This window comes from Phycodurus eques, chromosome 17 (genome assembly GCF_024500275.1).
Source record: "Phycodurus eques isolate BA_2022a chromosome 17, UOR_Pequ_1.1, whole genome shotgun sequence".
NCBI lineage: Eukaryota > Metazoa > Chordata > Actinopteri > Syngnathiformes > Syngnathidae > Phycodurus > Phycodurus eques.
Window position 1 is genome coordinate 11360509 of NC_084541.1, and position 71801 is coordinate 11432309.

The window sequence follows — 71801 nt, forward strand, 5'->3', positions numbered from 1 at the left end:
CTCCGTTCTCGTATTTTACGCTTCATAATGTGCCACACATTTTCAATGGGAGACAGGTCTGGACTGCAGCCAGGCCAGTCTAGTACCCGCACTCTTTTACTACGAAGCCATGCTGTTGTAACATGTGCAGAATGTGGTTTGGCATTGTCTTGCTGAAATAAGCAGTGGCGTCCATGAAAAAGACCTTGCTTGGATGGCAGCATATGTTTCTCAAAAACCTGTATGTGCCTTCACAGATGTGTAAGTTACACATGCCATTGGCACTAACACAGCCCCATGCCATCACAGATGCTGGCTTTTGAACTTTGCGTCCATAACAGTGCGGCTGGTTCTTTTCCTCTTTGGCCCGGAGGACACGACATCCACAATTTCCCAAAACAATTTGAAATGTGGACTCGTCGGACCACAGAACACTTTTCCACTTTGCATCAGTCCATCTTAGATGAGTTCGGGCTCAGAGAAGCCGGCGGCACTTCTGGGTGTTGTTGATAAATGGCTTTTGCTTTGCATTGTAGTTTTAAGTTGCACTTACGGATGTAGCGCCGAACTGTATTTACTGACATTGGTTTTTTGAAGTGTTCTTGAGCCCATGTGGTGATACCCTTTACACGTTGATGTCGTTTTTTGATGCAGTGCCGCATGAGGGATCGAAGATCACGGGCATTCAATGTTGATTTTCAGCCTTGGCGCTTACATGCACTAATTTCTCCAGATTCTCTGAACCTTTTGATGATATTATGGCCCGTAGATGATGAAATCCCTAAATTCCTTGCAATTGTACGTTGAGGAACATTGTCCCTAAACTGTTGGACTATTTTCTCACGCACTTGTTCACAAAGAGGTGAACCTCACCCCATCTATGCTTGTGAATGACTGAGCAATTCAGGTAAGCTCCTTTTATACTCAATCATGGCACCCACCTGTTCCCAATTTGCCTGTTCACCTGTGGATGTTCCAAACAGGTGTTTGATGAGCATTCCTCAACTTTCTCAGTCTTTTTTGCCACCTGTCCTAGCTATTTTGGAACATGTTGCAGCCAATTAATGATTATTTTCTAAAAACAATAATGTTTATCAGTTTGAACATTAAATGTCTTGTCTTTGTAGTGTATTGAATTAAATATAGGTCGAACATGATTTGCAAATCATTGTATTCTGTTTTTATTTATGTTTAACACAACGTCCCAACTTCATTGGAATTGGGGTTGTATGTTCAAATGTAACTTGGACTCTAGAAAAAATTACAGTAATTCAGTTTATGTTGTTCACTATGGAGAATTCTAAAATGAATAACCATTGAATAAACCGGAATGTGCAGCTAATTCAAATCGGGACAAACAAGTTATTAACTTCGCAACTATGGACAATTTTGGGTCTTCAATAGAGGTGCAACAATAAAAATAATTGACAACTAATCGGTTATCAAATTAATCGACAACCATTTTGATGAATCCTTAAGAGACATTGGATAATTTACAATTGTCCAAATCCATAGACTTTTAGCCTCTCCACAGTAAATATACTCAGATATTTGTATTGTCTTCTATGAAAATAAAATAATTATCCTTGTGTTTAATAAAAATAAGACATTTGCAAACATCTGCTTTTACTCTGGAAAACAATCAACATTTTTGCCGATTTTCTGACAGATGATACGAACCGAACCAGTAACTGAATTAGAATCAATTTATGTTTGTGCATTTTCTGCACTGTCATTTTTAAATAATGTCCTGTTTTGGGCAACGACGCCGAAAGAGAGAGGACAAGAAAAGCATATGGAGCATCTCCGAGCAGGATCAAAAGCAGGCAGCTCACATGCGACTTTAGGGCCATAATGTGCTCAGCCAAGTGCACCGAGTGCTCCTGACAGCACAGGGCTGCTTGACATCGATTGGTGCTGGAGCATTCTTTGGCTACCAGGGTGCACAGTGGACCCAGGCAGTGGATTTCCACGGAAAGTTGTGTGAAAGAGATCAGAACAAAGCATCGAGCTACACTTGTAGAGGACTGTTTTACTTTATGTACGCTCTTCAACCTGAAGCCACAGGACCCTTGGGACTCTCCATTTGTAAGTTTTGTCATTGATTCAGAGAGTTGTCACACAATATACTCTGCATGTATTACTTCTTAACCAAAGCAAATTTAAGCAAACTTATTTATAAAGCGCATTTCATACACAAGGTAACTCAATGTGCTTTACGTGATTAAAAGCATTTAAAAACAAAGAAAAAAAACAGCTTATAAACATTTAAAACAAAGAAACATTAAATAAAAACACAATTAAAACAGCATACAGTGCAAGAAATATCATTTAAAAGTGGAAATGCTCTTAAAAGCATGGGGAAAATCAGATGTGTCCAAACATTTTCCACCTCGGGTCACGTATAGAGAAAGAAAATTAATCCAATGTACGTGGGGAAGCTAAGAGGTCTCTTTATTCTGAGACTTGTTCTCATAACCTTTTATTTTTCTTTTCAGTGTGGCTCTAATCCTCCATCATGATTTTCTCAATGCAGGGAATGTTTAATTCTAATCTTAGTATACTGTATGCCACAGCAAAGGCCGCACTTTTGACACTTCTGCCTGAGACTATTTCATCATTTAAACTACACTTGGGGCATTTGTGATTAAATTTCTTAATAGTGTATTAAGTACTTATAATATGGAAAATGTTTAAGAAAGTTATGGAATCTTAATTTGAACGTATACAGACCCTTTCCAAAAAAAATTAATATCATGGAAAAGTTTATTTATTTCCATAATTGCATTCAAAAAGTTAAACTTTCATAGATTATAGATTCAGGGACCACAATTTAAACAACTTCAAGTATTTATTTCTTTATTTTTACATAATTTGGGCTTCCAGCTCATAAAACGCACAAAATCAGGAATTCAAAAAATTTGAATACTGTGAAGAAATCATCCCAAATGTTGCAGGCCATGAATGTTTTAACCTGAGTGTCAGACACTATTCATTCATTCATTCATTCATCTTCCGTTCCGCTTCTACTCACTAGGGTCGCGGGCGCGCTGGAGCCTATCCCAGCTATCATCGGGCAAGAGGCGGGGTACACCCTGAACTGGTTGCCAGCCAATCGCAGGGCACATACAAACAAACAACCATTCGCACTCACATTCACACCTACGGGCAATTTAGAGTTGTCAATTAACCTAGCATGCATGTTTTTGGGATGTGGGAGGAAACCGGAGTGCCCGGAGAAAACCCACCCAGGCACTGGGAGAACATGCAAACTCCACACAGGCGGGGCCGGGGATTGGACCCCAGACCTCAGAACTGTGAGGCAGACACTCTAACCAGTCGGCTACCGTGCCGCCCTGAATAAATCAGTGGTATTTCAAAAAAATTATGAAAATAGAATATCTCTAATGTCCTGAATGCAATGAAAATGTTAATGTTTGAATGGTTTGCACAGCTTGATTTGCCTATGCCAAAAAACTTACATTTCATTGACTAAATACAACATGAAGTCTAAAGCACATCTTGATCGTTTCTGGGACTTTTAGAAAATAAAAATACCTCTGATGACAGTACCAATAAAAATGAAATTAGTCAGGAAGGCCAAATATCCGTTAACAGTGTTAAGTTCTGATGAGTGACGCTGTCGACGTGTTAGTGGTTGGGGGTATTTGTGCTCGCCGATGTGTCCGGTACTTGCGCCACATGCACAGATCCTTTAGTCTACACTAACTGACAAGTGGTATTTGGTAGTTTGGTGATCAGGTGCTGCCTCTATGAGTGAAAATACTGTACAATCGATGCTGGTTATTGGGGCTCGCGTGCACTTCGCAGGTTTCACTAGGTTTACGTTAGTCTGGCCTAGTTGTCATGGTAACGTTCTCACATTGACACATCCCACAGTAATAGACGAGGCCGGTGAGCTGTGACTCATTTGCATGAGAAAGTACCGGCGTCCCAAATCATACCAATTTCCGAAAGACTAATAAATACATAAATAAATAAAACTTTGGTAAAAAGCGTGCCACAATTTGTTATTGTTGGAGTGTTTTAATGAAAGCATGTCACAGATATGCAAGTAAGACACGTGGGAACAGTTTGAAATTGTGGGGAAAAGGCATAATATGTCTGCTTTAATATTCACAGAGGGGGACCATGTATGCATAGCAAGCTGGCCCACTGAGGCAAGTTTGAAATCTGATTGGTTTGGTTGGTCTTAGTTACATTGGCCAGCACTTCCAATTCTAACGGCCATGGGAAGATAAGCTTGACTTGGCAGCACAAAGAGCCTGAAATCTGATAGGATGAAAAAATTGACATTCGCATTCATGTACCGGAAGCAGTACAGCAAAGAGAAACTAATGAAGAGACTACTTGACTGTTGTGATCGAGTTAATCCAATCTCATGGAACCAATGTTAAAATTTAGGTTTTACACAGCGTTGAGTGCCTCAGATAGTGTTTAGGCCAGTAGAGACGGCCTTGCTGGCCCAGACAACCCAACACTGCTCAAAACACTCAGTTCAGCAAGGCAAAAAAAAAAAAAAGTGTTTGATGTGTGTTTGTTGAAAGCATGTCACAAATATGTTATGAAGACACGGGAATGTGGATCACTTCTCATTTGCAGGTTTGAGGAAATGTAAAGTTCTATGTGCCATGTCGGTGTATATTTTGTGCTGTTTGTTGCGCTTCATGTTTCGTACAAAAATGTTTTCACCAAGAAATCATGAAAACACGCCAGGATAAGTCTGGACATCTCTCATGTTGTGTAAGTGTTACAGTTTTACAGAGATAAAGAAAACCAAAACAAATCTCATATCTGTGCTCTGGCCTCGTTGTGACATAAGACCAGAACTCGGAGGTCACCCGGTCAGGTTTGGACAGTAAACGCGGTCCATCAAGATTAGATATTAATATTTAATTTATTGCTTGTATTCATTGTCAAAAACACATTTTGAAGAATAATCTTCCATTTTCGCCCATTTTGTGCGCGGAAGTCCCGGATGTGTGACCCACTAACATAGTTCTCCGTTGCCGTGACGTCACGCAAGGGGGCGGTGCTTGCGTGTTCAAAACACAGCCTGCCCTCAATCCCTCGGATTTTTTTTTTCTGCTTCCTGTCTTGTTTTTGTTTTTTTGCGCTTGTTTTCTTGCAGCTGCCTCGTTTAATCGCGCTCTGTTACGCGTTCTTTTTCCTTTCTCCACGGCGAGGATTCGAAAACATATCATGTGGCTGACCACCGCGATTTACGCACGCTATTTTCTCTGCGTCGCCTTTATTTGCAGCGTCTCGCCTCGGTTTGCTTGTTAATTTGCTAACCATGGTCTAATTTATTTAAAAAAAAAAAAAAAAAAAAAAAGGCGTATAAATGCACCCGCCACCGAGGAGACCTTTTTGCATTTCGACTCGAAGAGGTAAGCGTTGTAACATGCAAGGGAGGTCACACGATTCATGTGTTGTTGTACGTGCCTGTGCTTGCGGCAACTGTCTATCGCCCCCCACCCCAAAAGCACCGCGCACACAACAAACGACTTTTTGTGCACGTCGCTTTGCTTCCGTTACGTCTGCCGGCTACCTCTTCAAATGTTTTTTGCGCAGCATTTCCTCCTTTACTTCCTTAAACCTTTTTAAACACACGCATTTGGTGTTTTACCCCCCTCAGAACTGATACTCTCTTAATTAAGCATCCGTCATTACAAGTTACAGTAAATTGGAAAGTCATCCAGAGTAGCAGTGCATTCCTCAGCGGTTGCTAGGATAAATGCTATCACACTGAACTGAGGATGCTTGAAAAGGCATCACAGGATATTATAGCAATCCCCAGATACAGCACAAGTATTCTCGCCATGGCCTCTGAATTACTTCTGTGAGCACCTACATTTGAGAGAAATGACAAATATTTCGATTGGGATAAGTATGAGAAAAGTATAATGATCACTGATTCAAATGTGAGTCTTGCTTCCTTGGTGTCACCAAAATGCCAAAGAAAATGCAAAACGTGCAGAATTATGGCTTCTTTTTTTTATGCTCACTGAAATGATGTTAACTAACACCATTTTCGAGACACATTGACATGTTCAAGTGTATTTAATTTTTACCTCCACCAGGTGCGTGGGCCTCAGCTGCATTGTGGCCCGGGCGCTGCTGGCCATGAAGGGTCCGAGCGTCGCGGGAAACCGCCACCTGCTCGACCTGCTGGAGGCGGCGCTGGTGCGGGAAGCGCACCTCTGGAAGGCCCCCATCTTCAAGGGCGGATGCATCCAGGTGAAAGGGGTCTTCCTGGACCTGCTGGGAACAGGTGTACTATAACAATTCATATAAAACGGAACTTCAAACTTTTTGAACCTCTTGGCTCCTTAGGGTGCTGACATCTCGTCGTCCCAACACCAAGACACGATCGTGTGGCTGGGGGACATGAACAGACGCTTCCACTTCTGTCCGGAGACCTTGGCACTGGGCGTGTGCGTCCTCAACAGGATGCTGTCCACAGTCAAGGTACGTGAAGCTGTATCGCATCTTGTACTTCTTCCTACTTCAGTACAGGTGTGCTTTGTCACAGCAAATAGCAAACAACAAAATACAAACATCTGTGGACACAGTTGAAACCTGAACAAATGTATTAAAATGTGTAGACTGGAATACATTTTCGTTTATAAAAATTTTAAAAAAATGTCCTAAAAATAACTGGTAGCCCTTTTCATTACTCAGAGCCCAAATTCAGATCTTAGTTTCAAAAAGTTTGGGGACACCTGATTTAGAGTCCTCAGTGAATCTAACGTGCATGTTTTTGGAATGTGGGAGGAAGCCACAGTACCTGGAGAAAACGCACGCGAGCATGGGGTTGAGAAAAAAACCTGAATCACAGCTGTAAGGTGCTGATTCTCTGTCTACTCTGCTTTCAGGTGCAGCCAAAATACTTACAATGTATCGCTTTTACCTCATTGGTCCTGGCCGCCAAACTCAACGAAGAAGATGAGGTAATGTTGCACTTTAGAAAAACACACACACTTTGGCACTGCCTCCAAACAACACTTTTATTTCTTTTTTGCCTTGCGTTGGAAAACAGGTCATAGGTTCAGTCAGCGACTTGGTTGCAGAGAGCAAATGCAACTTTTCGACGGCGGAGATCATTCGGATGGAGCGCATCATTCTGGACAAGCTGCACTGGGACTTGTACACCTCCACGCCCGTCGACTTCATTCACATTGTAAGATCATCATGAGCTATGTTTGTTTTTTTTTCAATTTGGTCCAGATTATTTTTCTTTGCAGCACAGTTTTTTCACACGCATACCGTCACATCTGACGGTGATTGTTTAAACAGATTTACCCGCTTTAGCTGATGAGTCTAATCTTGCAGTTGTGCATCCTCAAGAGTTGATAATCTCTCCAACCTACTTTCCCTCTATAAGAATCAACAGTGTGCTGATGGGTAGTTCTTAAAGCCATAACCCCGCCAAAACAAATGAAACTTTTCCCATCCTGGAATAAACTAATGCTCCTTTTCCACTGTATGGTACCTAACCTGTTCTGCTTTAGTGATTATTTTTTCCATTGCAAAAAAAAAAAATAGTACTGCCACAGCCAGTTTGTGAACAATACACAGCTAGAAATGACAAAAATAAAACATACTGATGTTAGCTTACCCTGTTTCTGCTGTATTATACTTTGCTGCCATCAGTATAACAGTAGTCGCCTTGTAAGAAGTAAATGGGAAAATTGTTTTGAGTGTGTCTCATCCAGAGTGATGAGTTCAATGGTGTGTTTTTTGCAGTTTCGCATGACTGAAGTGGAAAACCAACAAAGCAAGAAGGTACTTTTAAGTGGAAAAGAAGCATTATATTGATGAGGGTCAAAGAGTGTTTCCCAAACACTTCACTTTCTGTATTACAAAGACTTTAATATAAAGAGACGCAATATAATAATTTAAAAAATAATAAAAATAAAGACATTTCTTTTTTAATATACTGTTCAAATAAGTATCTTTAAATAAATACTCTCCACTGAGACCGAACAATATATTTTCCTAGATTTCTTTCATTGTCAATATAAGCTATGGATAATTTGTTACAGACATCACCATGACAACAATGAGATGCTTTTACCTCTGGAATATAGAGAATACAACCAAAATAATAAAGATTTTCAATCAAAACCCCTTTGAATGGTCCACAAAATCCCACTTAAGAGCACAGCGTGAACATGGCTTATTATGAAGCAGCTCCTAAAGAGATGGTGTTCACTTTATCCATCTTTGGACCAAGTAAATGTCCAGAATGCATGAATGTCCACTCCACTGAATGCATTTTTTTTTGTTACCTTTTATACCTGACTTAGGTTGGTTGTGACGCCTATGGTCAGAGCACAGAAAAGCACTTTGCACATACGATACGATACAAACGAGTGAGTGAATGAGACTGAAGGTGTGGCATGGTAAAGATTCATCGTCCGGCCTAACAACATAGATGATGTTCGGGAGAGGTCCAGGAAGATAACTGATACAACAATGACATCATGCGCTTAACGTCTGGCTTTCCTTCGTCTCTCGTCGCAGTTCCACGCCCTGCTGGTCTATGGCCATCCTCACCTCATTCCGTCCTTGAGCCGTCAGAAGAGGCCTCCGGGCTTCCAGGTGGCGCTGTGGACCAAGCAGGTGCAGCACTGTATGGCCTGCCACCAGCTTTGGCAGTTCAAGGGCTCCACGTTGGCCTTGGCCATCATCACCTTGGAGCTGGAGGCACTCACGCCCGATTGGTTCTCAGTCTTTACGGACCTGCTGAAGAAAGCACAGGTAAGAAAGAAAAAAAAAACTGCCTATGAGTCAACCTGAACTGTTTCCACTAAGCAAGACACTTGCGTTCAGTTTCGTACTCTGATTTTTGGCCTGCACCATCTTAGTACCCTTCCACAGGGATACCAACTGCTAGACACATTGCAGTCTGTCTTGGAAGAGTGCAGCCCCTGAACTGGGACACCTTTTTTGGTAATGGGAGCAACCACTTTTTAAGTGTTAAGTCTGGGAATATTTAACCAGGAAATCATCAGAATACTTAACAAAAACTGACTAAATTTTCTGCAATGCCTAGACTGTGCAGGGTGTGTCCGGAATTGGGACACTACTTGTATGTGGACACTATATTAGGTAGTGTGTGGTGCAAATATGCTAGATGGAGCAGCTATCAGTATCAGGCGTGCACAGTGAAAACACAAGCTAGATCAGGGTATACAGTGACTGACTAAACCGAAGTGTGCTGCTTGGTGGAAACGTTGTCCCAGAATGACTTTAGATTACTTATTAATGAATCTACGATGCTTTACCTGCAATGGGGATTTCCATCCTTTGTCGATATTTAGCTTTCTGCTTACAAGAGTCTAAAATGGAGCTACTTCTGATGGAGATGGCACACGCTGGATGAAATGATGCATTAAAGATCAAAAAATGCTTTGCGTTGACAATAGTCACCTTGACGCCAGCCTGGAATTATGCAGCAAATTTTGCTCAAGACAAGATGGTGGTTTTCATTTTGAATTCTGTGGACTTCCCATCAAGGTGGACAGCGTCGAGTTCATCCATTGCAAGGAGACGGTGGATGAGCATCTCCGCATCCTGGAGTTCTCCCTGCCCGCCAACGCAGTCTACATCTTTGACAGCGCCCACATCCACAAGAGGGAGGCGGACAAAGTCCGGACCCCCTCGCGCCGCCTCCGACGGAGGATCAGGAAGGGGCGCTCCGCGGACCAGCTCCGGGACTCGGATGAGTATTACGATGGTTTAAGGCGTTTGTACAATGAAGAAATTAGCTCCAAAGTGGAGGGCGGTGTAGGGGGATCGCCGTTTGACTCCCCGCAGGAGACCGCCTCACCCTGCCCACCACTGCACCCTCCCAGAGTAAGTCACGACACATTTGGGCCAAGCATACTGTAATTCCCATGATATTTAGGGTTCACCGCATTTCGTACGACTTTAATGAGTTACTGATGTAGGTGCAATATTCTCATACTTTTGAAATGAACATTTTGACACTTTGACTAGATATTTCATTGAGTTACTGTTTTAATCCATCTTCACTTCCATGTGAAATTGTATGTGATGCAATAGGCAGTTGGTTGACTGAAGAGTGGTCCATTTAAGTTCTCATTTACTATTTTTTTACTTTTTTAATTGAGATGTTTATGGTGTCCGCCATGAAAAGATTTGGTTTGGTGTGAAGGATAAACTCGAGGCGGTTATGTGTTTGAGGTCAGGAATGGCTTTTTTTTTTTTTTTTTTTTTTTTTTTTTAAGTTTAAATCCTAATTTTGTTTGTTCATGAAGTGCTCTGGTCTAACCCCACCAGAGCCACGGTAGCACTTTTCAGAAGACTTAAAATAAGGGGGGAATTTATTTTATTTAATCGCATGTACTTTGCCTAATATTTACTATTTCTAAAAAAATAAAAAAAGCTTTAATTTTACGACTTCATGCTGCAACTGATTTTAGTGCACTATTCCACCAGTGTTGATTTTCTTAAGCACCAATAGAATCACGATCATCAACAGCTACACTAATAATGCACTCCTTAATGCTTCTATAATGGGATTGAAGTGTCCTATTTTATTTTGCTGAACCTCTGTCATTATGTTACTTATACTGCACACAGAAACAATGTGTTGTACTAAAGTTTTGCAATTTACTGATCTGGTTCTTTTTGAATGTGAAGTGGTTATGCTCCTCACAGTGGAGCTAAAATAGCGACCAGTGTGTTTCCCTTGTCCCCAGGCAGCTACTCTATGTATATTTTTGTCTGTACCACACAAATAAAGGTACGAGTCGTATGACCTAAAGAGTCAAATGTGTTTTAAATTCACAATTATCATTAAAATGAAAGTGGTCGTATAGACTTTGAGGTCCAAAATGCACCGTGAACACCACTCATCAATGTGGAGGGAGCAGATTGTACTGCTGGATGAGGTCCAGAGTGCCCTGCAGGTGGTGCACACATAATAATAATGGCAGTGTGTGTTGGCAGAGAGGACCTTTACAAAGGACAGGGCTCACTATTGCGTTATCTTCATGTTATTTACCGTGTTCCCTTAAATATAGACACCTTAGCCATAATAAAAGATAAAATTCTCTACCGTTGTGTATTTTAACACCACAAAGACACAAAATGAGGGAATTTAGTTTAAAGTCAGTATACACTGGGCACCAAATTTGGTAAGGGAAAACAAAGATATTAACGTGAACTACAACAACATACAGTTGTGTAGAGCGCTGACAGGAAAAGCCACCATTTCTTTTTGGCATGTAACAGTTTAAAAAATAAAAATCGGCACTAATGCGCAGTTTTGAACATTTCAATTTAACAATTATTGTGGTTGGGATTGATTTTCTGTTATTTTGTTAAATGTAGTTTTATTTTCTTGATTCAATCTTATTTAAAATTAAAATTACAGTTTAGTTTGATTTGAGCAGAGCTTACTGGTGGAACCTCATTGCTTTGTTGAACTTGTTCAGCATCATGTTATCCCCCAAAATTTGACATTTTAGTCTAGCAACATCGCTAATTGTCATTGAATTTAAGTTCAAATGAGATATTTTGTGATTTTTAAAACATATTTTCAAACACTTCACAAGTGTCTTAATTTTGTGACATGCTTTTGACAAAATACCCCAAGGAGCAAGAATATCACAAGTCAGTTACAAAATATATAACTACTTGAATATGCTATTGGAATTTTAATCAATTTTAAAGTTTGTCTGTGACAATAAAATTTTTGAAATGTAAATTTTTGGGGGGACACCCTGTACAATAGTTGGAGGCCCAGTGATATACATACATTTCAAGCTGAATTTGTGTACCTAATCAAGTGTCCAATGAGTGTGCATCAAAGCATTATCATCATATGAGGCAGTTTAGGAGAGGAAGAGTTTGTTTACAGTCAGCTGCAGGTGCTGTTAACACACACAGCGTACACAACGGAAGACACTGTCAACGAACCATAATCTTCTCCCGTCACACACTTCCCCCACCACACACACATACAGCTGAAGTCAGCACCACAGGGTGGAAACATGGAGAATACTGTGCAAACTGAGACAACATCGTGGGACGGCTGTGTGCAAGAGGGCATAGTTTAATATTTGCGTTTATTTCCAATGACAGAAAACACAGCTGCTCTCATTTTCCGGCAAGCTGACGCTTTGAGGTTTTCCTGAATGAGTACACATAAACGCATGTGTGTGTGTGTGCACACGCACGTGTATGCACGTCTATTGGCTTCCTCTACAGTTTACAATAATGTTTCCGTCACATCACTTGTGGACTTATTGCAATATAATCCTCCCAAGACATATTTGCATAGTAGGTCGAGTAAGCTCTAACAATATTCACATAGACTGAATTAATATGAAAACAATTATTATAAACACACCCTACATTGTTAGAGTTACATTGCAGTACCAAACAGCCTTAAGCTGTTAATGAATGGGTTTGCATCTCTGGTGTGTTGATGGGGGGGAAAAAAGAAAGACAAAATATTCATATAAAGTGTCCAAAAATAATATAAAAAGGGGGGAAATCCTGAATAAATGATGGCCATTGTTGTCAAAGTGAACACTCTCACCATGCTTCACCACGGCTTCGTCATCATTGGTCCATGTGCACAATGTCAAGATGGAATGTCAAAACACAAAGAAAAATGGTGGTGGTGGTGGTGTTGTGATGGAGGACAAATCCGTGGTCGTGTGTGGGGAGGGGAAAACGGCGGTCATAAATTAACTGGAAAAAACAATGAAAAAAAACAAAGTGAATACATAAAAACAAGCACATTGCGGAGAAATTAAATGGTGTGTGTTTGTAGGGAGAAAGCAGGGGAGAACTGAATGATGACGTCAATTAAAGTATGAGTGACTAAATACAAGCTCACTAGAGGGAGCCACATGCTACCACATGGCTGAGGCGTCAGCTGTTAGTAAATGCTTGAGATTAGACGCTGATCCAAAGCCAGCTGAGCGTGTCGTTATGTAAAGCTAACCATCACTTTTAATTACAGTCAATGTAAGGTCAGCATGTTTGTAAGCAACAGATTTATTCTACACTATGCACCCACTGGCCAAAACATCACTATCCAATAGAAGAACTGTAATGGATTTACAAAAAAAAAAATAATAATTTTAAAAATTGCCTTTACAAAAATAATAAGCTATAATGATGTGCATTTGTTGTCATTTTATTCGAGCACTGCCTCCCAAAAAAAAAAAAAGTGTGATGACGACTGTATGACGGATGTGCTGTCTGTCGCTTTAAGGTGACTGTCAGACTCCAATGAACAGTTATGGCTGGCGGCGAGGTCACAAAATCAACCTCGAGTGCCTCACACGCTTATGATCTCAAACAAGAAAATCCTGTCTGGTAGTTGTATGGGCACATGATAAGAGGCGTTTCACGTATCGGCAGAGGCACTTTTACAATCTGCCCAACGTTTGAGTGGAGTGGCCGAATCTCCTAATTATGAGAGCGAGGAAGGAAAGAGCGAAAGGACAGGAAGTGTCCAGCGGAGGTGACAGCAACGAGAGCTTCCCTTCGCACATGCCAGGATGCCTTCTATGGAAACTCCAATGTCTGGTCAACTCATAGAGGCCGTTCAACTGAATGATAAGAAAGGTTGAGCCCAAATGCCGATGAAGGAAATCAATTGACCAATATAACCATGGTGGATAACTCACAAAAGAATGTATTAATGCCTTGACACAATGCAAATGACATCAAAGCAATCCAATTGGATGTTCGGAGTATGTGCACTTAGGCAATGTTATGACATCACTATGTTTTTTTTTATGATTGCAAAGAGGGTTTTAGGGGGGACTAGTGTCTACATACACGTACATACTCAGAGTACAGTGCAACAGACTGTTGTATGTATGAAACACTAATGAATAACAATATTTTTATATTGAAATGTAATCAGAAAATCCTCTAAAAAGGGAAGAGAATTATTATTTCAAATAAAAAGTTACCTATTATTAAAATAAATACATAACTACATAATGTGTTGCATTATATAAATGGATATAAACTGACAATAATATCATACTGTATTATACATGTAAAATAAGACAACTAAAAATAAGTAGTAATTATAAGTTTATGTATATATAAATATTAGTAATAAATATACTGCCTTAAATAAGACAAAAACTAAGGTTAAAAAGTCAATGGTTTCAGGGCCATACTAACTAAGTTTTTATATCCAATGAAGATTTGTGTTTGTATGTTTTTTGGTTTTTAATAACCGCTTACATTTTGATGTTTTATTGGTTTTGGCGTGCCATATACTGTAAGTTCCTCACCTATGTCACTGGTGTGTATATTTCCTACAATTTTCACATGGCTGTGCTGTTAAATGAGTTACTAAAAGAAGCAAGCAGGTGGTGGACATTGACGCATAACTATCAGGAAATTAATTTTTAAATGTCCATCTCAGCATTCACACTTCTAATGCGAGGTTATGAGATGGCAAAGACTTCTAAAGCGAGACAAAAGGATGAGATGATGACGTTAGAAGAAAGGAAGGTAGAAAAGGAAGAGTGTTATAAAAGAGTAGCATGCTTACTTTTTCTTGTCCTTGTCTTTCTTGAGCGGCTGGGATAGGGACAGCGTCTCGGCGGCCACCTTCTTCCTGTTGAAGGCGTTCATCTCCTCCTCCAGGTCCCGCCGCTTCTCCTCCACTTTTCTCTTCTCCTCCTGGTGCATGCGCTTCAGCTGCTCAAACTTGTCGTGCAGCTGCAGGAGACACACAAGCCAATCAGAGGTCCATTAGTAAGGGGAGTACAAAGGGGGAGTGGCACGATATGGACAAAAGTATTGGAACTCCTTGTCATTTCACCAACAGGAAGTGAAGCATTTTTCTCCCTTCATCCCTAAAAAAAACATTTGTGAGGTCACTGTTGGCTCAGTATCTCTCTTCAATCCATCCATCCATCCAACCATCCATCCATTTTCTGAGCCGCTTCTCCTCACTAGGGTCGCAGGCGTACTGGAGCCTATCCCAGCTATCATCGGACAGGAGGCGGGGTACACCCTGAACTGGTTGCCGGCCAATCACAGGGCACATACAAACAAACAACCATTCGCACTCACATTCACACCTACGAGCAATTTAGAGTTCATTCTAAAAGAGTTTGATGGGCACTTTCTTCCATACTAAATTCATCCGAGCATGCCTTTTATTACCTTTGCGTTGTACACACTGGAATGGAAAAGGGTCTAAAATAGGGTTTCTCAATTCTTCCCACAAAGTTGGATGCATACAATCGTCCAAAATGTCTAGGTAAGATGATGAATTCAGAGATTCAGATGCAAGGGGGCGAACTAACCCATGATTGATTTCCGGTAATTAGATGCATCTCAATACTTTTGTCGTTATAGCAGCATGATTTTTCCCAAACTCTTTCAGCTCAAGAATCACAACAGATGAAACCCGCAATTAATTGTATTGCTACAAAATTTATATATACATAGAAATGCATGATAAATGATACAAAAGACATGAAATATGATCAGAAAACCCAGAAGCAATTGAAAATCTTATATTTTACATTGCCTTCTGAGGTAGCATCTGAGCCATAACAGAGGTGTGACAGCGCCAGTGAAAGAGAATTCCACAATACAAGGGACACTGCAGCTGTTTTATACATCACGCCAGCCACCAGTGACGACATCATCTAATTATCTGATTGCCGGACGTTATGTTGCTCTGTGCAAAACACCAGCAATCTCACTGATTTCTGTGTAACAAGCAAAGGCAGATACATTTTGCTGGAATTCTGTGTAAAAGAGGTTGTTGGGTACGTATCATTCTTCTTGTAGACACTGACCTCTCTCTCCTTCTCTTTCAACTCTGCTTCGGTCTCCTTGACTTTGTTGACAAACATTTGTCGCATTTCTTCCTCTTTTCGTTGCAGGTCTCCCAAGAACTCCTTCCTCTTGGCTTCATAAGTCTCCTGAAGACTGCAAAGACGATGCGGCGGAAATAAATTAGATACAGCCTTAAGGCTTTTTTAATTTGGCGTGATGCACTCTTCCTCTTACAACCCCAATGAAGTTGGGATGTTGTGTTAAACATAAATAAAAACAGAATACATCCATCCATTTTCTGAGCCACTTCTCCTCACTAGGGTCGTGGGAGTGCTGGAGCCTATCCCAGCTATCTTCGGGCAGGAGGCGGGGTACATCGTGAACTGGTTGCCAGCCAATCACAGGGTACACATAACTAAACAACCATTCACACTCACAATCACTCCTACGGGCAATTTAGAGTCTTCAATCAACCTACCACTCATGTTTTTGGGATGTGGGAGGAAACAGGAGTGCCCGGACAAAACCCACGCAGGCACGGGGAGAACATGCAAACTCCACACAGGCGGGGCCAGGGATTGAACCCCGGTCCTCAGAACTGTAAGGCAGACGCTCTAACCAGTCGTCCACCGTGTCGCCAACAGAATACAATGATTTGCAAATCATGTTCAACCTCTATTTAATTGAACTACACTACAAAGACAAGATACTTAATGTTCAAACTGATAAACTTTATTGTTTTTAAGGCCGAAAACCAACATTGAATGCCTATGATCCCTCAGGCGGCACTGCATCAAAAACCGACATCTATGTGTGAAGGATATCACCACGTGCACAGGAACACTTCATAAAACCAATGTCAGTAAATCAGCGCTACATCTGTAAGTGCAACTTAAAACTCTACTATGCAAAGCAAAAGCCATTTATCAACAGCACCCAGAAACGCCGCCGGCTTCTCTGGGCCACAGCTCATCTAAGATGGACTGATGAAAAATGGTAAAGTGTTCTGTGGTCCGACGAGTCCACATTTCTAATTGTTTTTGGAAATTTTGGACGGAGTGTCATCCGTGCCAAAGAGGAAAAGAACCATTCGGACTGTTATGGACGAAAGTTCAAAAGCCAGCATCTGTGATGGTATGGGGCTGTTAGTGCCAATGGCATGGGTAACTTACACATCTGGGAAGGCACAATTAATGCTTAAAGGTACATAAATGTTTTGGAGAAGCATATGCTGCCATCCAAGCAACGTCTTTTTCATGGACGGCCCTGCTTATTTCAGCAAGACAATGCCAAACCACATTCTGCACGGTTACAACAGCGTGGCTTCGTAGTAAAAGAGTGCGGGTACTAGACTGGCCTGCCTGCAGTCCAGACCTGTCTCCCATTGAAAATATGGCGCGCATTATGAAGCGTAAAATACGACAAGGGAGACCCCGGACTGTTGAACAGCTGAAGCTGTACATCAAGCAAGAATGGGAAATAATTCAACCTACAAAGCTTCAACAATTAGTGTTTATTGAATGTTGTGAAAAGAAAAAGTGATGTAACACAGTGGTAAACATGACCCTGTCCCTAGCTTTTTTGGAACGTGTTGCAGCCATAAAATTCTAAGTTAATGATTATTTGCTAAAAACAATAAAGTTTATCAGTTTGAACATTAAATATCTTGTCTTTGTAGTGTATTCAATAAAATATAGGTTTTTATTTATGTTTAACACAACGTCCCAACTTCATTGGAATTGGGGTTGTAGTACCTGAAGGGCTGGCTGTCCGGGTCGGTGTCTTTGAAGCCCATCTCCTCCAGCTTGCAGCGTCGGTACAGCTCGTAGTGGCGGGCGTGCGTCTGCTCCCTCAGATCCTCCATATTGACTCGAATCAGCATCTCCCGCAGCTTGACGAAGTCGCAGTGGCTCTCGTTCTCCACTTCAAGAGAAAGACATGACATGCTATATTTTAGCATTTTATTATAGTACTATATTTCCTCAAACGGTGGCTGTTGCTCTAGCAGATGCTGTGCCTCAAACAGTCACCGGGTGCATCACCCACTTAAGACAAATACAATCCCTCTCTCTAATAGACAGCTACATTTTAACAATCAGAATAAAAAAAAACTAGTAGAAACTTTCTCAGTTAAGAGATACTCTGTTGCTAACCAAAACAGCAGCACCAGTAAGTAAAACTGTCTCTCAGATTAATTCAAGTATGGAAATTTTGGGAATACGTCATCGCCATGGGAACAGGAAGTTCAACGACTCCCTGTATTAAAAATTATGTTTTTGTGTTCCAGTGGGCTCTGACGTGATCACTCCACAATGCTGTGCGGGTCCATGTTTATGTTCCGCAGAGCAGCAGTTCTGCCACGATTTCTGTCGCTTCACCGCATTGCTCCAATTTATTTTGTTTAAAACTCCACTTTAACTTGACAAATTGAAACATACGGGTAACGTGGTTTCCAAAAATGAGTTTGTACCAATAAAGGCCACCCCCTGAAAAGTAAATAGAAACCGCGGCCTACTACTTTGCTAAATACAGTCTCGGTATTTGCGAATCAGCACCTTGGCACAACAAATGTGAAATAACACCATGGTTTTATTGCCAGTCCTTTGCTCCCGGCTTGCATTTTCCAATATGCATTTCAACAGCCCATCTGTCACCCCGTGGCCCTCCCTTCCTTGAAGTCTCACTTAAAAATCATAAAAACATGTCTGAAAGGAATGGGAAGAGAACATCCTCTGTAATTCATAATAAATTCATCACGCGCTGCTGACGAAGCTGCAGTTCATTTTTTTGGTTTGTTTTTTTAAAATTGTTTACATTTGTGCAATTTACTTCGTGACGGTGAGAGGAAGAGCAGGATATGCTTCCTGCCTGACAGACTGAAAGCAGGGGGAAATGAGTATCGACTGACATTTTTGTGATGGAAAAATTAAAAGTTTGTGAGAATGAAATCTTGATAATGGTGCCAGTAGTTGAAACCCCCACAATCCCCTTTATAAAAGAGGATAAGAATGACAAAATGCAGATGATGTGTGCTGGGATACATTGGGTCTGTCAACATGCATCTCGAGTTCATAAAACTGAATTTATCATCTCATTTGATTGTGAATGTGTACCCGATGTAACTATACATGGATACCGGCTAATTATTTAATACCTGATGTTACTTTTTGAAACATAAACGCTTGCGTGGCGCGGCTGTGTCACAATACAGCAGCCCAATAGATGTTTTTGAGACAAAGTGTGTCCTACATTTTGTCTCAAAAACATCTTAATTCGCGAGAAAATAACTTGCATGAGGATAATGCAATCAACCTGTTAGTAAAAATCAGTGCGATGTTATCGAAGATAATTTCTGTCACGTCATATCTGTTGTGTGTGTGGTAGCGGAGGACACATGGGCCGTGGTGGCATGTGGCCATTCCACCTAACGCCAGGAACCTCAAGGTGGTTGGATTCATCTACAGTTCAAGCTTTCTGAGTGCTTATTGAGAAAACATAAGTACAAGTACAATGACATTTATCTGACCATTCAAACAGCCCTACAAATGCAAGTCTGTATACAATCCAGTATACAGTAGGACAACAATGGGGTCAATTACTTTATTTTGTCTGAAAACATTTCAGAGGTTTAACCAAACCAACATGAAAACCAGAGCGTGGTCTGTGGGTGAAAAACAAGTAATTGTGAAGCCACTGAGCGAAATCAATCAGAGCCATTGTGCAAACATTGGTCATAGAAAATACTGCCATTTTGATTGGACTGAAGAAGAAATAAACCACTGCGGTTCTATGTAACTCAGCATAAAATATGTTAATAATGCTATCATCTAAGTAATGTAGCCAATCCAGATGTAAATAACTGGAAATAAAAGCTGAAATGTTATATCTTGCCTGATATTCATCTTTTGATGTCAAACCAAATGGTTTTATTTAGATTCCATTTATACAAGGAGCAAATAAAGAGAACAACAATCATCTAATGTCCCTCGACTCTTTATACGGAAATATTTGAAAAATAATAAAGATTTTTAAATAACATGTATCCCCCTAATTTTTAGGTCTATATTTAATTTTTTTAATTATTATTTTTAAATGTGTAATATATACATATTGTAAAACAAATTGAATAATTTTAAAGTTTTTTTAAAAAAAAGAAGTGTTTCTAATGAGGGTTTAAATGTTTAAAACTTAAAACCTTTTGTGCCTTAAAAAGGGTTCAATTGTTCTTGTGCTGGCCAGAGAAAAAAAAAAAAAAAAAAAATCATAATGAAACAATTGTTCTCATCTTATTTTAAACACAACCGGATTAAGTTTAATTTCCAAGATGGTGTAAGGGTGACTTTGTCCTCACGAATGGCGTGCTCATGCAGCAAACAAGTTCAAAAACAGACTATGTGTTCTTCGGGGATTCACTTGGGCTACTGCTCTTCATTTGTATCAGCCTATTTGTGCTGACCACATGCTTGCATGCACACACAAAATGCAAACAGAAGCATGGAAATAGAGAGAGAGGAGAGGAAGAGATTCGGGTTTGCAGTTCAGTTTAACAGAAAAAAAAATGTCAACCTAGAAACCAAATGGCAGCTAAGTGCTTAATAGTTTCCATGTTTGCATACAATACACTCAAGCACGGGTAGACTAATAGCTGAGAAAACATCTGGAGCTTAGAGATAACATTCTTAAAGGAAAGCACACACACACACAGACAGAAAGTCAAAGCCTGTTCTCCAGTCGACAGTCCTTCTTCTGTCCTTCCTCGCCTCCGGGAAAATTTCTCATGGCTTCTTGCAGAGGTTAGCATAACGCGTCTATATGACATTTGCCTTCCGCACATTGTTTCCACTGGCAAAGAGCCTCCTTTCACTTGAGCCCACTGTGTATGAAATGTGTTGCCGGAGGGCTGAGTTGCCCATTTGCTAGCTACACAGCAAAATATATTATTATTATTAGAATTAAAATTAACAAAATTTTGCAGACTAGTTGTCATTTAGTGGCACGGTGGCCGACTGGTTAGAGCATCAGCCTCATAGTTCTGAGGACCGGGGTTCAATCCCCGGCCCCGCCTGTGTGGAGTTTGCATGTTCTCCCCGTGGCTGCGTGGGTTTTCTCCGGGCACTCCGGTTTCCTCCCACATCCCAAAAACATGCATTAATTGGAGACTTTAAATTGCCCGTAGGCATGACTGTGAGTGCGAATGGTTGTTTGTTTCTATGTGCCCTGCGATTGGCTGGCAACCAGTTCAGGGTGTACCCCGCCTCCTGCCCGATGACAGCTGGGACAGGCTCCAGCACGCCCGCGACCCTACTGAGGAGAAGCGGCTCAGAATATGGATGGATGGATAGTTGTCATTTAGTGGTAAGCTTGTAAAATGGTAATAATTTCAAGAAAATATGGCATGCAGATTTTTGGAAATTGAATGAAACGGTTTGACGTAATGGTTTTAATTTTGATTAAGTCTCTACTTCCTGTTTTTTGTTCCCTTTCCTATGGGCTTGAAAGGACTCCCGGTCAGAGGTAATATTTTTACCAGCTTTTTGTGAACAAAGCTTTGGATTTGGATTTTGTTACTGCCGTCACTCATTACTGGTGAGTCCATTTGTTTGGGATACTTGACAAGGAGCAGCCCAGTGACGATGTAGACTTCTACTTTAGTGTCTCGTGCTAACTGCTTGGGAACTTGCCGTGTACTGGCCAACTTTTGTGTTTCATCGTTATGGTGTTTTGTTTTTTTCTGGGCGGCATGGTGAGCGACTGGTTAGCACATCTGCCTCTCAGCTCTGAGGACCTGGGTTCAAATCCAGCCTCGCCTGTGTGGAGTTTGCTTGTTCTCCCCGTGCCTGCGTGGGTTTTCTCCAGGTACTCTGGTTTCCTCCCACATCCCCAAAACATGCATGGTAGGTTAAGTGAAGACACTAAATTGCTCCTACGTACGAATGGTTGTTTGTTTCTATGTGCCCTGCGATTGTCTGGCGACCAGTTGAGGGTGTACCCCGCCTCTCACCTGAAGATAGCTGGGATAGGCGCCAGCACGCCCGTGACCCTAGTGAGGGTAAGCGGTACAGAAAATGGATGGAACGGATGGTGTTTTTTTTCTTGCATCCGTCGCCACGTGCTTGCTCATGTGGGGTTCAGGTGGTATTCTTATACAGGATCCATCAATCCATCCATTTTCTATACCGCTTGATCCTCACTAGGATCGCAGGCGTGCTGGAGCCTATCCCAGTTATCTTCGGGTGGGAGGCGGGGTCCACCCTGAACTGGTCACCAGCCAATCGCAGGGCACATATAAACAAACAACCAATCGCGCACACATTCACACCTAAGGGCAATTTAAGAGTCTTCAATCAACCTACCATGCACTTTTTTGGGATGTGGGAGGAAAAAACACACGGAGGCACGGTGAGAACATGCAAACTCCACACAGGCGGGGCCGGGATTTGAACCCGTCCTCAGAACTGTGAGGCAGATGTGCGAACCAGTCGTCCACCGTGCCTCTTATACAGGAATTTGTTTTTTTTAATTTTACATATGGGAAGTGTGGATCTTGACTTAATGTGTAAAGATACTTTCTGTCATGAATTGACACTATAGAATAAAAATGACTTAAACGTGAATGTTTGATTGTCAATATGTGTTCAGTGATTAGCAGGCGACCTTGTCTGTAGGGTGTACCCCACTCATGCCCAAAGACAGCATGGAATCCCTAATAAGGAACTGCAACAATAATGAGGAAAACACTTTGAACTCTGAAACAAAGTATTCGAAATATAATTCATCAAGACAATAAATTTTGATTTTAAGGTTGACCAAAACGGAAAGTTCTGTCTTTTGATGGATGGAAGCTGGGTGAAAAAAAAAACCAACTCATCCTCAAGGAGACGTGCAACATCATTCACGAATAAATCTAAGGTGTCATTTTCAGGGTTAGAGCATGAGAGTGGTCAGTGGATGATGCACAGCGTGAGGACAGAACAGCAAAAGGTCACATGGGTGATCGAGTGAGATTGGAATGTTGCTAAGAGAGAAGCACCGAGCTGAGCATCAATACCTTTCTAGCACAATATTACCAGATTTGACTGTTTAACCCAACTTAACTGCAATGCAAGAGAAGATGGTAAATGGATCATGGCATCTGAACAAAATGTCCCCGCTGGTCCTCCCTCAGTGAGTGTTGAGCGTGTTACTCAGCATGAAGTCAAAGTCACAGCTGTAGGCGTTGTGAAAAAAATATCCTTCAAATGATAATGTCCTCTGCTAATAATATAGAACTTCTACACCAGAAGCGCTCTAGTTCCCATTGCAAGAATACTTCCTATTTTCATTTAAATTAAAAATTCTAAATATTTCATAATTTTTAGCCTTTGTTTATGGCAGACTCCATATGGACTTACTGCACATAGCTTCTGCGCTGTTGTAGTTATAGCCCTCCACCAAGAGCTCCGTGGAAGGAGTAGTCTGATAGCCTAGCTTGAGGACCTGCACGAGAGGCTGACACGGGAGTGGGCTTTGACTCCCGCTTCCTCACACTCCCAGAGACATTTATCCTATTCCTTCCCCATCTCAAGTGAGTGTTTAAAAAAATTATGTAATAAACACTGGGGAAAGACACCAATACATTTTTGCATTTCAGTTTATCCTTTAAAAGAAAGAGCGGACACACTACGTACTGTAGTACTGAGGTGGGGCAAAGATCGTTTCCAGTTTTTGTGACACCTTTGTTGACAATGCGAAACATGGGTTCAACACAATCCAATGGGATTCAATACAAGAGCTGTAAAATGTAAAAAATAATAATAATAATATTCAGGCAGGCAGAAAATGATTTGAAATACATAATTCCATAACTATCACATTTTTCATTTAGTTGACTCGTCAGAGTAGTCATGACAACAAGAAAACCAAAATTGATAGCAGCAGGAAGGAGTCAGGACTGCTACAAAGTGCACATCTCCATCAATGCAAACATAAAGGAAAATGCTGACTTATTAGGTACTGGATTTTTAGGTTTTCTTGATTAATGCGGAAAACTCTAGTATCAGAGCTGTAACGGAACCATAATGGAGGCAGGACAGTCCTGTGTAAAAGGGAATGCCACAATGGCGGGACAGGTTTGTGCAGTTTTGACACTTTTCTAGTCCTGTTGTGTTGAAATCAATTGAAAGTATCAAATTATCAGATTCTGTGTTAAATATTTCAACAATTACGTTATTTTTTCTGTCAATATGGGGTGCTGTGTGTACATTAATGAGGAAAAAAATTAACAAATGATTTTAACAAATGGCTGCAATAGAGCCAAGAGTTTACATTTAAGGTGGTCTGAAAAGGTGGGTCCCCCTTGTGGGAGGGGCCATAGGGGTCGGGTGCAGTGTGAACTGGGCGGTGGCCGAAGGCGGGGACCTTGGCGATCCGATCCTCGGCTACAGAAGCTGGCTCTAGGGACGTGGAATGTCACCTCTCTGGTCGGGAAGGAGCCCGAGCTGGTGTGTGAGGTCGAGAACTTCCAACAAGATATAGTCGGACTCGCCTGCACACACAGCTTGGGCTCTGGTACCAGTCCTCTTGAGAGAGGTTGTACTCTCTTCCACTCTGGAGTTGCCTACTGTGAGAGGCGCCGAGATGGTGTGGGTATACTTATTGCCCCTCGGCTTGGCGCCTGTACGTTGGGGTTCACCCCGGTGGACGAGAGGGTAGCCTCCCTCCGCCTTCGGGTGGGGAGGACGGGTCCTGACTGTTGTTTGTGCCTATGGACCAAACAGTAGTTCAGAGTACCCACCCTTTTTGGAGTACTTGGAGGGGGTGCTGGAGAGCGCTCCCGCTGGGGACTCCATCGTTCTGCTGGGGGACTTCAATGCTCACGTGGGCAATGACAGTGAAGGGCGTGATTGGGAGGAACGGCCCCCCCGATCAGAACCCGAGCGGTGTTCCGTTATTGGACTTCTGTGCTCGGTGGGTGGGTGGGTGGGTGGATGGATGGATGGATGGATGGATGGATGGATGGATGGATGGATAGATGGATAGATGGATAGATGGATAGATGGATAGATAGATAGATAGATAGATAGATGTCATATGCCTTTCACACAGAAACCAACAAAGCGCTTTTACACAGCACACAGTATTCAGATAATTGATTTCAGTCTGTGACGTACAAAATAGTTGCCAAACAATGACAATTATTTTCAAAGCGACGGGGTGTGAGAAGTGTGAAACTTCACACACCTGTCCCAGAATTGCGGCATTCCCTTACTCATGGTACTGCCTTCAAGGACAGAGACTTGCTGTGCCAACACTGTGGCGGGGGAGGGAACACTTTTACAGGCAGCTGTAAAATGGGCTCCTGACTCTCACGTGAACCTACTGTTGTGTTTACCTGCGAAACAACCCCCTTACATCTGCAAACAAACAGAACAAAGACAGTGCTTGTGTACACTCACCTTGCACGACACCCCAGGGGTACTGCCTGGCCCGCACTGTTTTGTTCCCTACTTTAATTTCTTCCACGCTCCCCACCACGGCAAAGGGCAGATGGGCCTGTATAGGCATAGCAGAGGTTTCAGTGTCGCTGACGTCATGGCAAAACCATCTCTCACATGTTGACTGCTTCAGTGTCTTGTGCAGGAACACATTGGTTAAAAAAGGGGAAGAAACAATATAGAGGCTGTTTAACAGCAGCAGGCGTCTCTCATTTAGGCCACATGAGAAAGACGTGCAAGCATGTGGTCATGTGAGCTGCACCACAGTTCTCTTACTCGTTTCACATGTGGTGTTCTGATTCAACACACACACTTTCTCATTGCTATGCTTCGTCGGGTGGCCATGCCCAACACACAACCCCAGAAATTAGGTGGCGAGGTGACGCCCGCTGGCTGCCTGGTTTTAGTTTAGTGGAATAAGATTGTCGTGATGTCACCCACTGCAAATAGATGGAGAAAGTAGGCGAGGATGAGCCAGATGTCAAACCAAACGCAGCTTTATTTATCCAAGGGGGAATTTCAAAAGCTCCGCTCTTGGGGGAAAAACTTGAATGGCACTCAAGTGTTTTTGTTCCTCAAGTTCAATATTTTAAAAGGCTGGCAATGTGAAAAGGAGATTTCTACAGATAAATGATGACGTGGTTATGTATATGCTTGACTCGACATTCAGAACCACTTACGTTCATGGAGGAGTTAATCTCGCTGACGGCTTCGTCATCTGTCGGGAACTGATAGATTTGGACGCCGTTGCTCACAAGCTCACTCATAATCTTGATTTTGAACTTGTGGAGTTCGCTCTTGGAGATCGTATCAGCTTTGGCAATGATTGGAATGATACTGACCTGGGGGGGTGGAGAAAATTTAAAAAAAGGAAACAGAGTAGCAGGAGTGCAACATTCCGCGCAGAAATGGGATAGGTCTGATATGCAGTCTCAAGCCTGATGATTATCATCTCTGAAAGGACATTTGCATGCATCGACCTTGATTCCTCCCAATATGCAAAAACAAATTATTTTAAGTGAATTACAAAGAACATAAATTTACTTCCCGTACTCAAAGGGCTACAAACAAAAGTGCAGTGAAGCGCAGTAAACAAGTTCAGTCCGACATTGCGACACACGTAAACAAACCCTAGTTGTAAAAACAGACTGGGCTTCATCTCCAATCTACATCAGATGCTCTTCAAATCTCCCCGCTGGGAGGACGGCGAAGAGTCCCACAGTCGCACATCGGTTTGCCACGGAACGAGAGCAAACGTTTCTCGGGAGTCACATTACGAGCACTGCAAGCTTCTCCAGCTCATTAAATTACAGCAGGCCATCAGGCTTAAACCCTTAATAAACTTTACTCATTGCAATACAATGGCAGTATTTTAAAAAGGAGCCAAATGGTGACATGTCTCTTGAAGTAAGAAAGGAGACAGCCCTTCCCTTTAAAACGGCTTATGAAAGCAGACGCATTTCCCAATTTTCTGGTCACCTTTCTGCATTGTTGACAAAGAATGGGGGTGGGGACAAAGTCAACCCAGAAACTTCGACCTTTGGGGGTTGTAGCCACTCACACATTGCCTGTCAAAGCTGACTTTTCCCTGTGTCGCTGCTACGGTGTGAAAGCAACCTAAAGTAATAGCATGTGGTGTTGAAGTTGAACTGCAAATTTCCTGGCTTACAAACTAGTAGCAGAGAGTGGCCAGGTGTGTATGCCACAGCAGTATAAGATGTCCTCAAAGATAATTACTGCCAACTATTATGCTCCTCATAAAACATGTAATTGAGGTGTGGTGTTTATTTATTACAGTGGATGACAATTTCGGGCACAACATCCATTAGAGGCCACTATTTGAGGAAATATGGTATACCTGTATAGCAGGAAGCATTTGTAGTCAATTTTGTTGGTATAATAGATATAGTCCTAAAGTTGAAAAAAGTGAAATATTTGGTATTATCACATCCATTAAAGGGAGTGATTTCACTGCTCATTATTGATTCAAACAAAAAACAATTTCAGAGGTGTGACAGAGGAGGGACACTAGCCTTCACTGGTGCAAAATGCTGCATCTACTGTTAAGTGTAAGCAGAGATTCTTATGTCTGGGTAGGCAGCAGATGGGAGCTTAAACCACACCCACACATTCAAGGCTCAATGGATCACCAAAAATAAACGGGCATATTTGGTTCAACCAAAAACAGTAAATCGCCAAATTCCATACTAAAACGAAACAAAACAGAAAGCATCAGGAAAGAGCAATCTTAAAGGTCGGTAGAAGGAATGAATCTGTGTACTAAGACAGTTCCCTAGAAAAGACTCCCTGTCATTTAAGAACAAAAATAGGCTCATTGAAAAACAAAAAGATCATCACTGTTCCTGCCTCCAAGCAGCACACTCATCTCGGTTTGCAAGAGGTGTGTATGCAAGCACATGTGTGCATGTGTGAGTTTGTGTGCGCATGTGTGTCAGTGAGGTGCAATTTTATACTCCGCTAATGAGGCAAAAACACCATTGTCTTGCTTTGACAGCAAACTGTACAGACCACGAGGGAAAAGCTGTTTCTGGTACACTTTCCCTGTTCTTCTCGTGAGAGCATTTCCTGCCTTGACAGGAGATCCGTGTCTGCTTAGCTTCCACATTCAAGCACATAATCACTTCAATGGAAACATAATACAGTTGAACCTCTAGATGAAAATGTGCGCGTTTTATTTTTTCTTTGACTTCTTTGAAACTTTGATTCCATACACTACAGCTGAGATTGTAAAGTCCAAGCAGTGGTGTTGATTGCCATCGTTGACTAACTATATGCGTCGTCACTTTCCATGAAAGGTAGTGTTGTGTTTTTACATATTGTAATGCTACATTCTTTTTACACTTGCGTGACAGTTAAAAATTTAACAAAATAACTGAGGCACATCTCAGACAATTCACACAATTTGTTTCCAAATCTGAACTCATCAGAAAATGACCAATGTGACCAGCATTCCAGTTAGTTGTATTTAACCTTGTGGACAGTGGAACCTCCACTGTAATAGTAATGGTGGGTCAGACAACAGAAATGGCTTACAATGACTTATGGCGAGAAGAAAATGTTTCTTTTTAATCATAAGTCAACGTATATTTATCTTAAACACAGTGATGACTAGGTCTTTTGTTTTTATTGAAAATGTCAGGCATGAAAAAGTATCACAGCCCCGCCAAGTTCACTAAACACTGACTCGCTTTCACATGAAACAATAATTATCTTTTGCATTGTGAGGAGAATAGTGGGATGTGGGGGTCTCTGTTGACACCCACTCAGCCTGAACCTATAAGGGCGCACTCACATTTGACAATCCAGACCACGCTTGGGCTCACTTGACACATTTAGTAAACTGCTTGTTTGACTAGTGTGCACAAGGAATGGGTATAAAAATAATAATCGATTCAATCATGAGGTGCCGTTAATTCACTCTTAACTAGTTTGCTCTTTGAAGAAAAATATGACATCAGCAATGGGATGTTAAGCTACATGCACACAGAAATTCACTATGCCAGAACTCCTAAGGGTAAAATTATTCTGTTCTGCACAACAGTGGCCTCGAAACAGCAGTTTAGTAGATTCAAATACAGCATTTTCTCATCCCATTTAGGTGTCAGGTGTCAAACTTCACACCTGTTTCGCCTGGGATATTACCCCTGAAGACGGAAAATTGGCAGGTTACCTATGGCCCTTTTCAGTATGTGTGCTGTTTAAACAGAACATGGATGAGCAAAAGGCAAAAAAAATCCAGGCAGGGCCAAAGTGGATAAAGTTATGATGCACAGAAATGGAACTAATGAACGAAATAAATGAGAAACAATATGAGCTTGAAATGTCTGTGCTAGAGTAAAGTGCATTTTTGCTCTCTAACAAAGAACAATAAAATGTCCTTTAAAAAGCAAGAATTGGCTGTGGAACCTAGTCATTGTTTTAAATAGCATCAGAAGACATTTGGCAGAGGAGTGTGGCCGTGCGTTGATAGCGGAAGTATACCAGCAGGTTTTGGTCACAAAGTGACCATCTGCTTTGTTCTGGATTTATTAGTACTGCATCGCCAGACACACAGGGATAAATCTGCCACTTTACAATGCGTAAATCAACATTAGAATATATAGATACGCACTTAAGTAATCATTCTCTGCTGTATATCAATTTCCAGCAGTGCAGATTAGGGTGGTGTGGAAAAACATGAAAATGTTCCTTGAATTATGGAGGAGGGTTTTTTTTTCCCCTCCCTTCCATTTTTCCATGCTGCATTCTCTCTGGCTGTGGTGGTCAAGAGACATACGGATGTAAAACTCATCATTGTAATAAAAGAAACATGTTGACTTCAAGAGGGAAACCAACAGGTCTTTCCCAAAACTCCACATCGACAGAAACTCCTAAATGCCAAAATAAACTTTTTACTATGCAGAAATGGGTCAGTCACAAAAAACGACCTTTTCCTATTTTAGGGGTGGAAAGCCTTTTTCCTATAAGGGGGTACTTTTATAAACTCCTCCGAGGGACATAGTAAATTTATGAAAAAATATGATGTAATTTTATTTGTTTTTAGAATTGGCAGGTTGGCTCAAATGTTGCGTTCCCCACCGCTGGCCTATATAATGGAGGTGGAAGCTTGCAGTTTGACTTGTATTTAAACAGAGAGAGTGAAAACAGCATCGTGGCAAAGAGCTCAAGGGGATGAAATGCACACCGCTCTTAGTGAAAGGGCATCAGGATTTCAATACACTGATACTATTACTTGCTAACAATGGGCCAACAGTGACTAAGACTGGGTTCATGAGGTTACCTTGCTGTCTAGTTTCTTCATGGTCACCAGGTCCAGGGACTTGAGTGAGTGTCCTGTCGGGGCGATGAAGTACAGGCAGATATGGATTCTGGTGTCGTGGTAGTTGAACAGCGAGCGTTTGATCTTCAGCTCTTCCTGCAGGTAGTTTTCGAACTGAGTATCGATGTAGTCCACGATGGGCTTATAACTGTGCATGAGGACAAAAACAAAACGTATAATGTCTTTCTGTAAAAGCTGAAAAACGTGTCTACTCATATGTGCTGGTGCTGAATGCAATCATTAAGATAGGTTTGTCACTGGGGTAAAAGCTTGGTTGTGTTTGTGTGATCCAGTTCTTTGCCAAGATCTCAGCTTGAGGCTGCACAGCTGACTGTTGCACGGGACTTGTGTTGTGTTGTTTTACCCTCTGAGCCCTCTCACACAGGGCCAGAAGGGGCTTTACAGTCACACCGGTGACCACAGCTGGTATAATTAGGCACATTTACTCAATCTAATGAAATCACTAGAGCTGAACCAAAAATCTGCCTCAAGATAATACAATGGAACAGCTGAACCTCATGAGCCCTTGATGTTGTACAATTTGGAATTTAGTCAACATTTTCTGGAGAAAGGTGCCTCATCACATGTCACTGTGTGTGTGTTAACTTGGTAAAATATGGCTGAAGTGACACCAAGTCGACGTCATCCATCCATGCATTTTCTATAGCGCTTGTCTTTATTAGGGTCACGGGTGAGGTAGAGCTCATCTCAGCTGACTTTGGGCGAGAGGCAGCATACACCCGGGACTGTCAATGGCAGGGGACATATGGACAAACAACCACTCACACCTATGGACAATTTTTAGCTTTCTATTAACCTAACAAGCATGCTTTTGGAATGTGGGAGGAAGACTGAGTACCCGGAGGGAAGAGGGCCAAAGCTGGAATTTGAACTCAGACCCTTTCAACTGTGAGGCAGATGTGCTAACCACTAGTACTTGTTGTCACCCTAACTTGACATCAATAAAAATATAAGATGTGCTAACCACCAGTACTCGTCACCCTAAGTTGACATCAACAATAAAAATATAAATATCAGCTTTGTTCATTTTCAGCCTCTTTCAAACAATTCCATTATTTCCTGACACGTGACCCAATTAACTCTTGTATTGATTTAACTTTTGTTAAATGTTAACAGAATCCCTCCACATGGCATCTTCAATCTTCTTTGGAATAAACCGCTGCTGACCTTTGAACGTGCATTTGCTGCGTGCTGCAGGGTCTGGCCTTCAGCGGCCTACAGAGGCTGCTCTCAAAGGGCGTGAGAAAGCTGTTTGCTGGTCAGGTTCCAACTCTTACCAGAGGACGCGGTCCCTCGGCTTAATGTAAATACTTCCTCTCCGCTGCTTACTTTGTATTATCTTCAGTCCCGATGGGGAAAGAAAAATGTGCGGGAATCTGCACTGATTTGATGTCTGCTCTTCTCATCTGAATGCTGACCAACATTAAGCTAACGTGGCAAACGAGAAAAATACTTAATGAAAGAATTAAAAAGTCTCGATGATGATCACTTTCATGTACAAATATGGTGCCAAATGTGACTCTTCGGAGTTTAGGCGAAATAAAGTCTTAAATTACTAAAAAATGAATACATCTCCATCCATCCATTTTCTATATCGTTTATTCTCATTAGGGTTGTTGGTGTGCATGAGCCTATCCCATCTGATTTGGGGCAAGAGGTGGGGTACACCCTGAACTGGTCGATAGCCAGTCTCACTGGTCGATAGCCAGTCGCACTCATATTCAAACCTAAGGACAGTCTTCAATTAACCCATGTTTTTGGCTATATGTATTTATATGAGATTTATGGAAACTTCATCAATCCATTAACTACATCTCCACTCATCTTGTTCAGAGTAACAGGGAGGTGCCGACTATGGTAGCTGAGTTTGGGCAAAAGGTGGGCTATACCCTGGACTGGTCGGCAGTTAATCAGAGGGCACATGGAGACAGAAGACCATTCACACAGTCGCTGAGTGGGAATAGAACCCGCGCTGCCTGCACAGAAGTCAGGCAAATAAACCCCACTACCATCAGTGACTCTTTATTAAAAATGCTTACTCCCAAAAAAGTCATATTTTCATTGTCTGGTATGTAATAAAAATGTTGTTGTTTTTATTTAACCACAGTAATAAATTTCAATTAACGTAAAATTACAATGCTCACTGATTGAGTCTCACGATATTTGCTGATGTAACCTATGATGATAGTTTAAAATCCAAGTTTTGTTTGACTTTTGAGGTATGTTTCCCGAAAACTTTGGTTAACCTCCAAATTGGACAATGTTTGGGGTGTTTCAACTTTGGGGTTCACCTCACCTTAAAAGTTGAAAATGTAACCACTTTCAAGAATGTGTGTTGAATGTTTATCATCGTTCCTGCATCCTCACCTGTCATCTTTGTTGATCTGGTCCCCGAAGCCAACGGTGTCCACGATGGTGAGTTTGAGGTGGACATTGCTCTCCTGCAGGTCATACGTCCGCGGGCGCAGGTAGACACCGTTCTGGTAGTGGCTGGCCTCCTCGTTCTCAAACATGGTGTTGAAGAGCGTATTCATTAGCGTCGACTTGCCAATGCCCGTCTCCCCTGAGGACGGTCAGAAATAACGTGGTAATACAGAGCAACGCAGAGTGCGTGAGGCGTTCAATAGCTCACAGGGGATCGATAAGCCTCATTTTAAACGCTGCTTTTTACTTTCAAAAACACTACTCAGACGTGTTCTTTAATGTCATGCAAACTACTCAATGCTGAACGCACTGTTTGATGTTTTCATTAACCAAAAAGAATTTACTTTCAGTGCAGCACATTGTGTGAATACTGACAGTCAAGCAGTCATACTAATGTTATTGTGAAAGACAAATGCTAAAAGTTTAAAATGCTTGCAACAGCATTTCTCAACAGATACAAACAGAAAGCACATGAGTTACTACCTTTCTTAGAAAGAATACTCAAGTTTCTAAAATATTGGCCGGGAAATGCTCAACTGCCTTGATGATGAAACGATAAAGCCAGATTTATCTCCATCAAAGGTTTCTGAACCTTTTGGGTCCTGACCCAAAGTATAGTTATAGTTATATTACTTGGAGAAAGTAAGTAAAATAGTTACACTATTATTACCTTTTCAAAAGGATAACTTGTAATTGTAACCAACTACATTTCCATCACTGAATATACTGTCCAACATGTCAGGTGGTAGCGGTACCTTGACTTAAGAGTGCCCCAACTTACACGTTTTTTTAGTTACGGTCGTGGCTTGGTTGATTTTTTTTTTTTTGCTTTGTATTTGCGGGCCAAAATTTGAGTTATGAACAAGCTTAAAATACGACGCTGCTCAAGTGAAGTGAAAATAAAAATTTAGCAATTCCTTCATTGCCATTAACGGCTTTTGAAGTCAAATATCCATGTTAACTGGGAGGGCTGGGCGGATACTGTAATGCCCTCGCATGTGAGCAGGGAGAGAGCCACAGTCGCCTTTTAGACCTTTATTGAACAGGACAAACAGTCAAACACTCAAAATAAAAAATGAGTACACTCTCAAGGAGCTGCAGTAGGCCAAAGCTCATGCCTACACGCTCACAGGCAGACTAACTCATCCCCAGCTCCTCACATCACTCACCAGGCCACGCCCCTTAAAGGCAAACATCACAAGACGAATGCTACAGAGTGTGTGTGTGTGTGTGTGTGTGACCTTTGGCTTGATTACACTATATAAAGCCAATTTATTTCTTTACATTCTCTTCTATTATGTTTTATTATGTTTTTATTCAATACAGTGCGACTTTTTAATTTTTCTTTTTTGCAAACATGACAAATGTTTGGCCGGCACGATGGACGACTGGTTAGCACATCTGCCTCACACTTCTGGGAACCGGGGTTCAAATCCCAGCCCCGCCTGTGTGGAGTTTGCATGTTCTCCCCGTGCCTGGGTGGGTTTTCTCCGGGCACTCCGGTTTCCTCCCACATCCCAATAACATGCATTAATTGAAGAGTCTAAATTGCCCGTCGGTGTGAATGTGAGTGCGAATGGTTGTTTGTTTCTATCTGCCCTGCTATTGGCTGGCGACCGGTTCAGGTTGTACCCCGCCTCCCGCCCGAAAATAGCTGGGATAGGCTCCAGCAGCCCACGACCCTAGTGAGGATAAGCGGTGAAAGAAAATGGATGGATTGATGGACAAATGTTTGATGCCAACAAAGTGAGTTACAAGCTTGGTCATGGAACAAATGAAAGTCATAAGTGAAGGTACCACTATTTACTTACCTACGCAGAGGATGTTAAAGCAAAAACCCTGTGTGACCGATTTGCTGACCAATTGGTCAGGGAGGCTGTCAAATCCAACATGGCCACCCAGATTGAGGCTGCGCTTCTCTTCGTTCTGCAGGACATAGAAGAAAGGAAAACAAAATGTGAGTGGGAAATTTTTTTTTTTTTTTTGTCTTTTTGATACAGCTCTTGTATTGGATCTCAGACTGTTAATGTTGTGACCACAAGTGAGCGTGTAAGACAAAAACATCGACATCACCTAGACGGCAGCAAGTGAGCACAGAGAGACCGTGTCGGAGCTGCAGACGAGCACCTTGAGATGAAAGAGGCTACGAACTAAGCGGGGCTCATCTGGCTCAGCCACCAAAAGGCCGCATTCTTGGAGGCTGATATCACAGCCGGCGGCAGAGAGCAAAACTCGGCTAGACGTGACCGCATCGCAAACCTTCACATACATGACAGAGCCTCACATTTATCATAAACCTTGAACACAGAGTCTCATATTTAAGTACATTTAGATACGTTTTGAAACACAACAGACGATAGGTTTATGAGAGGAAGCATTGACTGGAATGAACAGTCAAGGGTCATCCAACCCTGAGGAAACAACACAGTTCCCAGGCTAAAGTATGGCTTAGGACAACAGGAAATGGCTGCAGGGAGTGCCCCCAGGTGCTCGAAGGCTCCATAAAGGTTGGAAATCACTGCTTTAGTCATATCGGATATTCTAATCAGTCAGGTCAAACCAACATTACATGACAGAAATAATGGGTGCTAACTTACTGTAATTAAATTTATTTTTAATTAAATGACTTTAGAGCATGATTCGACAGAACGGCAGCATGTTTACAACTGTTTGTGCTAACACTCGCTTGCTAGGCTACAAACGTTTTTGTTGCCTGCTTGTAAGCCATATCTTATTTAAAGTATGTGAACATACCTCAAGCAAGCCTTAAACAAACATCTTCTCCTTGTCCTGATCCACATGTTTTTTCCCCATTTTGTCCTCATAATATAGTCGGCGCGATCCACTCTTGTTGTCGTCGCCACGGGAACGAGTGTATCCGGTCGCATTTGAGTTGAGAAGATAAAGCCCAATGATCGTAAAAAATGGGATGCTGTGGTATCGGAATACAAGATTTTATTGCAGTAGTCTGACATAGTGCAATCTTGAAAGAGCAAATTTGTCTTGTCGTCTGCATTACGTGTTGTCTGCCTCAGACGTGTGTTGTCTGTTCCACACCGCCGACACGTTTTTTTATTTTATTTTTTTAAATAACTATTGGCCGTCAGAGATTCACAGGACTACGCCAAAAGACACACGACAAGGCTAAAAATAAACTAGCTTTTGGATTCAAATACACTGTGCACAATGGTGACGCAGAATAAATGTCTTTTGCGGAGCCCATCAATGACGTCATTGATCGGATCGGCGAATTATGACATTAAAGCCGATTAGCATAAAATGCTATTTATCGGCCGATGCCGATAAGGCCGATAAAATCGGTGTAAAGTCTAGTTTGACTGCACCACAGTTTTTACTTGAGTATTTATGTTAAGAAGAATTGATATTTTTACTCCATTACAATGACTGACATGCCGCGAGCTACTTTTACTTATCCATTATTGCGTGAACGATCTATCGTTAGACTTCACCTTCGACTTTCGCATATGGCGCCGTTGCGCCAATCCAACGTGAACACAAATGTCATTTGACTTCAATTCACCAATCAGACTGCACAAGGCAATCACATGACTGCGCACAAAGCCTTCACAGGCCATTCAAAATGGCTCCGTTTTGGAAAAAGACAGCCAGGTGTTTACTTTAGACACCAAAAAACAACAGCTTTTAGTATTGCATCTGGCCAAACATGGCTATTTCAGCCCACTTGAGAAAACACCTCTCTCTCTCTCACACACACACAATCAATAAGCAAAGCAAATTTAAATAGCACATTTCATACAAAAGGTAACTCAATGTGCTTTACATGATTAAAGGCATGTACAAACAAAGAAAAAAATGCTTTTCAACATTTTAAACCAAAGAAACAAAAATATAATTAAAACGGCGTACAGTGCAAGAAATATTTAAAAGTGGAAATGCTGTAAAAAGCATGAGAAAAAAGTTTTTAACCTGGACTTAAAAACATTCACACTTGGGGCTTACGTCACTTCTGTTCGCAACTTATCCCGTGCGTGCACCATAATAGCTGAATGCTGCTTCACCATGTTTGCTTTGGACTCTGTTCTCCACTATTTCACATGAGTCTGTCGATCTCAGAGCCCTACTGGGTTTATATCTCACTAGCATTTATTTCATGTATTCAAACCATTTTGTGATTTATAGACCAGTCGCAGAACTTAAAAATCTAGTCTAAAGCTGACTGGGACCCAGTGTAGAAACTTAAGAACTTGAGTAATATGTTCTGAGCTTTTTGTTCTGGTCAGATCCCGAGCTGACACATTCTGAAAGAGCTTTAGCTGTTTAATGCTCTTTTGGGGGATTCCAGTCAGAAGACCATTACAATAGTCAAGTTGACTTGAGATAAAAGCATGGGTGAGCTTCTCTTGGTCTGCTTGGCACATGCAAGCCTTCATTCTGGTTCAGGTTTTCAGCTGATAGAAGGCAGTTTTAGGAATTGATTTGTTATGACTGTTGAAAGTCAGTTCGGAATCTATCAGTAAACCAAGATTTCTAACTTGGTCTTTGGTTTTGAAAGAGAGTGACTCCAAGTATTTACTAACAACAATCCTCACTTCTTTATTGCCAAAAACAATTATGTAAGTTTTGTTGTGGTTGAATTGAAGAAAGTTTTGGGTCCTTCTGTTATCTGTTTTAAACAGTGACAACACTCCTCAATTGAACTGTAGTCATCTGGAGACACTGTTAGATATAACAATGTTCCATCTGCATAGCTAATGATAGTCAACATTAAGGTTCAGAAGAATTTGACCCAAGGATAGCATATACAGGCTGAAAAGGAAGGGTCCAAGAACTGACTCTTGAGGGACCCCACAGATCATTGCCATTTGATGTGATTGAACACTTCCAATAGTTACAGAAGAACTTCTTTCCTCCAGGTAGTGCCTGAACCATTTAAGGACTGTTCCATTTAGTCCTACCCACGTTTCCAACCTGTTCATCAGTATATTATGGTCTACCATATCAAAAGCCGCACTGAGATCCAACAAGACCAGAATTGAAACCTTTCCCCGAGTCAGTATTCAACCTTATATCATTTAGCACTTTGAGAAGAGCTGATTCTGTACTGTGATGAGTTCAGAAACCTGGTTGAAATTTGTCAAAAAGTCCATTTACGTTCAAGAAATTGCTGAGTTGAATTAACAATAATTTTCTCACCAATCTTGGCTATGAAAAGGAGATTTGAGATGGGTCTATAGCTTGCTAACATGGACTGCAATACGTCTGTTCATCAAACAGCTTCATTCAGTCATTTAAGTGAATAAAGCAAATTATGTTTCTGTAGGACCCAATGCATGTGTTGTCGGTTTCTGGGTACTTAAAAATTGAAATGGTGGCAGGTGTGTGTGTGGACTCCCACTTCATCCTCTGATTTAAAAATCTGAAGTTAGTCACCATTTACTCTTGAGTAGGTTTTTCACTGAGTACTTTCTTAAGCAAATATTTGGACGACAACCGTTACTTTTTACTTGAGTCATATTAATCTAAAGTACCAGTACTCTTACTTGATTACAATATTTGGCTACTCTACCAGCCTCTGGGGCTATTATCACAATACACACATTGTGCCTTGAATGATACAAAGTAAGAAAATCATTTTGGATATGTGAGGTATTTATTCGAGTAAAAAAATATACATATTTGCCATAGAACCATGCATTTGTGGACCAAAGTTTTTTGCTGTACCACCATACTCCTGTTTTGAGAATAATTTGCCATAACAGAGGTCTCCATGGATTTAGTTTAACTTCCATACCTGACATCATGCTGCACTCATTAAGACAGTATGAACTAGTTGAGACTGAATCGGCCACGTAGTGCACTACATTTTGCCTCACTTGTTTGAAGACACCATTAATCAATCAATTACCCACAATTGGCTTGACAGTAGAATCAGGACTTGCTGTGTAAAACACTTTTAGTGGAAAAGCATTAGCAACGCTTAAGCGGAGTAAACATGTCAACAATCGGGTTCCCCACACACTATAAAAGTAATAAAAACACTTTTTTTTTTCCTCGTCGTGTGTGTGGTCGCTCCAATTTAAAAATCATTTAAGATGTTAAAAAGTGGTATGTGGGTAGCCCGCTTTCATCTATTCTGGAACTAGCAAATCTTTTCCAAGGCTTACTCCAGAGCAGTCTGATGTGGCTGCTTAGCAAGGTGGAAAATGAAGCCCAACTGGACCGCAACAGGAGCAGCATGAGGTGTCGAGAACAGATGTTAGATCAGGCGGGCTTCTGGAGACCCTCAGGACATAATTCAAATGTGTGAGGGGAGAAGGCCACCGATAACCTCGAGGACAAAAGCACATGCACGTCTCATCCAAGGACCATCATGCAGATTTATGCAAGTGTCCTCTTAGCTGCCACATATCATCAAGTGAACATTTTCAAGTCATGCTACTAATGGATGACAACAGAAATGTTGTGGTGGATGTTGAATGTTAAGGGCTAATAACCTGCACTTGTGAGTTAAGTTAACATTATCACAGTCCTCTTAAAAAGCCACATTGGAATATGATATTATGGTATGGTAGCATTTCATTGGCAGTCCTCAATATATGTGGAACATACAGAGGGATGAAATTACATTTCCACTTACGTCGCCACAGTCACAAAAATACCCCAAAAAAAAAAACATCCATTCATCAATCCATCCATTTTCTACCGATTTTCCGAGGTCAGGTCACGGGGGCAGTAGCTTTAGCAGGGACACTCAGACTTCCCTCTCCCCAGCCACTTCATCCAGCTCTTCCAGGGGATACAGAGGCATTCCCAGGCCAGCTGAAAGACGTAGTCTCTCCAGCGTGACCTGGGTCGTCCCCGGGTAGTCCTCCCGGCGGGACGTGCCTGGAACACCTCACCAAGGAGGCGTCCGGGAGCCACCCGCATCAGATGCCCCAGCCACCTCATCTTGCTCCTCTCGATATGGAGGAGCAGCGGCTCTACTCTGAGATCCTCCCGGATGACCGAGCTTCTCACCCTTCTCATCCATTCATGGATGTTTTATGTCTTTTGTAAGAAGTGGTTATCGACGAAAGAGGAGATAATTGATCAAGGATTACCTTTTACACAGAATGCAGTGAAGATGGGATATACTGCAGCTGTGTGCACTTTCACAAAACAACACTGCATTCCACACGGGCCATAAAAAAGGTGGAAAAATCCCAGCTTCAACAGGCAGTGGAAAAAAGGGCCTGTTTGGTTGGAATTAGGGATGAACATTTGATTACATTTCCCTGAGCCAGAATTGGGAAATTATCAATTAAACATAAAATAATAATTCATTATTGGTATCATATTGGACAAAGTATGTGTTTTCACAAATCCTGTAGATTTTTATTCTGGGCAAAATTTGCATTCCAACCACTCTTAAAAAGGTCATACATGACTTCAAACAAAATGTAGAACCCACACAATAGCAGAACTTAACTGCGCTACTTTTGCTAGGATAGGTAACCACATTCTATTCCCTTTCTACCAGTCTTGTGGGCATTGCAATATTTACAAACTTTGCTTTTCAACACAGCAAAGTTATATTATTAGAGTTATTATTGCCTCTAATGGCTAAACGTTGAGAATTAGCACTTGTGCTAAAACACTTGAAACAATGCACCTGGTTTGTCCAGTGTGTTTGTGATGTCCACATCTCCAAAGTTTAAATGACGAGATGGGAGGGAGGGGGGAAAAAAATCACTTTGTGATTGATTGGTTGTTGTTGTCTTAGTTGAAAAGAAAAAATAATAATATTTAGAGATAAATGCTTCTCACTGGACAGTTACAATGGGAGATACATGCATTTCACTGGACAGTTACAATACATGTCGGGTAACAGGAATGACACAAAAATATTTTTCTCTATTAAACGACATGTCCTCCCTTTCCTGTTACGCAATTTTCATGTGTCGCTGTCGCCCCGCCCCCTCGCTCATCTATGGCCCACGGGAAAGACAAAATAAATGAGTGAGGGAATTGTTTAACCAGACATGTTTATCTTCGTGAGACTTTACAGCCACTACCGCAGAACTGAAAGAGATAAAAACATACAAATCATGACCAGAAAACTTATTTTAATCTCTCACTGCTCATGTAAAGAATGCATTTAAAGCAGTAAAAAAAATAATACAGTAGTCTGAATCTATGGAACTGTCAATTAAGCAGAAAATAGCGCCTTTTTTTCCCCCTCCGTGGATACACTACAATGTGGTTTTCCAGTGATTTACTGGAGCACATGGGACGGGATTGACTGGCTGGGGAAGATGAGATTGCACAGTTCAGAAGCCAAAAAAACATGTGGAAGAGATTGAATGTGAAAATATGTGAGTGCCTTCCAATTGTCCTCAATGATGAACAAAAAAAAACTTCATAGCCAAGCGCCAGATCAAATATTTGAATGATCTAGGCCAGTGACTAGTGAAAGAATCCACCATCCAGGCAGTCTTCATCCTGCGCCGTCCCGCGAATAAGTACGTAGCGCTTCCAAAGTCAAATGCCTCTGAACTTGTACATTTTTTTTACCCAAAATTTGGGGAAATATATGCCAGAATCTTCAAAAGTCACAGAAAACTGAAAACACCACCTCTTCCAGCTCCTTCCCTCAGGCAGGCGCTTTCGATCAATGCAAACTAAAACCAGCAGATATTCCAACAGCTTCTTCCCGCTTTCCATTAAATTGCTAGAGGCCAAGTGACTTTTCATAGTGTGTTTTTAGGTTTTTACCATGAACTGGTTGCCAGCACACATAAACAAACAACCATTTGCACTCACATTCACACCTACGGGCAATTTAGAGTCTTCAATCAACATACCACGCATGTCTTTGGGATGTGGGAGGAAACCGGAGTGCTCGGAGAAAACCCACGCAGAACTCCACAAAGGCGGGGCCAGGGATTGAACCCCGGTCCACAGAACTGTGAGGAAGATGTGCGAACCAGTCTCCAGTCGCCTCTTATACAGGAATATTTTATTTTTTATTTTTCATATGAGAAGTGTGGTCATCCACCGTGCCGCCTTCCTGCCATCTAAAAGAAGACTTTGTTCTGTCTGTCACTATGCCACACTGGCATAAATAGATGAACATTGAACATGATTCTGAACAGAGATACATTATTTATTGTAAATATAATTTTTTGAGCAATTAAGTACACAAATACACACAGTCATTACAACAGGTCATTTAAATAGACACATTCCTCCATCTTGTGATCGGATCGGTGATCGGTTATCGTTTTTTTAAAACTCGCTGATCGGTCCCAAAAATCCTGCTCGTGCAAAGCCTAGAAATTAGCAGTGGTAGGCTATATTAAATTACCTAATTTCGATACCTTGTTTTGGCGAGCATAGGCGCGCTGTTGTAGTACTGCAGTTAAATTAATAGTTTCAGCCCTAGTTAGAATTTTACGATAGTTAAAGTTGTCTGTACACATTTTATAAAAGGCTACAGTTTGAACTCATAATGGATTTATTCAATTTCCATTAGTTTCTATTGAGGGGAAAAAAATCGAAATGAAAAAGGATTATTTTACTGTATTTTTTTTTTTTTTTTTTAATACATTCAATCAAAATTTCCTGGACAACATTATCTTGAGGTCGACTTCTGGATTTTTGAGAGCCTGTGACCTGTTCGATACATCGTTATTGACTCACTCACAAAGCGGCGGCAGCAGCATGGATGTCGCTCTTCATGCACAACATCGACTTTGACAAGCTCGCCTCGAGGGACTTGTGGCATGTTCGCCCTATAAGCACCGCAATGCATCACTTTTGACACACTACATCCTGTATGCAGCGCATGCCGTCTGACCCAAACGTGTTAAATAATTAAGTTCTTGAATACGTCTGAGAATTCATCTTCATATAAACACAACTTGGTGTACAGTCCCCATATAAGCAAATGACTGTTGCAAGCATCTTGTGGCATGGCATGACTCCACTGTTTCTTGCCTTAAGTTGCTCATGATGATAATTCCAGATTGCAAGCAGGCCTAACGGGGGGAGAGAGAGAGAGACAATAGTCTTTAGGGTCAGTAAGCACCCTCCACAGTGACTACGTTGTAGGGCTTTTCCTTATATAACAGCGACAAAGTATGCTTGGGGACCAAAGAATGTGGCTGGGCCGAGACCATGAATCATGGTAAAAGTGGTACAATTTGGACTTAACTTTTTCTGTAAAGAAAGAATATGCCTCAAATGTCAAACAAAGGTTCAAACCATCATCACGTGTGAAATCAGCAAATCTCTTCAGACTTCAGTTCAGTGACAATTAATTATCAATTACATACATAATGTAAATAGTTATACAATACACAACACTTGATAATTCTAGCAATCTGGGGTCTTAAGTGAGTAGTCTTATTTTTTTTTTCTTTTTTAGTTTTATTCGACAGTGGTAAACTTCGCTTTATACTTGTATGACAGTTAGGTATACAGTCATCCCCCCACATATTGGCGATTCACTATTCACAATTCAATTATCAGCATTAATGCGTGTGGAATCTATACGCAGCTATGGTATTCAATGTAAAACTCACTTGTCTAAATGCAAACATAGTAAAGATTAGGTGTTGAACAATTACAGACACTAAGGTGATAAAAGTCGAGTCTAAGTCGATTAATCGATGACGACAGACATTTTCTCAGCACGGTAAAGCGGTCCAATCATGAACCTTTTTTTTTGCCACTGGCCGGTTTCTTGTAAGGACATATTTGGACAGACTGGTATAGAAACAAATAAAAACAAATGATTACAAATTAATTTACCGTTATGCTGAATGTTGTTGTCTTTAATTAGTAGGTGCCCTGCGCATATTTGTTTCTTCTTCAACAAATCAGCCAGTCTCATCTTGTGTTCCACCGAATAGCATATTGTTAGACAGGACATCAGAGCCACAGTCAGGCTCCAAAAAATAAGGTATTTCTCTATTTCACTGTTTCGATTTCATTTGTGTTTTTATTATATTTGAGGATAGACATAGATTTAGCAAGTGACTGGGCTACCGGTCTCATTTTTGGTCAAATGTTTCCACACACTTGTAGCATAATTACATATACACTGACGTCGGTGTCGTAAAAAGTGTAGTGATGTTGATGGATGTGTCATACAACTTCTATGCTGAATACAGTTCTTGTTAGCACACATTGTTGTTCGTGCATTAGTGGACATAACATTTTGGCGACATGAATGGAGCTTCACTTTGCGCCGCTGCCCTCATTCCTTGCCGCCAGTCCCGAGGTGAAAGTAAATTGGCCAACTGGAAGACAAGATGCCCAAAACAGGCGATTAGCAATCAGTCAACTGCAAACTTCGATGCGGAGTCATAAAGTCGACTAATCGGTTTAACCCCTGGTGCACATTGGTGTCATGGAAGAGTGTTGGAGTGATTCATCTCCACTGAGAGGCAACCTTTGTATGTCAGGGAGGAGCTGAGTTTAGCCTAGGTTGTTCGTGGAAGTTAGTCTTTTAGCAAGTTCATGTATAGGTGCATTTATTTTATATCAAATCATCTGTAAGTCTTTTATTTTAAAAGCGTAAGATGAGTTTGAAATTATTTTAAACTGTTTTGGGCCTATGTACGACTGGTTAGCACATCTGCCTCACAGTTCTGAGGACCGGGGTTCAAATCCTAGAGTTTGCATGTTCTCCCCATGCCTGTGTGGGCTTTCTCCAGGCACTCCGGTTTCCTCCCATATCCCAAAATCATGCGTGGTAGGTTGATTGAAGACTCTAAATTGCCCTCAGGTGTGAATGTGTTCGCAAATTGTTGTTTGTTTATATGTGCCCTGCGATTGGTTGGTGACCAATTCAGGCTCTCACCCGAAGATGGCTGGGGTAGGCTCCAGCACGCCCGCGACCCTTGTGAGAATAAAGCGGTACGGAAAATGGATGGATGGATGTTTTGGGATCATAGATTGTGGTATATTTATGGTTTAAAACATTATAGGCAATTACAAACATTTTTAGGGGGAGTGTCAATTACTTGCGGATGAAAACATTAAGCAATAAAACTTCAAAGTAATAGGGCGCAAAATAAATAAAATTTATTACTGTATGACCTTTGCCACATTCGTATTAAGAGGCATCACTATTTCAAATGTGTCACCATATTTTGTTTCCAGTGTACTCTATTTACTTCTTAGAATGTGACAACTGCATTAAAGTACTGTTTAATTGGATTATTCCTAGATGTAACTCTGACACACATTATTCTGCAAACTTGGCATGTTTTGCGTGTTCAAACATCACTCGAGGGGCTTCTTTAAATGAGCAGCATGCTGTTAAACATTGGCCCACGCTCGGCCCGAATCAATGAGAAAACAACACTGGGTAATTGGCTGCATCGATCACCTCGTGTGGCCTACAAAGTTATGCCGAATCTACGCTCGCTCCACAATATGTGCCAACTACACGACCCTATCAATAGCCGTGTGCCCTTTAAACCACTGGCGTCGGTGTTCAATATGGTCTAACTTAGTTCCCAAAAAGAGACAGGAAGTCAGTTGGGCCCCAGCTGTGCAGCCGCTACCGCTGGCCTGCTGCTCTGCATTCTCAGCATTTTTCCCCCCATAATCAATGCCCCAATTTTATATTGCAAAATCCCAGTCAGCAGTACTACTGTGTGTGTGCTGGAAGCTCAGCAACACATACTGCTTTAGATCCAGTTCCTTTTTTTCAGAGACGTGTTGCACAAACAAGGAGGAGTATCCCACAGCTTCCGCTTAATCTCTTTATCCTTAAAACTCACTCCTGCCTACTGTCCACTTCACAAGCATGCATCAAAACCTTAAAGAAGCCACTAAGTTACAAGGAGTATTCGGGACACACTGAAATAATACAAATAGTTCCAAATGACAAGAATAGAGATGAGATAATGTTACAAAAAATGTTGGAGACAAGTTATTTTCGGACAGTAACAAGTTAAATTAATTAAAAAAGTCAATGTTATGTGAGGTTTTTTTTTTCTTTTTAATAAAAAGTTCCAAAGTTACACAAATGATTAATCAATACACTCTTTTGTTTTTTGTTTACAGTAAACGTCAAAAGAAGCCTCTTTTTGAAGAAATGTTCACAATCTGTCAAACTGCGCCTTGATATGGAGTTGAGTTCGCTGCCACCATTTCGCACTCGCAGTATCTCAATTTTTTTTCTCGGGAATCAAGGCCAAAAAAAAATTGACGAGCGACGCCTACTTATTTTGAAAAACCCATAAGTCAAGTGCTCATGCGGCGTTGGGGAGTAACTAATCACATGTAATGTGATTATGTAATTTAGTTACAAAATGTATATGACTGTCCTCCATTACATTACTAGGAGAAAATTTTCTTTTGAAAATTTCCATGATTACAATGTTAGTTACATTAGTTACAAGAGGCGGCACAGTGGGCGACTCGTTAGAGTGTCAGCCTCACAGTTCTGAGGACCCGGGTTCAATCCCCGGCCCTGCCTGTGTGGAGTTTGCATGGTCTCCCCGTGCCTGTGTGGGTTTTCTCCGGGCACTCCGGTTTCCTCCCACATCCCAAAAACATGCATGAATTGGAGACTCTAACTTGCCCGTAGGTGTGACTGTGAGTGCGAATGGTTGTTTGTTTCTACGTGCCCTGCGATTGGCTGGCAACCAGTTCAGGGTGTACCCCGCCTCCTGCCCGATGACAGCTGGGATAGGCTCCAGCACGCCCGCGACCCTAGTGAGGAGAAGCGGCTCAGAAAATGGATGGATGGATGGATAGTTAGTTACAAGAGGCGCTACTGCACTGACATTTTTTCCTACAAAAGTTGACACTTGTGATTGGCTCTCTGCTCACATGCCATTCTGCCGTAGTCTCAAACGTGACATTTTTTTCCAACTATGACCTCGACGCACCACCTTGTGGTGCAAACTATTAGTTCGTCTGAGGTTTTGAAAAGGTTAGACTCATAGTTAAACTTTTGAACACACAAAATGACATCTTAATATTTTTTACTTTATATGGAAGATTATATCTGGGTTGTCATATGAAGAGAGATTGTCCAAATTGTGCACATTTTGTCATTAGGTCAACATGGTATGGTATGGTGGTTTTCCACATGTTGTAAACATATAATGCAACAAAAAAAGATATATTGTTATGTATTTACATTCCATTATGTTTTGTTAACAGTGTAATATTTTTGTAAAGAGCAAAATATGTGGTTAATTCTAAAATAATCTGTGGTTTTAATGCAATTTTTAGAGGAAACATCCAAGGGTCCAGTTGATGCATTCATTCAACAAAAAAGTAATCAAAATGTAATAAAGTGTAATTAGTTGTAATACTTTGAGAAACTAATTGAAATAGTTAAACTACTAACTTGTAATTGTAACCAACTACATTTCCAAAGTAATCTTCCCAACACTGCATAATACTCAGAATAATTAGCACTATTCTCATGAAATAAGTCTTTATTCTGGGAATATAATGACTATTTTCACACTGATGATGGAACTCCTGAACATCTGTCACAACAACAGCATTTCATCCATCTTATTTTACGACACTATTCTATATTTACAAGACAAACAGGTAGTTGTAAATGTTAATAATTCCATGAATCTCTCATGCACTGCTAAAACTGGGTGATTTATTGCCACCAATTTTATGACATATTGCAGATGCATTCCTGTCTTTTTGGACAAACTGAGACATGCACGAATTCTATACAGAAGTCCTTGTTTTGCTTTTTTCACAATATAATTCACAGAAGAGGATTAAATGCATTTTGACAGGCCTTAGTCAAAACGTTGACATGCAAAGCAGATTGGAGACGTCTTTATAATGCACTTTAGAGCCAGTCACATGTAAAACTGGAGCCATTTACCTGCTAGCTAGCTCACATATGACATGGATTCCAATGCAGTAAATGTTTTTTTTTGTTTGTTTGTTTTTTTTGTTTTTTTTAAACAACACCCACGTCAATAACACCCGTATGCGAGTATGTAGAGAGACTAACAAGCCAAACGTAACAAAAACATAAAGGCGAAAAAGAGGTGTAATGTGTTTGTATTAACCTGCTTGCGCGCAGCACTTCCACCGTGTGGGCAGAGCCCCCACAGCCAGCCCCACATTGGAGGCTCCGAAGGCGGGGGAGAGGCTTAGCCACACTCCCGCTAACACTCTCCGTAAATCCCTCTCGCGAACGTTTTTTTATTTATTTATTTATTTATTTTAGGCAGCTTCAAAGGACGAGAAGACACCACCTTGGGACGGGGGGTTTACTCACCGAAAACGCGTCCACGTCCGTGGCAGCCATGGTGCGGAATGTGCGGTGTTTGGGCGTGCTGAGGCGGATTGAGTGATTGGGAAGTGGGGGGAGAAAGGGAAGCTGCCCTCGTCGCTCGCTTGATGCTGCTCGCCTGCTGCTGACATAAAAGAGGAAGGACAGGCAAGAGTACTACCGCACACGTCACTCCTGCGTCGTTTCGACAAGCCAATTCCCTCCACTTCCGCCTTGAGTGTTACACACACCCCTTCAAGTACTTAATTCACATTAAAAACAACTCATTTAAAACAGAAATAAATTTAAGTTATACGCGTCTTCAATTAATCTTTATTTATCTTACAGTAACTCATTTAAAACAATACACGTGGTTTTGCTGATTGATTTTTGGGCGAAGCAGTGCACGTTCTTTCGACGCCTTCCGCTGACATCTTTGGACGGGACGCTGTCAGCGGGTCCGTCCCAACATGGCGGCTCGTCGGGAACTTCCCACTCCTCGTCCAAAAAGAATGTGACGATGCTGCTTGCTGCAAGCCACGACAGGAGCTGGACAAAAATGTGTGTCACTAGTGGACATATCAACAAGAACTCTGCGCTGTTTACAAAATGTATCGCTTTCAATTGTATTGACATGTTTTCGACTGATCAATAAGGTCACACGCCAATAGTATGGTCTCAAAATGCACCTCAATGGCGACTTCATTAGGCACACCTGCACAATGCAGGTCCATGTTTTGATTGACACTGTCAAAGAGGCATTCGTTTAAGTATTTTATGTTTGCTGTGGTTCCAAACTGGTGTTTCTAACATCTTTTGAAGACTTAAATTCAGCTCTCATGTTGGAGCTCATTTTTATATGGTGCAGGTGTTCCCAATGTTGTGGACGTGGAGCGTGGATGTGCTCCAACAAAATCCTTTTTAAAAAAAATAAAAAAAAATTTTAAGTATTCTCGAAATCTCTTTGATCCACGATAGAGACGAGATTTTTTTTAAATTAAAAAAAAGTTGCTACACTACTAACATTTGAGAGGTTATTTTTATTTTTTATTTAAAAAATAAACATTGGGATTTCGTATTTAGTTCGATACGTTTTAGTTTGAAAATGTGCACTTAATTTAATTATTTTTACTGCTTTAGATATTAAATATCAACATGTTTTATTCATTTTCATGAATTAAAGTCTTGTGTTTTTCTTGTATAAAATTAAAAGGTTAGTTTAATTTGTATTCATTTCAAAACAGTTTGCTTTTATTTTGATACACCTTCGATATTTGTATTGTTTCCTTTTAATTGTGAATTTACCTTTTTTACTTGAATGCATCTTGTCAATTTGAAAGGTTTTCGTTGTATTTAATTTTTTTTTTTATCAAAAAAAGGAAAGTTGTGATTTTGAAGTGAAGAATAGAAGTTGCAATGTCAAAGAAGAAAAAAAAAGTTGTACAGTATTCCCTTGCTTGCATGTAAAGTTGCGCATTCAAACGACGTCACATAAAGACGCAGGTAGGCAGCAGCAGCAGCAGGAGGAGGAGCCGGTCAAGGTGCACTGACAGCGCCACAGGAAAGGAAGACTCGTCCTCGCTTTCATTTATTTCCTTCGAGGGGGGAGAAAGATGTCTTTGAGCCGAGAGAGCGTTGTCTCCGTGCTCGTGTCCGCGGGCGGCCGTGTGAGCAAAGCCAAGCTGCTGGCGAGCTTTCGAGGCGCGCTCGAGTGCGACGACCGCGACGAGAAGGCTCGCAACAGGGAACTCTTCAAGAGCCTCGTCAACAGCGTCGCGTACGTGAGCCGGGACGACGACGGCGTGCCGTACGTGCTGCTCAAGAAGGCCTACAACCGCCGCACGGGGACACAGCAGGACGAGGGACAGCCTGCAGGGACGGCGAGCTGTGCTGGAAGGGAACAGGGAGGCAAGCAGGAGCAGGAGTGTCCACCTGAGAATGTCGAGGACTCCAAGAGTTGCGCTGGACATGAGCAGGGAGGGAGCCTGCAGACAGGTGAGCAAAGTCAACCTGAGACTGGGAGATTTTGTGGAGAGGAACAAGAAAGTGAGCAGGAGCAGTGTCCACCTGAGACTGCAAGACGTACCCTGGAGGAACAGGAACATCGTTGCCAGACGGGGGAACAGCAGAAGGGTCCGATTGTTACTGTTTTGAACACAAAAAGACTTCCTGGACAGGAACAGGATCAGTGTCCAAAGAAAAAGGAACAGGGTCAATCTGAGGATGTTGTGAATGCACAGAGACGTGAGAGACAGGAACAGAATTGCGAGCTGCAGCGGGGCCCAACTGAGACTGTTCTGGATGTTCAGAGCCATGCTGAGGAGCAGTGTCTTCAGACAGGTGATCTGGAGCAGGGTCTATCTGAGACTGCTGTGAATGCAAAGAGACATGCTGGACAGGAATGGGAGAAGAAGAAGCAGGACCCGAAGAGATCTGCTCAAAAGGAAGAGCAAGAGAGCTTACAGACAGGTGAGCAGGGGAAGGGTCTACCTGAGTCCAGAGGGAACTCAAAGAGCAGAGCTGAACAGGAACAGGGACGCACAGAACATCTCTCTCCTTTCGAGCTAGCCTTGCAGAGGAGCAAATGTTCCGACATGAGAATCAAGCAGAGCCAGAATGTGGAGGTGGCTCCAAAACCATATGCTTTACCCCTGAGGATGCCCCCCACGAGCAGGGCCGAGTTCCCCAAACAGAAACCCGACCTGGACGAGCCCCCCAAAGTGGATCCCTTACGAAGCAAAGCGAAGCCTGCCAAGGTGTCTGACGAGTCCAGAATCCCGTCGGCGGTGCCGCTGGAGCCGTCGGAGCACGAGTGGTTGGTCAAGTGCGCATCGGGCCACTGGAGCCAGGTCTACGGGCTCCTCCTGAGGGACCGCCAGCTGGCTGACAAGCGAGACTTCATGTCGGGGTTCACCGCCCTGCACTGGGCAGCCAAGTGCGGCAACAGCGACATGCTGGTAAAGATCCTGGACACGTCCCGGGAGGGCGGCGCGGCCGTGGACATCAACGCCAGGACCCACGGTGGCTACACGGCCTTGCACGTGGCCGCCTTGCACCGGCAAGACTACGTGGTGGCCATGCTGGTGGGTGAGTACGGCGCGGACGTGAGGGTCAGGGACAACGACGGCAAGAGAGCGTACCACTACCTGCACTCGGATGCCGCGCAGAGTATCAGAGAGATGTTGGGTGAACCCAAATCTCAGCAAGCCCCCCACAGACCTGAGGAGGCTGAGATTTTCCCGGAGCTGTCCAAGGGTCTGCATTCCATAAGTCGTTTGTTCCAGCCACACCTGTCGGCCCAACGGAAGAAGCCCAAGCAGAGGCCCGCCTTCTACTCGCTGGGGGACGACCCCCAGGACCAACGACACGACGACGCCTTCAGGCAACGACTTGCTTCGGACGCTTTTGCATGGAGTCCCTTCTAGTAGATGAATCCTTGCATAGTCGCTGTTCAGCATTCATGTATTAGAATTTTTGTGCTCAGGCCAAAACCATCTCTAATATAAAAAACATTATTTTAGTGCCATCTTGTGGCATCTTGGTGTCAAGGAACTATGTTGAAGTGAATCCTCGCATATTCACGGTTCAGGATTGGTGAATTTGCCTATTTTCCGATTTTGGGGGAAACCCCTAATTGAGTATGATGCCCATTCCTATTGTTTTTGTTTCTATATTTTTTTTTATTTAATAAGTTATTTTGACAAAATAAACACAAAATCGTAGCGGTGTTGGAAAATTAGGCAGAACATTAAAAATATCATAATATAGTAACGCGAAAAGAATCCCAATGACATCGTGACATACCGTCTGTTGTTAATTTCCAACGCATCGATTATCGCACAAACAGAGTATCCTGATACTAATGGCAAAGTGTCGTGAGATTGTATTATAATACAGCATCGATACGCTACCGTTAAATATCAATATTTGTATTAAGAAAGTAAAGGTACAGGTTTAGTTTGAGTAACTATGGTATTAATAGAAGCATCCCATGATAATATATATACAGTATATTATTATTATTTTGTCATGCTCAATGAACCTGGAAGTAGCCTGCTAACAAAAACACTTATTTTGCACTTTAGTGCCTTTCCTGAGGTCTGCGGATATGTTATTATTATTATTAATCAGTTTATTTGAAAGGGGACAATGCAATTTCATAAAACACATGAAATACACATGGTTAAAAAAGCCAGAATTAGCCAGAAGGCTAGTTTACATCTGTAGTCCCCTGGCCATGATGTAAAAAAGCAGTAAAATACATCTACAAGACAATATAATACAGGATACATAATCAAAGACTTACTATACTATTAAGAGAGAATAAAACCACAAATCATTTGATCATAAAAAAAAAAAACATCATAACATACTTGTCTTTTAGTGTTGGCAGCTATAGGTGTTAACTAGCCACATTTTCATTTTTTTTTGTGTGAAGGCCTTGTATGTTGTAAGCAGTGTGACTTACATGTGAATGTGATTCAGCAGTGATTCACATGGCTCTACTCAAGGTGTTTCACAGTTAGTCATTGTCCCTGAAGGCATCGTCTCCCTGCAGCCACGTGTGATATTACAAATGAAAGGGATCTGTCGGAACGTAACTTAACGTGACGTAAATACCTACGCCAAGGATGTTGTTGGGGCATGGGACAAGGAAGAAGCCATGATATATCGTTTTGGTCATAATTTATTGGTAAATAATAACAAGGCATATGCATTACGCGGGAGACTATGAAGGTGAAGATCCAAATTACGATTGTTGTGCCAATCAATAAACGACTCTCCATTTTTCTTTGTTTTATATGTTTCTTATAGGTTTGTTGGGATTGATGGAACGTGATGAACGTTAAATAATTGAATTTTCAATATTTCTATATTTTTGTATTTTTATTAGATTTTTTTATTATGTAAATCTCAAATTCAGTTTTTAAAATTAAATAAATCAATTGCTATGCTTTTATCAGTAATAATAGCAATTTAATATTTAACACTTCACTATCACTTTTTACAAATCAAATTAATTGCAACATTCAGTAAATTCAGGCGACAATAATTTGTATCTTTCAATATTTGTGATACTACTAATTATTAATGCATGTACTTCATTATTTTAATTTCAAATAAAAATAAATACAAATATTACATTATTGCAATATCAAATTCAAATGATTAACAATTAAAATGCTTTTTATCAAAACAATTTAATGTTTTGATTTATTTTTATGTACAAGTATTTTTGGATCTAAATGAAAAATAAAATGTATTTTTCTTTGGAATTGAAAAATCTCAAGTTCCAAAAGAAGTTCAGCAGAAATAAAAGAGAATAGTGTGGTTGGATTTATTAAATAAAATAATCTTTCTTCCTCCTGCTCTTATGGTTAAGGTAATTGAAATATCAGATAGGCCCGAGTAGATACATATTTGCGGTCGAGGTAAAAGCACTGAGCTCAACAACAAGACAAAAACGTCTCATGGCGTGAAAAAAGCCTTAAATCCTGAAGATAATGTTAACGTGTGCAGCTTCAAATGCTTCATAGCTGTGATGTGTGCTGGCTTGTGTGAGGTGAAAGGCAACATTCCTGCTGCTGGACATGTTTTTCATTATTACCTGAGGCCCTGGAGGATTTTCAGAACTTGGATTTGGGGCCCAAAATGGGTTGTGCATACTGTCCATTTTCATAGGGCCAGCAATTTTGAAAGGAGTTGTCAGTAAATGTCAATAATATTGCAATACAGTACATGTCATTTTTGAAGAAGTCAGGGTCCTCTGATCAGGCCATCCTGCTCTTCTTTGTCTTTTCTCTTTTTGTTTGTTTGACGTCACCCAACCGAATTAGTGTGCAATTAGTGAGACAAAGATGTCACTTGTTGAGGCTTCGTGAGTGCTGCCTTCACTGGTCTTCATTAGGTACACTCTCGCAATCTCATAACAGGGAGAACACAGGAAGAATTATACAATAAACATTGTTGAATTCATTCATATTTTATCCAATTTATGATGTAAACTTAAAATGATTATAGCAAAATTACATTACAATTGTTATTTGTACAACCAATCTCATAATGTTGATAAAAAATAATCTAATGCAAAGCAATATCAATTACCATGAATGTAATATAAAATAAAAATGTTTGACTGATTATACAAATGTATTTAATATGTATTTATTATGAAATTATATTCATATTATAATAATACTTCATATAATACTTCATATTATATATATATATATATATATATATATATATATACACATATACATATATATATATACACATACATACATACATCAGATAAAATATCAATTTGGTGTCCTATTATTTGCTTGCAGGTTTATATTGTCAGTACGTTCAAGTTCCAGCAGAGGCCGCAACAATCCTTCGAAGCTTCCATTTTTAGTCATACTTTTTCAGCATCAGAAAAAATAAATAAATGAAAGTAACTATAAATTATCACGTGACAATGTGTCATTTAATGGGGGAAGGTTCTTAATTTATTGACAGTAAGACAAACAAAGTGGAATTTACAACTCCAAACAGGCACGTGTGACTCAGCAGCGGGGGGGGGGGGGGGGGGGGGGGGGGGGTGTTGGAAGCATTTGTGATGTCATTAAAATAAGTGAAACGTCTCTGCCCCGTTAAGAAAGACCACGTCACAACTAAGTAACAGTGAAAAAGAAAAGTGTTAGTGGGCCAAAACAAACAAGATTTGTTTTGCAAAACTTCCCACTGGGAAACAAGATGGAGGGGATGCGGAATCCACTTTGCGGCTTCAACAAAAACCATAAAACATAAATATATGATACAAAATAGTCCACAGCACACATTGGATGAGTGCGTTTTCCTTTCAGGTCATTTCCTGAGGGATGATCAGAGTTCAGATTCATTCATGACAAACATGAATATTGTTGAAAACCTACCACAGCAAAAACGTTTACGCGCACACTACATTCACACAAACACACACTGCACATGTTCCTGATGTTGAACAAACATCACTTAAGTACAAATCGGACGTGTCGGCTCAGACTTTCGTGAATGTTAAAACATGATTTCAAAAATTATAATGACGGAATTCTGTGAGTAACTAGGTTTGTCAAGATCTCCAGTTCAAGTATCAAGAATTCAATGGACAGGGGAGGTGACAAAATCTCATTCATTTCAGTGGAATCCCAGAAACTGAATATTCATGAGAGTGGAACCCTGAAGTTGAACATTTGAGTGGAACCCCTGAAGTTGACCACTCATTTGAAAAGAACCCCCAAAGTTTAACATTCATTAGAGTGGAAGGCTCGAAGTTGAACCCCAGAATTTGAACAATCGTTAGAATGGAACCCCTGAAGTTGAACACTCATTAGAGTGGAATCCCCGAAGTACAATTTGGAATTCAACCAAAATTGTCTCAACTATGCAAGTTCCAACCCTAATCGTGTGTGACGTCATAAAAGGTTATCGGTTATCTTCACACCATAATTGGTAATTATGGTGTGAAGATAACCGTAAAACAGGAAGTGCAACTTATTGCGACACAGTGAGCGTCTGACTGCTCGGCACAACGTTGCACAATTCAATTATTAAAATCGTACTCACATAGAGTTTATACAGACTGATTTCTCCAAGTGAGTGCTAATGTAAATAACACATAGCTGAATGCAAAATGGCTAAAATGCTGGTCAACAAAAACTGATTCCTGTCTAGATACAGGAGCTTGAGTTTTAGTTTTATTGTACAGTCGTTCTTGTTTATGGTTGTTAAGGTTAATCAAAACATTGCCTTACACTTCATAAAAATGTTAGGATACCATCAATTTCATTTGACATGCCTTCCCATAAAAAAATATAATAATAATGTGTAATAATGTGTTTTGTGGAACAGCTTGGAAGTCAACTCGCATAACAGAAGAGATAGCATTCAACTTCAAAGGTTCCACTGTGACGATGCATTTTTAAGAGCGCTGCATGCAGTTTGAAATCATCTTTTTTCTTCTTTTTTGCTACAACAGCATTTGCACAAAGTCCTTAACGTACCTTTAAAACTAAAATTCAAACAACATGACAGTGATCTTGTTCACAATAGTGGACAAAGAAGAGAAATGTGTCATAGTAGGATGGAGTAAGGCTGTTTGATTTTCAAATGGAGAAATGTGCATTTACGTACGTATTGTTTACAAAGTGCTTTTTTTGTTGTTGACGTGCACCTTTTCTTTTGGTTTTTTTAGTGCCTTGATCTACAGGTGACTCTCCTATGCTGCTTAAAGCTGAGATAACAATAGCCTCATTTTACACTATAGCCGGGGATTTTTCCACCTTTCCCTACGAACGGGTGGGCGAAGATGACCTGGCGACATTCTGGTACTATCAGAGCCCTGACAAAGGCAGGGTGGCGTATTTCTGCGGCCCTGTAGGGATTCAACGACTTCAGATTTTTTTTTTTTGTCGTTGATGCTAAGGTGATGATCGTCGAGTTGACTTCGATTATGTCGTTGATATTTTTTTTCAGTTGTCAACTCGCTGTGCCTCCGAACACAAAATTGCCCACTCTCCCTGTCGTCCTCGAAGCCCCACCCCCCGACTTGTTCATCCAATCAAATTCAGATACCTTCAGTGCCTCACAGTCAGAACTTGTAAAATTCTTAACACCAATTCATGTAACACAGCTACTCGCTATTAATAAAAATTATTGGAGGAGAGTATTCTTTGCAGTAGTGAAGTGGAGCCAGAGGTGGGTAGTAACGTGCTACATTTACTCCATTACATTTACCTTAGTAATATTTCGGAATAATTGTACTTGTCAGAGTAGTTTTAATGCAACAAATATTTTACTTTTACTAGATTATTTTACAAAAAGAAAAAAGAACTGGTCCTTTTACTTTGTTACATGAAGCTACATTCCGCTCACTACTTTTATTTTTATCAATCTACTATTGCTTGCGTGATGTAAATGTTTTGCTATGTCAGAAAGACCTCCGCCTTGTGCAATGTCACATAACTCTGTTTGACCAATCCAATAGAACTACTAGTGACGTTTGACTCCATTTGACCAATCAAACGGAGCCAGACAGACACATGAACTGCTTGGTGACCCTATAACGATGTTCATGAGGGTAGACATAGTTATTTTAAAGACAAGCAGAAATTACTCATCAGTTACTCAAAACTTGAGTAGTTTTTTTTTAAAAATCTGAATACTTACTCTTAAGTAATTACTTTGAGGACTACTTTTTAAATTGATTTAAGTCATATTATTCTAAAGTAACAGTACTCTTACTTGAGTACAATTTGTGGCTACTATACCTACCACAGACTGGTGCAAACCAGCAGTTGCGTAAGATGGATTGTTTTAAAGACAATTTCTTGTGGCGGAACTTATAAAGATTAAATGTATTACTGTTTCAGTTAAAGTTAAATTGTTTTGCGACATCTGAATTCGCACAAAACATGCATTGTTTTATAAATCAAAGCGTTTTCTAAATACTGTCTGTGAGGCCATGAAGGTGTCTGTGAATTGTGATTGGCTGAGTGAGTAGGAGGCGGGGCCAGTGGAAGGAGGAAGGGGATTGCGAGCATGTCTGTGGGATGAAGGCTGACGGCTGAGAGAAATGAGAGTCTGATGAATAGCTTCTGTTAACAGGTTTTCTGTGTGAACAAGACTAGGGGGCTCCCCCTGTAGACGAAGAGGAGAACTGCAGATGAACTCCAGTCAGCCGGAGCGACGCTGAAGTCAAGGCACAGTGGGGTTGAGAAGTGTCAGGAAGCGGGGGCGATTAGCGGCTCGTCCGAACCGGTTTAGACCAGTGAGCGCTACTGAAGAAAATGGCTCCCCTCAGACACGGAGGCTTTTGGTGAGGGCCTCTAGCTGCTCCTCGCCGAGCCTCGTCTTCTCCTCCAGGTCCTTGTGACGGATGAGCAGCGAGGCCTTGGTCTGCACGAAGCGCCGGTAGTCGCGCACCTGCTCAGCACTCAGCTGGCGGGACAGGAAGGTGGACACCAGGCTCTCCCGTCGGTCCAGGTTGTCCTTTAGGTCTTTGGCGTCCTCCCGCTGCTTGCACAGCAGACGGTGACGGCTGTCCAGAGATTGCTAGTACACACAACCATACAGAGATTATGTTAGCAGCTGATGCTACAATTCTACATTTCTACATTTCATTCCTTTATCTGGCCTACCAAGCATGTACATAAGAGTAACTGTTTTTTCTTTTTTTTTAACCAAAATTGATTAGTTACAATGTGTTCATTCATGTTTTAAATACATACATTTCATTGAATAATATCAGTAAAATATTTTTACAGATGCACAAAAAATAAAAAAATATATCCATTAAATTGTTCTGTTTTTTTAAATACAATAATTGGTTGATTAATAATAACTAAATTAACTATAATAATACATGATAAAAAGAAACAAAATTAGTCACAAGGATTGGTCCCAATATTATATTTTTAATGGTTAAATAAATAATTTTTGTCGGCATTTTAACTCGAGCACAAAACTTTGCCCACCTCTGATCTAAAGGAAGTGTTTTGCTTATTCTTTGGATTTTCATGTTTTATTTTGTTGATGACAAAGACAGAACAGTGTGAACATAACCATAGAGTCAGAACTCAGACTTGCTGCAACATCAGTGAAACCCCAATAGAATAGGGCCCGAGCTCTCCTGCTAATAGCAAAAATGCTCAAATAATTGATGCCTCTCCCAAAACCCAAAAGGGGTTTGTATTACCCATTGCATATACTGTAGATGCCAAAAGATGGCAGCAATACACTTAAAATGGAAAGGATCATAAAGCACCAACACCATGCATCTTAGCAGGTACACAATCATTAACCCTTGTTACGTAAACAACTGTATTCAGTAGTTAAATTATTCAACACAACACACATGAGGCTTATAAATACTTAAAGGTAAAAATCTTTTTTTTTTTTCATTTATTTTAGTTATAACGAAAAACATTTCAATGTGCAGTAAAACATAAATGTCTCTTACTAATCTTATTTATTATAAAACAATTAACCAATTATTTAATAACATAATAAAATGAATACATACATTTAAATTAAACAATTTTGGGTACAGCTAAAATAATGCAACAAATATTACGAGACTTGATAATGTAAGTGCTCGATAGGCCAAATTAAAGAATGAAGAGTGCCCCCGGGCCACACTTTGCCCACCCCTGCACTCTACTCTTATTGCTGTTATACCTACTGCTGTTATACCTACTGCTGTTATACCTACAAAAACACCACTAGGTAACAGTATCATTCTGAAAATGACGTGCTGCCTGCTGTCTGCAAATCGGTGCATAACTTTACTTTGGAATAATTGTATTTAGTTGTTGACTTATTTTCACACTCGAATGAAAGTTAAAAATGTTACTTAAAACATTGTCCGTTTGAAGCTTGAAATATATAATGCACTTTACGTTACTTTTTATGGTAAATATGTTTCTATACATCAGAGTAATGTTACGTTCCCTTTAGCACACTCCTGTATGCAGGAAGTGGCTCCTATCAAGGTCCATGATTAGGATTTTTTTTTATTCTACTGTAATTGAGAATGTTATACACACACGTACAAAAATAATCATTATCGTGTGATGCAATTGACTCTGCAGTCAGGGATAGGGAGGTGCAGTGTTGCCTTGTGTCAACAGAGGGCAGGGTTGGTGCGAATGTCATCGAAACCGGTGAGCTCACAGGAGTTTCGGTGAGCGAGTGTAAACAGCCGGAATGTTGATAACGGCGAAAAACGACGAGCCCGCGGGGTGGTCAGCACGTTCAGAACACTATCCACGCATTTAATGCATTCACGCGCATGGAAATGAAGCCTGGAACACACCTGATGAAGTCAGATGTAACCTGGTGTCACGATTACATCCACAAAGCCCATTTGGGAGTAATGATCTTACCCTATAAACCGTTAGGTTTAACTACAGAAGATAAGACTGTGATGCATGAACCTCGCATTTGTTGCATTCCACATGATGAGAAATTAGAGCTGCCCTTCACCTCGCATACATGTTTGCTTTTCCAAAGTCAACATGACAGAGAGAGAAAGAGAGAGCGTCATGGCTGAGGGCATGGGAGCAGAGACGCAAATTCTCACTTTCATGCTGACGTTTCAATCAGCTGAACACAGGAACTTTAATTCTGACCGTTTACGTCAAGAGTGGGCATTAGATCTGACTTGCCCTGCAATTCTAAAAACAAGAAAAACTTCAGATGAACTTTTAGAAAATTCCACAAAAGATTTGAACCTACAAACATATAATACAACATTTTTTTTTAAATCACATTTTTTCCATTCTGCAGAATTGTCCCTGAAAGTTTTTTTTTTGTCCAACCTTGGCTGTTGGGGAAGAACAAATGCATATTTAGCTCATTAGAAAGATCTGAAGAGTCAGGCCTCAAGTTTGTTCACAGTATCAATAGGAAATTATACGAGTAGTTAACACACAAAAACTGGGCTCATAAAAAGACAGCTGTCTATTATGCTACTGTATACCTTTACGACATGATTGTGTAAATATTTAAATTTTTAGATTATTGGACTAAATTATTGGTAGATTTTACAAAAATATTATTTATATACTGTTATGTACTGTATGGAATAAAGATTTCTATAAGGTTATACCATTTCAATTATCATGATCATCATGATATACTCATGCCACACACAGTAGGTAAACATCCTCACCTTCTCCTCGACGTCCGTGTCCTGGTCCACCGTGCTCAGGGCATTCTGGACTCTGGCCAGCCGGGCGGAGAGGCACAGAAGCAGGTTTACCACCCTCTCCAGGTCCCCAATGAACAGGTTGTACCTCTCCAACTCCAGGGGCAGACATCGCTCGTGGACCAAAGCCTCCAGAGCCTCACCGTGGGCTACGTTCTCCTGGATCTCCGCTTGGAGGACGCCCCGCGTCTCCTCCAGTGAACGCAGACGCTCCTCGATGTAGCACACCAGCACGCTCTGCGAGTTGAAGTGGAAAGAGAATGGACAATACGCATCTTGCTAGTCATTTAGAAAGGGGTTTGTTTAAACAAGATGTGTTAGGAATTCACAAATTCACCATTTTGCATATTCTTTTGGAACCCAGCCTCTGTTATTCACAGAAAAACTAGCTTATTGGCGATTTTCTACAATGTGGCAAATAAAAGTTAGCATTTTTTTTTTTTTTTTTTTGTGGCAAAATATTGTCTCCAGTTTGTATATGTGATATGTATTGTATTGTAATGTATTGTAGAGTCTCTTTAAGACAATGAACAGTTGTCAGCCGTAACCACGCCCCAAAAAACATCAAACTTGTTGACTGCGCAACCAAACTTCTCCGGTACTGTTATGCGTAGCCACAAGTTCTGCCTACAAACACTCGCTCAATCAATCACAAATCTAACAGGAGCTGTGTTAGATTTGTGACTGATAGTCAGTGGGACAGGGATACTGTACATGGCCAAACTAGGACTAAACATTGCTTTGACTTCATAATTACCTTCTTGTCAGTGAGGTCAACAGTACTACGGACTTCTCTGTTTGCAGCTTTAAGGCCATCGGTTGACAGAGGTGGCTCGGTCTCGCAACTGTAAAAGAATGAAGAGGTCAGACTGACTTATCAGAACACAACATGCATTCCTCACTCTTATCTATAAAAGTTAAATTTCTGCTTATACCCGCTCTCTCTCCATGTCTGTGTGTGTGTGCTTGTGTTTGCAGAAACCTGAGTGCAGGTACAGCAGTAAGCAGATATGCAGGTGTGTCGGAGCATGTGATGCAACACAAAGTAACATGGCACCTTTGGGCACGACCAACCACTATTGTGTTTCATACAGAAACACTATACAGTACTGGAAATTCTTATTAGATGGCCTTTTGAAGGCAATTATTCTCTCCATTAACAGACCTGTATAGAGAGTATAGACTCACCGGCCACAACATTACATAACGCCAAAACAGCCTCAATAAAGACAGAAGAAGTATGTGACTATAAACGTCTCCTCGTTAATAACGTTACACCAACACGTATATTGCGTTTTTAGGGTGGCATCTATGATTTGCAAATTTTTCTTATTGACCTTTCTTCAGCTCCCTTTTGCTCCTGTTTCTTCTTATAGTGCTCCTCCATCAGCAGCGTGTCCTCAGACAGCAGTTGCTCCATCAGCATAAGCGCTGTCTTACGATTGGCTAGAGGATAGAGAGCGGGGGCCAGCGACTGGTCTGCCTTCACCACGGCCTCAACCAGCTCCTCCCATTGCGGTCTCTTGGTAGGACTCTCCAAGTTCTCCGTTTCTCCCTCTGGTGTATGCTTCTCCTCGAGCTCCTCATTCTCTCTGGACTCCTTATCTTCTGTCTTGGAATTTTTCTCATTTGCAACCTGCTGATCATAAACCGATACGCAGGCAGACACCGAGGTTTCGCTCGTCTGACAAGGAAGGTGCAAAATGGCAGGTTCGTCGAAAACAGAGTCTGGCGTCTGTACGTCCTCTTTGGGCTGTTCCTCCTCTGAAGGGAGGATCCACAAGGACAGATCTGTGGTCACACCGCAGCTCAATGACACTTTATGGGCATCTTTGCCTGCTTCAACCACTGACTGTTCAGAAGAACTTCGGATACCCCTGGAAGGAAGAGATATGATGAATATCACCTAAATACATGTATAAAAGACCTAAAACATACCATTGCGTAACTGGTCTAAATTGCAAGCTACACAGTCAGAAAAAGTAAAGGTCAGAGGTGGTAAAGGTACCCTGTAATTAAGCAGAATTATAAATACTTGTGTTTAAAAAAAAAAAAAAAAAAAAAAAAAAAAAAAAAAAACTGGTAAAAAAAGATACTAATTTAACTCGGGTATTTAAGTAAATTATAGAGACTCAGAAATCTGATTGCACTCACATTCACACCTAAGGGCAATTTAGAGTCTTCAATCAACTTACCACGCATGTTTTTGGGATGTGGGAGGAAACCGGAGTGCCCGGAGAAAACCCAGCCAGGCACGGGGAGAACATGCAAACTCCACACAGGCGGGGCCGGGATTTGAACCCCGGTCCCCAGAACTTTGAGGCAGATGTGCAAACCAATCATTCACCGTGTTGGCGATTTCCAAACTAGTTATACGTATTTTTTTTTGTGTATATGTAAAAATATTAGGCAATCATACATTTATATGGGTTGACAGTCATAGCTGCCCTCCGAGGGAAACCATAACTACAATGTGGCCTGCAACAAAAATCATCTCTATACTATAAAGCGACTCCCACTCGTTGACAATTTAGTCTTCAATGAATCCAAAATACATGCTTTTGGAATTTCGGGAGAAGCCGCAGTAACCGGAGAAAACACAGACAAGCACAGGACAGAACATGCAAACTCCACACAAGAAGGGCTGTGAGTACCTCACAGTACATCAATTACTAGACTACATGATAACTATGTTTACCATGTGTTAGAGTGGGGGGTTAGTTTCGGAAGGTGTAGAAAAAGTAAAATCTTACCTGGAGCTTGGTCTGTTTTCAGAAGGTTGTTTTATCTGTGTGGTGGAGGACAAAGTAGACAGGACCTCCTTCTCAATGGTCTCTGGGTCTCCACAGGAATGCATGTAGGAAGGTGCCTCAATGGGAGGTTTGCTAGACAGGAACTTATCTGTGGGAGGACTGCGAGATCCAGAAGATTGTCTTTTGCCCCTTGAGGACGAGCAAGAAGTCGGGGAGTGGGATCCACTTAAGGTTCTTCTTCCTGTTGTGGGGTTAAGTCCAACATCCTCCCCATCTACCAGCGCTGGGTCGGAGTTATGCTTCAAGCTGGACTTTTTCTGTGTATCGATTTGTGTCTGTGCCTTCAGGTCAGAAATGTCTGTTTTCTCCGCTGGATTCAACCCATAATTCTTCCTCCCCAATTCCTTCCCCTGAGCTTCCCTGACCTCAGCGAGGAATGAAACGTTCCTGATGTCTCGGCACGCTTGATCCAGTTGCTCAGAACTCTTACTCATAGCTGACATCCTTGTTAACTTGAATGCCTCGAGTTCTTCCATGGACTTCCCCCTCTGTGCTATCACACGGATTTGCTGTTGGGCCTCAGGCGTTGAGCTCAGTGCAGAGCCCATACTCTTGTGGACACTAGAAATGACATTCAGTAGTAAAAGATGTGCAACTCATTGAGATAATGGGAACAGCAGTAGTCACTGAGTTTTTTTTATCCCAGAATCATTAATTTGAAAGGAATGTTGATTTGCCACAATCTACATATAATACTCTTTAGTCCTATAAACAGTAGAACTTTCCCAATTTTACTGGAGCGCTGGTACATACCTGCAGGCTTCGGTAGAATTAACTGTCTCTGGATCATTTTTATAGTCCTGGGCCTGTAGACCATGGAGGAAAAAACACAACTTTGAGTGCATTTATTTTATTCCAAACATAATACTGTAATTTCACATTGAATCTTTATGGCATACATCTACATTTCATTAAAAAAAAAGAAAAAAAGAAAATAAAAAATGATCTGACCTACCTGAAATGCATGTGGTGTGGATGTGGATCTGTTCCTGAAAATTGTAGGGGCTTCTGGTTGGTCCAAGAGACTCTCCACAGAGGCATACTTGCCATGGGATAGATACTGTCTTTCCTTCCATCTGTGTTGGTTTGATTGCCCTGGGGGTTGGCCTGTAGATGGTTGTGCTGAGAAAAACTGGGCATACCTATGTTGTAAAACATGAAATGATCATGTAAGATGGAAAAAGAGAACTAAACTGCAATCAACTCTGTCTGTAATATTACCTGATGGAGCTTGTGGAGGAATCAAGGATGCGTCCTGCAGATTGGGGTCTGTTAAGTTTCTTTCTGGGGTGACTGCTCTCAGTACTTGCTGATAAAGGCCTGGGACCCCAGTCAAATGGTTTCTCTCCCAGAGAGTGCCTCTGTCTGGGGGGTATTGGTTGCTGAGGACCCGGTAGCTGGGGTTCCGCCACTTTCTGGCCTGTCTTGCGCTCCATGTAAGCCACTAGTGCCTTATGTTGCAGGTGCTTCAGATTTGTCCTTGAAGCGCTAGAGGCAGAGAGGGCGCGACACCGAGTCTCAAACAACTTCCTACGTGCTGCCACCAGTCCTTGCTCTCCTGGGTGCACGTGATCCTGCCACTCACTGTCCACTGCAAGCAGCACGTCACTTTCGTTGCTAAAGGAGCGACAAGCCGAGTGGCTGGGGCCACCACCAAGCCGGTTGAGCTTCTCCGGTTCAGAGTAGCACATCTTTTTCTGCTCTGGAGTCAATCGCTTTCGGCCCCCGATTCGTGTCGCCACCTGGGGCTGGGCCACATTTGCAGACATCCTATTTTCTCTTACCGTCTCTGTGTTCTGTTTAGGACTCTGCCTCACCTCTTCCACTATGGTCCCTCTTTCTGTCTCATCAGAGGCCACTGATGGGGTGAGGGTGTCTGTGGAAGTCTCAGAATCTTGTGATGAGGAGAAAGAGTGAATCATGGGAGATCTCTGCTCAGGTTTTGGCCTGGGGCAATGGGTTGATGCCAGTTGCAGATCCCTTCTTTTAAATGACGTCTCCTTCAGGACTTTAGACTGGGCATCCTTCAGCTTCTCCTTGTAGTATTTTTTATAAGAGTCATCCAGGGTGTTGCAGGCACCAGAGTTGACTCCCCCCGTTTCATTCTTGGTCGCATCCCCTTGCATAGGTTTCCCGTTCTTTATAGACACATCTCTTACACATGCTTTCTTTGGGGGAGCATCTTTATCATTCATACTAAATTCAGCATCCTTTTGTGACTGCATTGTTGTCCTGTTAGCTTCAGTGAGATGGTAGAGAAGCGGGGTGGTCTCTTTGTTTATTCTATCACTGCCTACATCTGTCAGTGGCTGTCTTTTCCCCCTCTTTGCCTGCTCCTCTTGCTTTGGCTGGTTGGATGGTTCACTGATGGCCAGTGAGGGGATTTCCTTTGTTTGTAAAGTTGAATGTGGGGAGTTTTTCTCAGGCCCACAGTAAAATATAGGATTGGTGGTGGTGTGGCGCCCAATCTCTTGAGTCTCTGTGTCAATTTCTTCAAAGGAATCCCAACTCTTTGAAGACCGTGTTGAAAAGGGGGCGGGTTTGTGATTCTCCTGATCTGAACTTCTTGGTATGAGGTCCTTGCTCTGGCTGCCTTTCTCATCCAGGACCTCTTTAATGGGTATAAATAAATTTTCCATTGTGCTGTGACATCTTTCCCTCTCTTTTGGTCGAGGTCTTTCCAATACAGTGGAGCAATCACTCACAGCTTCAGACCCACTCACAGATGCAGAGTACGTTCTCATTCTGGCTTCAGAGTGCTTACACACTCCTGTGACAAAGTAGAACTGACCCTTATGCTGGATGCTGCTGTTGATAAAGGCTGTCTGACCTGCATTCCAAGGACTAGAAACAGGGGCTGGGTCTGACTCAATCCAATCATAAGCGGAATGCGCCCTTTTGCGTGGATTCTCAAACTCATTACTGACATCACCGGGATTACCATGATCCTCACCATTACACCCACCCCCGCTTGATGGATGTCTGGGTTTCAGGTGCTCAGACTGGCTTATACCTTTGGGAGGTGATCGTCTCAGAAAGTTTACAGACTTCTGCTGCTCAGAGGAAGCTTTGTTGTCCATGATGAAAAGATTGGGCGGGTTCATGGACATCCTGTCTTGTTCATAAGAGGGAGCATGAGAGCGGTAGCTTGGCAGCTGCTGGACCTCCGCTCCTGGCACTGCCCTCCGATCTGAGTACACTAGTTCTGGACTGATGACAGAGGTGCTTGACCCTGGCTTAGCTGTCCCCATTTGGTGGACAATCACTCCGTGGGGGTGTGGATGGTGATGATAATGGGGTCTGGGCTTTTGAGGTTCAGTATTGTGTTGACTCTTGCTGTTTTCTAGGTTTTTAGTAGCTGTGAAACTATCCTGTCGTGCTGGGACTGGAGGAGGACCAATGGGAGGGTAATCACCTTGGGATGGAGCCCTAAAATGCACCTTTGATATTGCTTTGTCATTGGTATGGAAACTGCCATTGCCATTGTGGTTATAGGTACTGTTGCGATAGTTCTGTGAGATCACCTCCATAGAACGATACAACTGGTCCATGGTCTTTGCGTTAGAATGCAGAACCTGGGAGGGATGATGAATGGACTTTATATATTTAAGGTCAGCATAGTGGCTGAAAGAGTTGGACTGCAGGTCCTCCGGGAAGTGAAGTGATGGCAGGTAGTCTGGTGCAGTGGACCCCCCAGAGAAGGAGCTATAGGCAGAGTCTCCTTTGCCGTGCTGGTGGTGGGCAAGTTGTTCTACAATGCTGCTGTTGGACTTGGCTGGGGAGAGCCGGGTGATGGGCAGGCTCAGAGGATGCAGGTCCACGTTGCTCATTCTCTCAAAGTGGAAGCTGTAGGAATCCATGGAATAACTGGGCTGATGTCAAGGAGGAATGAGGGGAACTTTAATTGTAAGTGCAGTGATGCATGCATCTGCCTTGCGACTGGGGAGAGTGCCATGAACACATTTGCCCCAGGTTGTGCAGAGCACAGGTTGCTAATTAGGTCATTTTTCAACCTCCTTCTTGTTTATTCAAATCCTCTGAGAATTGACTGCTCAGACGTCCTGCAGGAGAAAACAAAAACACAGACCAGCTGTTAGCCTGAAATGTATTTGGCACACATACTATGGATAAAAAACAAGTGCATTATGTGTGAAGCCCATGAGTCTTCATCATATTTGAAATCGGTTTTGAAGGTCAGCAAAGTTAATCACTTGTTTAAGGCGGTCTCCCTGCTACCTTGCATCAACCGGGCCTCTAATTAGGACTCGAGGTCAGCTGAGCACGTTGCGGTTCACACGTGAAAATATTTCAGGAATTCTGTGTAACCACAGCGCACAAGAAGAAGGTTCATGTGACACCTAATACCTTGTTATAAGGTAGTGTTGCCCTGTAATACTCGCCTGTATTTTTCTTTGGAATCGCACAAGAACGACACTAAATCACATATAGTAGGTCAAGTAAACATGTATTTTACCATGATAAAACCTTAAAAATCTTGGTCGAGAAACATAACCCTGCAAGTTAATGACCACCTTCATGCCGGAGTCTTAACTGTTGTGTGATTGTTGGCTTCTCTGTCATGACCGTGTGCCTGTCATCGGGCTGTCATCTAACTCAGACGCCAATGCTGCCACCTAAACAATGACAAGCCAACCAGTTCATCAGCTTTAACAATGGACTTTTGATGTTGGGCTGCAGTGATGATGCTAACAAGAAGAAATGTGCACATCAGTTTATGAACCAGTTTATTCTGTTGACGTTTTGTCTGGTACTTTGAACCAAATAAATAAATACAATTCCTACTTACATGTGTAGCCACTAACTAGGGTGTCCATGCAGGTATTTTAAAAACATATTTTTATGCCTTTCGGCGGTGCATCAACATGCAAACAGCAATTTATTTCACTAAAAACTTTTTTTTTAATGCTTTTTTTCCCCAATGATTAGGGATAGGCATTTGACTACATTTTCTTGATCAACTATGGGGAAAACAAGTGACCTATTAATGGTGGAGGTTTACTTGAAGGAGAAGCGCTTCAGAGAATGGATGGGTTTACTTTGATGTAGCGAATGTCATGTTTCTTTTTTAGACAGCAAACAAGTTGAGAGTGAATGCCTCTGCCGGTTGCTGAAGTTGTGCATGCCACCTCCATTGCTTTAAGGCACAATTAACCAACAAAAACTTCATAATTATGCCCTTCTCTCGTCGTCATCGTATCTACTTCACAATGGTGGACGATTTTTTTCCGAAAATTCTTCCGATCGGCTAAAATGTCTCTACGGTTGAGGGGGCTATAGCACCACCTGTTGCTTTGACTCTGACATTTTAATGTCATCTAATGCCATTGTTGTAGATTTTTTTTAAAAACTCTTACATTTAGATAAGACCTTGCTTTACAACAAGTTTAAAAATTCTGCTCTTCCCAAAGACACAAACTTGTGAAAATACATAACGTATTGACAAAACATAGCCGCATAGAGTTTAAAAAAATCTAATTATTCATAGGCGGCACGGTGACCGGACTGGTTAGCACATCTGCCTCACAGTTCTGAGGACAGAGTTTCAAATCCCGGCCCCGCCTCGGTGGAGTTTGCATGTTCTCCCCGTGCCTGCGTGGGTTTTCTCCAGGTACTATGGTTTCCTCCCACATCCCAAAATAACATGCAGGGTAGGTTAATTGAAGACTCTAAATTGCCCATAGGTGTGACTGTGGGTGCGAATGGTTGTTTGTTTAGATGTGCCCTGCGATTGGCGGGCGACCAGTTCAGGGTGTACCCCACCACTCGCCCGAAGATAGTTGGGATGGGCTCCGGCGCGCCCGCGACCCTAGTGAGGATAAGCGTAATGGAAGATGAATAAATGAATGAATAATTCTTCACTGACTGGTTAGAGGGTCAGCCTCTCAGTTCTGAGGAGCGGGGTTCAATCCCCAGTCCCGCCTGTGTGGAGTTTGCATGTTCTCCCCGTGCCTGCGTGGGTTTTCTCCGGGCACTCCGGTTTCCTCCCACATCCCAATAACATGCATTAATTGGGGACTCTAAAATGCCCGTAGGTGTGAATGCGAGTGCGAATGGTTGTTTGTTTGTATGTGCCCTGCAATTGGCTGGCAACCAGTTCAGGGTGTACCCCGCCTCCTGCCCGATGATAGCTGCGATAGGCTCCAGCACGCCCGCGACCCTAGTGAGGAGAAGCGGCTCAGAAAATGGATGGATGGATGGATGACACAAACCAGCTACAAAAGACTGGAAGAGGTTAAGAGAAATGCTACTGTCATAATTTTTTACATTTTGACAAAAATCTCCACACAAAAAAAATATTCATACTATATTTTCAACACAGGTATATCCTTTAGAATGGTGCATTTCCAGAAAATTATAAAGGATGTGAATACAAAATGTCATATTTTGCATTAATTACCAACACACCTTAAACGTCTTATCACTTAAAAGCCATTTTTTTGTGTGTCATATCCAGCCAAGACACACATTTCAATGCATTTGACTCTGACAATCCATGAAAAAATATAGACACTGACTCTGGGCTACTAACTTTGGTCAAGGCAGCCTCGAGACTGACAACTAAAAAAAAAAAGAGTTGGCTGAGCTAAATAAATAAATGATCATTCTTTGTGGTCATTTTGCATCCACACAAAAAGCCAAATCACAAAAGGTGTTCAAACTACAGTATTAAAGAGGACTTCATGTGTTTATGAATGCCTTTCTAATCTGAAAGTGCAGGGGGGGGGGGGGGGAGAGACTCCCAAACAGGGGGGCGCTCAAGTGGAAGTGATGGAGGGGACAGGCAGTGACACTATGTACAGAGAAGAGGAGTGAAGTGGGGGTGAGGCAGTAACAGGGTGACTCGCCCAGACAAATACCCTCACACTCAAAAAAGAAACAACAGGACACAAAAGTGCAGAATAATGACCACAGAACTGCATCAACAGTGGCAACGAGAAAGGAAGATTCCACTTCAAAAGAGCACCGGTGGAGTAAAACAATACAAAACTTACCCAAAATTTGATTCTTAGGCTTGCTCAATCCCAAAATTGCCATGTGGCCACCATATGAGAAAAATCAAAACTGTCTCTCTCTTTCACAATGTTTCTTCCAAGTGGCGGCAGCGCCAAGTAACTAGACGAGCACGATATTAAGAGGGAAGACTTTTAGAGTGCCTTCTCCCTTCAAAAGCAGCCCCCACTCCCTCCCACCGAGACCCGTGGCTGCCTAGTGGGAGCCAACGATTGGCCGGCTGATGACGTCCGGCTCTGCGATGCACAATGAGAGCAGCGGAGGGAATATTTCACGTTAGTGCTGAACAACACAGAGAAAGAGAAAGAGAAAAAAAAGAGGCCTCGCATTCCTGGCTGGCTTCAAAGACGGAGCACAGCCCGGGCGCCATTCATTCCCAAGGTCCTGAGCCCGGCACATGGAGACTGGCCAAGGCAGGAGGGAGGAGGAGAAAGGGGGAAGGGGGAGCTGAGTGGACGGGTGACCTCTGGAGGCCTGCACAACCCCCCATCTCAAATCTCAAAAGACTAATTATATTATTTTTTTACACGGCCTGTCATTAAGCGAGTCATGACTAAGACCGTACAACATTCAGCGACTGTGTTATTGTCATTACCCTCCATTTATTTTTAATTAGTGTTAACATTACCAAAACCAAAGTCATACTTGGCCTACTTTCACAATGTCATTTTCAAGCCACACTCAATGGCTGAAAATGTGGACAGACAATATACTGGAGGTGGAGAAAGGAGGATGACGCCAAATGTTGACATCATGTGGCATGCTTCTTAATCACAACTAACAACATTTTCTCACGAGGAAACAAACGAGTTTGGAAACCAGCAATAGATTACAATATAGATGTGCAAGCACCTTTTGCCAAAGACCCTCTTTACCTTCTTGTGGGCTGTCAACAGTTCTTAACTTCCAACCTCAAACCCCTTTGGGTAAAACTAGAACTTTATTAAGCCATGGCACATACAGTGGTAACTTGGTTTACAAGTGCCCCAATTTACACGTTTTTCAAGTTACAAGATGTCACCTGGTCAATACATTTGAGTTTAGGGCTGCAACTAACAATTATTTTAATTACCGTTAAATATCCATCCATCCATTTTGTTTACCGCTTATCCCCACTAGGGTCGCGGGCTGCTGGAGCCTATCCCAGCTATCTTTGGGCGGGCGGCGGGGTACACCCTGAACCGGTCGCCAGGCAATCACAGGGCACACATAAACAAACAACCATTTGCACTCACATTCACACATACGGGCAATTTAGAGTCTTCAATCAACCTACCACGCATGTTTTTGGGATGTGGGAGGAAACCAGAGTGCCCGGAGAAACCCCACGCAGGCACGGGGAGAACATGCAAACTCCACACAGGCGGGGCTGGGATTTGAACCCCAATCCCCAGTACTGTGAGGCAGA

At 41.7% G+C, this 71801-nt stretch overlaps 4 protein-coding genes across 8 annotated transcripts in view; 2 read left to right on the top strand and 2 right to left on the bottom strand.

Annotated features, from left to right (window-relative positions):
- Nucleotides 1-5084: 5084 nt before the first annotated feature.
- Nucleotides 5085-8559, top strand: ccni2 (cyclin I family, member 2). Its single transcript, XM_061703477.1, has 6 exons — nt 5085-5390; nt 6084-6240; nt 6337-6471; nt 6879-6953; nt 7043-7183; nt 7750-8559. The coding sequence occupies exons 2-6, from the start codon at nt 6127-6129 to the stop codon at nt 7819-7821; spliced, it is 537 nt and encodes a 178-aa protein (XP_061559461.1). The 5' UTR covers nt 5085-5390; nt 6084-6126; the 3' UTR covers nt 7822-8559.
- On the bottom strand, nt 7103-47983 carry septin8a (septin 8a). Of its 4 annotated transcripts, none has more exons than XM_061703473.1 (10): nt 47822-47983; nt 34383-34497; nt 32515-32710; nt 30088-30274; nt 25967-26128; nt 25248-25344; nt 17568-17736; nt 15834-15966; nt 14570-14739; nt 7103-8748 (listed from the first exon to the last, which is right to left on the bottom strand). In XM_061703473.1, exons 1-10 carry the CDS (start codon nt 47849-47851, stop codon nt 8583-8585), a joined length of 1425 nt encoding a protein of 474 aa, XP_061559457.1. In that variant the 5' UTR covers nt 47852-47983; the 3' UTR covers nt 7103-8582. The 4 variants fall into 4 exon arrangements, with proteins under 4 accessions (XP_061559457.1, XP_061559456.1, XP_061559458.1 ...); XM_061703472.1 differs by having other exon boundaries at nt 7103-8751; XM_061703474.1 differs by lacking the exon at nt 7103-8748 and adding an exon at nt 12072-12735.
- Nucleotides 47984-49343: 1360 nt separating this feature from the next.
- LOC133416040 (uncharacterized) lies at nt 49344-52587 on the top strand. The gene has a single exon (XM_061702665.1). The coding sequence runs from the start codon at nt 49429-49431 to the stop codon at nt 51238-51240; it is 1812 nt and encodes a 603-aa protein (XP_061558649.1). The 5' UTR covers nt 49344-49428; the 3' UTR covers nt 51241-52587.
- A 1699-nt stretch (nt 52588-54286) lies between these two features.
- shroom1 (shroom family member 1) overlaps nt 54287-71801 on the bottom strand; it is a 38431-nt gene continuing 20916 nt past the window's right edge. Inside the window, exons 1-9 of one of the 2 annotated variants that reach the window (XM_061702921.1) lie at nt 70375-70691; nt 64583-67422; nt 64317-64503; nt 64115-64167; nt 63302-63922; nt 61886-62425; nt 61306-61393; nt 60513-60785; nt 54287-57892 (exon numbers count right to left, since the gene is read on the bottom strand). In XM_061702921.1, coding sequence (XP_061558905.1) covers nt 57638-57892; nt 60513-60785; nt 61306-61393; nt 61886-62425; nt 63302-63922; nt 64115-64167; nt 64317-64503; nt 64583-67221 — 4656 coding nt within the window. In that variant the 5' untranslated portion in view covers nt 67222-67422; nt 70375-70691 and the 3' untranslated portion in view covers nt 54287-57637. Of the gene's footprint in view, nt 57893-60512; nt 60786-61305; nt 61394-61885; nt 62426-63301; nt 63923-64114; nt 64168-64316; nt 64504-64582; nt 67423-70374; nt 70692-71801 lie in introns of those variants that run through there. The other variant, XM_061702920.1, reaches the window with a different exon arrangement.

Coding starts and splice junctions, on each gene's coding strand:
- ccni2 (XM_061703477.1), top strand. CDS start 6,127: ATGAAGGGTCCGAGCGTCGCGGGAAACCGCCACCTGCTCGACCTGCTG. Junction 6,472..6,878: donor GGATGCTGTCCACAGTCAAG/GTACGTGAAGCT, acceptor CTCTGCTTTCAG/GTGCAGCCAAAATACTTACA. Junction 7,184..7,749: donor CCGTCGACTTCATTCACATT/GTAAGATCATCA, acceptor TGTTTTTTGCAG/TTTCGCATGACTGAAGTGGA.
- septin8a (XM_061703472.1), bottom strand. CDS start 47,851: ATGGCTGCCACGGACGTGGACGCGTTTTCG. Junction 32,711..34,382: donor CTTTAACATCCTCTGCGTAG/GTAAGTAAATAG, acceptor GACCGTCCTCAG/GGGAGACGGGCATTGGCAAG. Junction 8,752..14,569: donor AAAGACAAGGACAAGAAAAA/GTAAGCATGCTA, acceptor TGCTTTCTTCAG/CAGGTCCGTAAAGACTGAGA.
- LOC133416040 (XM_061702665.1), top strand. CDS start 49,429: ATGTCTTTGAGCCGAGAGAGCGTTGTCTCCGTGCTCGTGTCCGCGGGC.